A 60,948-nucleotide genomic window follows, 5' to 3' on the forward strand; every position below is an offset into this window, starting at 1 on the left:
CTGAGCACAGAGCCAAGAGTAAGTCCTGAGCACTGTCAGGTGTGGCCCCAATTTTTTAAAAAGAAATTTACATATTCCTCTCTGATTTTATTGTGATTTTGGCATAAAAATAACGTGACTTGGTTATAAAAATAAATGCCACTTAGAGGCCCCTGCATGTGGTTGTTTTGAACAGAAGAGAGAGCCCAGAAATAAACCCACACAGATATGGTCACAATCTCTGACAAGGGGCCAAGACACAGAAGTGAGCAGAACAGACTCACAACAGCCAACTGAAACTGGATATCCACACTGCGAGGGGGATCCTTCACCACACACAGAAATTAGCTTGAAGCGGATTAAAGAATTAAATGTAAGTCCTAAAACCATAAAACCACAGAAGAAAACATAGGGAAAGAAGTCCTTGATATTGATTTGGCCATCATTGGCATGTTTTTTTTTTTTTTTTAATGTCAAAGACAGACACCAAAAACATGGGGTCAAACACTACAAGCGAAAATAAACAAGTGAGACTACGGAATAAATGTATCTTGACTTTTTCAAGGCTCTTGTAAGATATTAGGTGTTTGTGAGAGATTGGGGCCCACTGAGAATGCACTTTACCCCCAAGGGAGTTATTAAAATAACACAGCCAGTTGGTTTCTGCCCAGCTAATCAAAGACTTCATTTATCTCCCAGCACTTAGGATTTCAGGCAAATGCCAGATGGCCTCGCGTTCTTGACAGGCTGTGCTATCAAATCTTGTTGTAGTGACCAGTTATAGAATTTAACTAAAAGGACTTTCTTCTAGAAGGGTAAATTTAACATTTAAAATGTCAGAGATGGACTGGAGTGATAGCACAGCAGGCAGGGCGTTTGCCTTGCACGTGGCCGACCCAGGTTCAATTCCCAGCATCCCATATGGTCCCCCGAGCACCGCCAGGAGTCATTCCTGAGTGCAGAGCCAGGAGGAACCCGCGAGCATCGCCAGGGGTGACCCAAAAAAGCAAATAAATAAATAAATAAAACATCAGAGAGATGCCAGAGACAGTACCTTGCACATGGCTGACCAAAGCTGGATGCCAGACACCACACGTGGTCTCCTGAGCACCACTGGGAGCAAGCCCTAAGCACAGAGCTGAAGTGTAGCCCAATCTCACCAAAAAAAGTGTTTTTTTTTTTTGTTGGTTTGTTTTTGTGTCTCACCCAGTGATGCCCAGGACTGACTCCTGGCGCTGCACTCAGGAATTACTCCTGGCGGTGCTGGGGGATATGGGATGCTGGGGGTGGAACCCGGCTCAGTTGCATGCAAGGCAAGCGCCCTACACACTATACTATCTCTCCAGCACCCTCCAGAAGATTAAAATAGAATACTTTACAGTATTTACAGTAGTCAACACGATCACGATCACGATCACAACCACCCTGTTGTTCGTCGATTGCCTCGAGCAGGTGCCAGTAACGTCTTCTTCGTCCTAGCCCTGAGATTTTTTTTTTTAAAGTGCCATATTCAAGGCTTTTTCAGGGTTAGGAGAATGAGACCCATCATTGTTACTGGTATTTGGCATATTGGGTATACCACGGGGAGTTTGCCAGACTCTGCCATGTGGGCATGTTACATTTGGTAGCCTGCCAGTTTGACCAAATTAGGAATGAGATGATAAGATGTCGCGCGGCCGCAAATGTGGCCGCGCGCTTCCGGGAGCTGAGTGTGATAATCTCTGGATCCTGGCCGTTGTTGGAGTTACACGGCAGTTGGTGGGTGTAACTGTCTAGTTACTGGCAGGTCCAGTCCCAAACTGTGCAGGCTTGGAGATCTCAGCCCCGGGTCCCACACACCTGGGTTCCTCTGTCAGTTCTTTTATGCGTGAGGCTCATCCAAGTGTGTGGAGAGTGGTCTCAGCATGGCCTTGGCTGGGCCTCGGTGGTCTTCAGCTGTTGGGCCCTGGTGGAGACAGTCAGGCATAGGGTAGGAGACTCTGCCTTGTTCTCTCCCAGGAGCTGAGTGTGATGATCTCTGGATCCTGGCCGTTGTTGGAGTTACACGGCAGTTGGTGGGTGTAACTGTCTAGTTACTGGCAGGTCCAGTCCCAAACTGTGCAGGCTTGGAGATCTCAGCCCCGGGTCCCACACACCTGGGTTCCTCTGTCAGTTCTTTTATGCGTGAGGCTCATCCAAGTGTGTGGAGAGTGGTCTCAGCATGGCCTTGGCTGGGCCTCGGTGGTCTTCAGCTGTTGGGCCCTGGTGGAGACAGTCAGGCATAGGGTAGGAGACTCTGCCTTGTTCTCTCCCAGGAGCTGAGTGTGATGATCTCAGTAGTCAACACACAGAAACAAATACACAGCGATAACCAGATGGTTGAATAAACCTGTCCTATTTATTCTCAATGGAGTATTACATGGCTATTTAAAAAGATAAAATCTTGCCTTGTGTGACTGAGTGAAATAAGTCAGAGAGTAAAAAAAGAAATTCCCAGATGATTTGACCTGTGGACTATAAATAATCAAGGGGCAGGGGGCCCAGTAAAGCACAGTGAAAGCAACGGACTGGAAACTATGGTGGTTACAAGGGGAAGAGAAAGAGGCTGGCAGGAATGAGTCAGGGTGATGGTGTGGAAAGCACCAGAACCCTGATGGGGGAGCGGGGAGGAAGATATGCAAAGAGGCAAGAAGCTGTGCTCCCAAAATGTATATAGTATTGTTTTCAATTCAATTCCATTCATTGATTACAATGCTAAGTGTTGTATGAATATTTGTTCAGTCGGAGGGTCTGAGACAAGGAACGCGAGACAAGTTATTTTTCATGGAGGGCTGGGATTCGCTCAGATCCTGCGACAAAGGTAGAGCGTCCTGGGATCTCCTTTTATTGCCACCCTGCCATGCACACCTCTGAAAGAAGCAAGGAAGTTACAGGAAGAACATGGAGGTAAACATTGTTTCATTATGTCTGCAAACCAGTTAGTTTTGACCTCCAGAGAGAAATGCAAGCCCAAAGCTTTCCGGGGTGTGCATATCAAAAACAAGCTGGGTCTGGGCTTCTGTGAGAGAAGAAAAACGGACTCTTTTGGTTTTCTAAGATTTTGGTTATTTACTAAAATCAGCTTGAAAAAAGAGATATTCAGCCTCTTCCAAACCAGTCTGGACACACGAGTAATCTCGCCCATTTTCATGGGTCCCGTGTTCCTGCCCACTTGTGGGACAGTTTACACGGGCTCATCCTGACGGCCTAGTCCGGCCCCAACAGGTAAGTCAGTGATTTTTTTTTAAAACTTGAAGTGTTTCCTTGGGGCACCCTAGAAGGAGGCAGGTGAGAGCCCTCCCACACCAAGGGCCCCAGCCCAGGCCGACCTCCACTACCCAACCGCCGCCATGTTCCAGGCCACTTTCCACACACTTGGACCGAGCCTCACGTATGAGTGAACATATTCCTGGACACACAATAAGACACTCTCTACTCATTCTCCATAATTATACCATATTTGATGGGGTTCAGACAGTAAAGTAAAGTAAAGGCCCTCCCATTGATCGTCGATTTGCTCGAGCGGGCCCAGTAACATCTCCATTGGAGACTTTGTTGTTACTGTGTCTGGCATATCGAATACTCTCAGTAGCTTGCCGGGCTCTCCGAGAGGGGCGGAGGAATCGAACTCGGGTCGGCCATGTTGGCCGCTTGTAAGGCGAACGCCCTACAGCTGGGCTATCGCTCCAGCAGACAGTAGGCAACAAATCATAGAGGGAAATATATATATATATATATATATATATATATATATGTGTGTGTGTGTGTGTGTGTGTGTGTATATCAGGGATGCTGTCTCATTTGCCAAGGCATCAAAAATCAGATGGGCTGGACACGTAATGAGGTTTATAGACAACCACTGGACTAGAGCCATTACTGACTGGATTCCACGGGACGTCAAAAGATCGTGTGGACGCCCAGCTACAAGATGGTCAGACTTCTTCGTCAAGACCCTGAATGATCGGTTTGAGTCTCTGCATGTTCCTAGAAAGAACAGATGCCATTGGGCTACGCTAGCACGCAACAGGGATGGATGGAGATGTTACCGGCACCTGCTCGAGTAAATCGATGAATAATGGGGTATCAAGTGATCAAGTGATATATGTATCCACTGTTCACTGTCTTCCCATTGTTCATCGATTTGCTCAAGCGGACCCAGTAATGTCTCCATTTTGAGACTTGTTGTTACTGTGTTTGGCATATCCAATACGTCATGGGTAGCTTGCCAGGCTTTGCCGTGTGGGCGAGATACTCTTGAGAGCTTGCTGGGCTCTCCAAGAGGGGTGGAGGAATCGAATTTGGGTCGGCCATGTTGGCTGCGTGCAAGGCAAATGCCCTAGCGCTGTGCTATCGCTCCAGCCCATATATATATATATATATATATATATATATATATATATGCATTATACATATTTTCAGATAATTGTACATTAAAGGGGCTGGCAAGCTCCCCGTGACGTATTCGATATGCCAAACACAGTAACAACAAGTCTCACGATGGAGATGTTACTGGGCCCGCTCGAGCAAATCAATGAACAACAGGAGGACCATGACCGTGTACATTAAAAAAATTTTTTTTATTAAATACAGTGAGTGACCAAGAATGTTCCCACATTACAGGCTTTTGAGTCAAGACAATCAGGGGACAGAGAGTGCCACTTCTCCATCCCCAGCAGTGCATAGGGACCCTCACCCCAAAGCCCCCTCCTCCAAAAAAGTAATTCCATCAGGGCAAAGGTTTCCCAAGCCCCCAAACACGCATGATCTCAAGCCTCTGCCCTCAGGTTCGGTGACAAGGGCCTTGCAGGCAACTAACGGACAGTAAGGTAGAAAAACATCTTGGGGGGGGGGACAGAGGGACTTGAGAGAGGCTGTGCAAACTGATTTACCGAGTGAGGTGAGGGGCACTGAGCCCTGAGTCAGAGTGAGGCCTCTGGGTCTGTTTCTAGGACCTCTGAGCATAGGCAATCTGACCAGGAGCCACGGTGGTCAGTGTGGGCCCTCCACTGCCCCCCTCCCACCCCCATCCCCACCTTCCTGGAAGCTACACCCCGTAGTGCCCCCACGTGGACGCGGGGCTCCAGCCTCCACCTGGCAGCTCCCAGGCCCACATCTGGAAGCACAGCTCCCTATGCCCACTCAGCTGACCCCATAGCTCGGGGAGGCATGCAGGCATCTGGCCCAGGGTCAGGGCCCAACGTGGCCCCACACTCAGCTGACAGGGCGAGTGCCCAGGCTGGAATGACCTCGTGGCCTCTGAACGGAGGTGGGTGCTGCCCTCCTCATCACCGAGGACTGTGGCTGATCCCATGCTCGGGACCTGGAAAGGCTGGGAGTGGCCACCCCTGGGTCAGCAGCATGCCTTTGGGGCCTGGGAGGGGTTGCGCCGGCCTCCAGGGTCAGGCATTTCTCTGCTCCGGGGGAAGGTAGTCGAGGTCCAGCTGTCTGAAGATGTCTTCCTCCGATGTGGCGTGGAAACATCTCTTCTGCAACAGAAGCAGGACAGGAGTGACCGGAAGCCATCCCAGCCTGCCTGCGCCCCAGGAAAGCTGTGGGCAGGAGGAGGCTGGCAGAGCAGGCGCAGGGACGTTGGGATGCCAGGCATCCGGAGGCAGTGGGCTGCCCTCCGCCTTCAGACCACACACCTGCTGTGGGTCCCAGAGCCCGTGGCTGTTGAGCCATAGTCCTCGCTCCTTCCGGCTGAAGCGCCGTAACTCCCGCTCGAAATGCTGCATGAGGGAATGAGGTCAGGTCAGCGGGGCCACCGCACGTTCCTGGGCCCCCTCACACACGCCCTTACCTTAGAGCCAGTCCAGCCGAGCAGTGCAAAGGGAAACTCGCTGTCCGGGGCCACCACCAGGTCCACCCGCACGGCCTTCCAGGCGGGCCCGGGCTGCAGGGGGTCCTCCCCGGCTGTCCCCGGGGGGAGCGGTAGGCAGAAGATGCAGAAGCTCCTCTCAAAGGCGTCCATGATGTGGCTGTGCTGCGGCCGGGCGGCAGCCTTGTGGCGGCGGTGGTACTGGTGGTACAAGAGCAGCCCCTGTGGAGGGGCAGTGTGGCTGGCACTGCCCTGAACCCGCGTTGTGAGTTGGGGGTCTTTGTGGGGTGGGTGCTCACCTGCTCCTTCAAGTGCTGCAGCACAGTGGGTAGCAGCCCGGCCTCCCGGCCTTCCTGGGGATGCGTGATGAGGAAGTCCACGTCGTGGCCCTGCCGCTTTCCCCTGTTGGGGCCTAGCGTCACTCCCAGCCCGAGGCGGGGCTCCCAGCCCTTCTGTGAGGACGCTCGGGTCTTCAGGATCCCCCCTACCTCCGGAAGCCACCAGTCAATGTGACAGAGGCCCCAGGAAGGGCCCGGTCCACGGCCGCCACCACCAGCTGCTGTAGGGCCTCCACGTCGGGCCACTGGACCGGGGTGCTGAGGTCCCGGAAGTGCTCCAGTCCTGTGGGTGGCACAGTGGTGGGGGTCCCTGGCCTGGCCTCCTCACACTCTCCGGCCCTCTCGCCCTTCAGAATACTGATCCCAGACTCAGACATCGCTGTAGAGCTGGCAGTGTAAAGAATCCACAGGTCCCTGTGTCTCTCTCCAGGACCCCAGTGAGAACATCCCCCAGTCCCCAACTTTTGTGCTTGACACAGGGACACTGACACTAACAGCCAGAATATATGTAGCCGGAGTCTTTGGGGCCGGAGAGATAGTGCAGTGGGTAGGGCACTTGCCTTGCATGCAGCCAACCCGGGTTCAATCCCCGGAGCCCCCTTAGAGTCCCCCAATCCCCGTCAGGAGTGATCTCTGAGCACGGAGCCAGGAAGAAGTCCTGAGCACCTTCAGGTGTGGCCCCAAAACTAACAAAAAACAACTAGCAGGGGCTGGCCTGGGGTTCAGTGGGGAACACCGGCTTTGCTCATGGGTGGCCCCGGCCTTGATTCCCGGCCTTGATTCCCAGCATCGCAAATAATCATCATGGTAATAAAAAGACACAGATCACCCCTTTCAATGCCTTAGTTTTCCCTCGGAACATGTGGCCAGGTGGTGCCAAGACCGAGGCAACAGCTGCAGCAGCAGATTTGCAGCTGCCTGTGAGCGCTCCGAGCAGTTTGGGGGATCAGAGCAGGCGGCAGGCAGCGCCTCCGCCTCTGTGCCATGGTGTGGAACCAGCGGGAAGCAGCTCCTGCCGTCCGTCAGCCAGCTGGCCTGGGGGTGTCCCTCCCCCAGACTACCTTCCTCGTGAGCGCCAGCAAGTTTCTGTGCTCCCCACAGGGTGATGTGCTCTAGAGAACACAGCAGGCCCTTCCTTGTACATTGGGGTGGTGCAGCCCCGACAGTGCATAGTGAGAGAAACCAGAGCCACGGTGACCAACTCTCACGTTCACGGCCTTCCACTGCAGGACCCTGCGCAGGTCCTACCCTGGGCCTCCCTGAAGGTCCAAGACCGGCCTGGGAGCTGGGGTCACACTGGCACACTGTGACGGTCAGATGCCCCCTGCCCCCAACAAGCAGGCAGCAGCCTGTATCAATATAGATCACTAAACATAGTGGCGATGAACACGGGAACCTGGGTGAAGACCCTTGGACACCCACCAACGGGGCTCCTTGCCGGCCACTAGAACCCTTCATGGCTTCCTGCCCATCTTCCATGGAATCCCTGGGCTGGGCACAGTGCCAGGGGCCTGCTGGTTAGGTCAGCAGTCCAGGAGTCAGGGCTGGGCCAGATCCAGGCTCACTCACCTACTTCCTGCTGCTGGCTCAGTCTCTGAGGCTGTTCGCGCAGGTCCTCCAGAGTCCGAAGGCCATCCCGGAACCACTGGTCAGCAATTCTCACCCCAACACCGAAGATTCCAGTGAAGAGCTGGGGGGTGCCAGGAGAGCGTAGAGTGAGGCAGAGGGCATCACTGCCCCCCATCCCCCCACAGAAGCATGTGCTCACCTGCCTCCTGGGGCACTCAAGGGGGTACCAGTACTTGGCCTGGAGCCGCCCTCCCATCTGCCTCGGGCCAGAGGGGGCATGCGGTAGGTCCCCACCTGAGCGTGGGGAAGACCCCAGGGCGGGGGGGGCTGGCCTAGGGCACCAGAAAAGGTCTCTCCAGACCTTGCACGACTTGAACTGGTGACCCCAGCACCCCCAAGCCGACTTCATCCGATCAATCCCTCCATCTGGGAACAGCACCAGCGTCCTTACGCACCATGGTGGGGGCTCACCCCTCCCCCCGGGCCCCCTTCTGCCCAAGCAGCAAAGACTGCGCAGGCTGTTCACACAGGACCCAGAGGCCCGAGTCATCGGCTCGGCTGAGGTGCAGGGCGCCTGGCCTGTCACACGGGGACATCAAGGTTGGAGCCTGGCTCTCGGGGGCTGAGGCAGATCACCTGCTCCTTCCTCAGACCTCACGCGGCTGTCAGGGGAGTCACCTGGCCTCGCCACTATTCAGAGCCCCTTCCTGGAACTGTTTTAGGGGGTGACCACACACCTGGCAGAGCCCGGGCATCCAAGCTGGTTCTTGGGTGCAAACTACGGGCTCCAGCCGTCTGAGCTATCCCCCTGGCTATTTCCAGAATTTTTTCGAAGGGAAACAGAGCGACTGGCTCATGCAGGGCTGGCTGGCATGGTGGGGCCCGAGATAGGCAGCAGGCAAGCGAGGCCCAGAGGCACTCTGGTCCAGGAGCAACTCAGCCCTCCCCACCTCTGCGGGCTCTCGCATCCCAGGAGTAGGTTCCCACTCAGTCTCGGCCCACCTGAGCCCCTCTCTTCCTCTGGGGCTCCCCTCCCTCCTGCAGCCCACCTGCCAGGCCTCTTTCCAGCATGACAGCAGGACGCTCCTCAAGCAACTTCTGGCAACCAAACCAGGGTGCCAAAGCCTCTTGGCTCAGATGCAAGGACACGGGGGGGGGGGGGGGGGGGGTGGCAGGAAGATGCCCAGGAATAAGTGCCCAGGGCCGGGGGGGTGGGGCGGGGGCGGTTGCCTTGCCCAGAGCCTGCAGTACACTAAGAAATGGCCTCAAAGTAATTTTCCACCTGGGCAGAGAGATGACATGGGCAAGGCGCTTGCCATGCATGTAGTCGACCGGGTTTGACCCCGCGACACCACATATGGTTTCTCCCAAGTACTGCCAGGAACGGCTCCTGAGTCCAGAGCTAGGAGCAGGCCCTGAGGACAGCCAGCATGGCCCCCAAACAGAATAAAATAACAATAATCTTCGAAAAGTGATCTAGAAATTCTGTGTCAAAACAAGCTCCTCCCTTGCTGCCTGTCCGTCTCTGACCTCTCCTAGCTGGCCGGCTGGATTTCATGCCTCCCCCAACCCACGGTCTGTACCTTCATGGCCTGGTACCTCTCTGAGCGCCGGACCTTCTCCACCTCCTCACATACACCTTCTTCCAATAGCTCCTGTGGTTGGGACAGAGGAAAGCCCCAGGCCTCACTTGGAAGAACTGAGGGGCCGGGGCCAGCAGCATCCCAACACTCAGTGGGGAGCTTTGTAAGCTCGGGACTCAGGACTTGGAATGCCAGGGAGGCCGCCACAGTCCCCCACCGGCCCTGAGGGTGGGAGGCACAGACCTTCTTAGGTGACGGGAGAACAAGTCTGGGGTGAGCCATGATTACCGAGTGAGGTGGTGACTCTGGGTAAATTCACTTAAATTTCAAATATTCTTTGCCACTGTGTAGTGTAGCCAGAAGTGTGTCAAAGGACAACAGAAAGTTCTGGGTCCATGAATGCTGACTTTTAAGAAGCCTCCCCGGGACTGGGGGCGGGGGGCGGGTAGCTTGCACACGGCCCACCGAGGTTCCATCCCAAGCATCCCAATTGATCCCCCAAGTCTACAGGAGTGATCCTAGAGCACAGAGCCAAGAGTAACCCCTGGGCATTGCCAGGTGTGACCTTCAAACAACAACAAAATAAAATTTAAAAAAACCTCTCAGACTCTCCGCCCATAAGGGCTATGTCACGTCCATCAGCCACGCCTCCCATGGCCCACAAGCTCCCTTCCTTAAGCTTGTCCAGCTGACAGGTACGGCCCCAATTTCCACATAAGAAACTATCTGAGGGGGCACAGGTCCACCTGGAGCCTGCCCCCAGGTGCCCAGGCCATCCCATGCACTCAGCTCCCACTCCTACCTGGATGATCCTTTGGGAGTGCTCCCCAAAGTGAGGCAGTGCCTGCAGCTGGCTGGGGTCTGTGAGTGGGCCAGGCAGTGCCTTGAGCACCGAGGCTGCCCGGCTGAAGGAGAGACTGCGGCCCTCGCTGCCGTCAAAACCTGCCGCTTCTGCCAGCAGCTCCAGTGCATCCTGCAGAGAGGGTCTGTGGTCGGGTGGGGGGGGGACACACACGACACCATCCCAGCCTGCCTGGGGTTCCCCGGCCGTCCCCAGGGCTCACAGAGAGGCAGGTGTTGTGGTGCGTGAGGGGCGTGGGACGCTGACAGGCATAGGGCAATAGCCACACAGACTTCGACGGCTCCTCTCCAGGTGTGACCACCTGGAAACGGACAATGGACAGGCCACTCTGGGGCTCCAGGGCCGCTGGACCCCCACAGCCTGGCCTTTCTTGGTTGGGCACCTGGGGCCCCAGGCACGCAGGATAGAAGGGGCGCACTGTGAGGGCAACCCCCTGCAAGGTAGCATGGTGCCAAGGGGGTGCTACCCTGCAGTGAAGGAGGGGGCAGCTCCTTCCCCTGCGGAGCCCCCAAACCTGCAGAAGCGCCCCTCCCCACCCCACGCGCAGCCTCTTCGGGCTGAAGGAAACCTAAGACAAGCAGGCTGAGTGCCTGGAGCCCTCAATCCGGGGCAAGGGTCCAGGCGCTGGAAGTGACCGCCAGCAAGGCAAAGGGAGGTGAGGCAATGGACTCTCTACACTCCCAGGACACTGCCCACTTGGGGTCACCGTCTCATCCGCTGTGGGAGCGAAAAGGTGGAATGTGCCAGACTGCACCGAGCAAGGGAGGCTGCTGGTGCAGAGCAGAGGCGGGCAGGGCCCTCGGGTGAGCACTGGAGGACGAGGCACCGCTGTTCCACGTTTGTCTGCGGACCGCTGGCCCGGCTGAGAGCAAGAGTCCGGCTCACCTCCAGGCGGTGGCGACTCTCCACAGGGACAGGCTGCCCCGCGGCCATGCTCTCCGTGAACCAGCTGATGTCCAGCAGCGCCGGGCCGTGGCAGCCCGGGGCGGGGGCAGCCGCCTGGCGCTGCCACCAGCGGCCGGCCTCCTCCGCGGAGGTGTGCTCCATCACCACGTGCGTCACCTCGGAGCTGGCAGGGGCAAGGGACCAGGGGGGCGCACAACCTGAGCCTGCCACCCTGCCTTCGCAGCAAGGGGCACCTCCTCCCCGCACCCTTCCCCTGCAGCAGCCCCTCCCGGGTCCTGTGCTTCGCTCGGTCCCCGCGGCGCCCCCGGGCGCGCACCTGCAGGCGTCCAGCACTCGGAAGCCCTTGGAGCGCGCCAGGTGAGCGAGGAAGGCGCGGCGGCTGCGGCCCATGCGCCGCTCGGCCAGGTACAGGGCGACGTGCGGGAAGCGCGGGTCGGGGGGCGCGGCGCGGGCGGCCGGGGCGGCGGACCCAGCCCGCCGCCGTCGGGGCAGCATCGTTGCCTGCGGCCCGGCGGCGCCCGGGGGGAGCGGCGGGAAGGCGGGCGGGCCGGAAGGAAGGAGAGCACGAGGGCGGAAGCCGCGGCCACCCGCGAGTGGCGCTGGGCCAGACGCCGGGCGAACGCGCTCGCTCCGGACGCCGCAGCAGCTCGACCCGGGTCCCAGCGGCCGGAGCCAGAGGCCACGCCCCCGCAGGCCGCAGCCAATGCAAACAACCCGAAGACACGCCCCTATGCAAATAGCCACGAGACACGTCTCCCTGAGTCGGAAGACACGCCCCTATGCTAATACCGGGAGACGCGCCTCTGTACGGCTGGGGGACACGCCCCTATTATGCTAATAACCGGGAGACACGCCTCCGTAAGGCTCGGGGGACACGCCCACATGCTAATAACCGGAAGACACGCCTCCGTAAGGCTCGGGGACACGCCCCTACGCTAGTAACCGGGAGACACACCTGTCTGCAAACAGAGCCAAGTCTCTATGCAGAGTAGAGAACACGCTTCTATTTTGGTCGTGCTCCGGAAGCTCCGGGAAGGCTCCCCGACCTCTGGGCGTCGGGGTGGACAGGCTCGAGGTGGACGGGCCCCGACCGGGAGAGGGAGACTGGAGTGGCCCTCAGTGGGACTAGGGTGTAGGGTCTCGTCCTCCGCGGGTGGCAGGGGCGTGTGGACGACGGTCAGTCCTCCAGGGGCCTGCGGGAGGCATGGGTCATCTCGGTGGGGTGGCGGGGACCTGCTTCTTGGAGGGGCGCATGGTCAGCCGTGCCCGCTGATCCCCAGACAGAGCTGCGGGTAGAGCTCGGGAAACCTCGCAGGCGTTGCTCCAGGTACCCACAGCGTCTCCTCAAGCACCTGAGCCAGGTTTTCTGTCGGAGGCATCAGAGCAACTGGCTGGCCCTTTGGAAAAACCTAAGTAGTCTCCTTCCTGGCTTCTTCACACCGAAATAGAAACCAGATGAATCAACACTCGATTTGGAAAAAAAAAAGGTGGGAATTAAGGAGAGACAGGAGTGTTAAGACACATGTCTTGCGTGTTGCCAACCCCCTCTCCTCGCCACCACATGGTCCTCTGAGCACGGCCTGCAGGGAGGGGGCCTGGGATCTCCTCAAAAAAAAAAGACCCTTATCTGGGGAGAGAGTCAATGTTTTCATGAACATTGACTTTCATGTGTTTTCACAGACACACTGAAGGGCAAATTAGAAGTGTATTTTAGAATTAAAAATAAAAGGCAAGGGGGCTGGAGCGATAGCACACAGCAGGTAGGGCATTTGCCTTGCACACAGCCGACCCGGGTTCGATTCCCAGCATCCCATTTGGGCCCCTGAGCACCGCCAGGGGTAACTCCTGAGTGCAAAGCCAGGAGTAACCCTTGTGCATCGCCAGGTGTGACCCAAAAAGCAATAAATAAATAAACAAATAAAAATAAAAGGCAAACGAGTGTTTGTGAGTTCACTTCTGACACTGTAAATATGGTGGACGAGTAAATATGAAAAAAGTAACAACTAGTGGGGAAATTGGCAATAACGCCAGCAGAACTAGATAATTCACCAAAGAAATGCAGCTTGATAAACTTGCAGCAGCAGGCCTGACCCTGCAATCAGCAGAGAACCTGCAGAGGTGAGAACCTCTACCTGTTGGAAGGTGAGGATGGATGTCACCTGTTGGCGGAGGGTGGGCAGGAGAGTTCTCTCTGTAAAATCCCCACTTGTTAAGGCGCCGGCATTCATCTAAGGCCCATCATCACTTGGGATGATTTATCTTGAAATCCTTCTCCAAATTACATCTGCAAAGACTTTTATTCCAAATAAGGTCACATTCTGACTTTTGGGAACCATATCCAACAGCAACAGCAACAGCAAGATCATGCTCATTGACTCAGCAAAGTCTCTTTCCAGACTGGGATTGTGTGGAATCTAATAGTCAGAGTGGAATCACCAAAATCTTGGGGTTTGGGTTTGGTTTTTTGGTGTTGTTTTTTTTTTGTTTGATTTTTGGGCCATACCCAGTGGTGCTCAGGGGTTACTCCTGGCTCTTTACTCAGGGATCATTCCTGGTGGGGCTCAAGGAACCATATGGGATGCCAGACATCGAACCTGGGTCAGCCTCATGCAGGACAAGCAATACCCACTGTTGGTCCCTCATCAACGTCTTGGGACTCTACTTCCAATCTCCAAATTGTGGCTTGATCTTTCTTGGTGACCAACCTCCACCCAGGAACCATCCAGGTACCTCTGAGAGACATCACCTTATTAGAGCAGAAAGTAGTCCTTCCACCCTGGGGGTTTAGGAGCCCTATGTCAGGAACCAGCACAAATATTAGAACAAAACATGATCCAAGTGTGCTCACCGTTAAGAACATGTCGAGGGTGGTAAAGGGCACTGAGCCAGCCGCCATGTGGGAGAGCCCAGTTGTTATTTCACGGATGTGGCTCCCAGCCCTCAGGTCATTCAACCCATGTGCTCCTCCCGCCCAGAGCTACTTGTTCCCTCTGATAGAGGGGAGAGAGGCTGAGAGGTGATTGGAGGACCTGCAGCGACAGCACAGCAGGAAGGGCGCTTGCCCTGCATGTGGCTGACCTGGGTTCGACCCCTGGCATCCCATAAGGCCTGACCACCTGACCACCACCAGGCGTGATTCAGAGTGCAGAGTGCAGAGCCAGGAGTAGCTCCAATGCACTGCTGGTGTGGCCCCAAAATCAAAAGGAAAGAGAGATGATGAAAAGGGGGTTATTGTTTGTTTGTTTTATCTTGCCTATATTTTATTTATAATTTGTCTGCACTATTCTTTATTAAGAACTTTGAAACCAGGAGAGTTTATCAGGCCAGTAGCAGTGAGAAGCTGCTGTTGGCCAAGTTGGGGTGCTGAGGTGAGGTCTCCCCTTGGAGGGGTGAGAGTGGATGGGGGAGGCTCTCGCCACTCTGAGATGTCCAAGTCCTCACCCCTATTTCTGATGACCCCCAGCAGGAGGATCCAGACCCAGCAGCTAGCTAGGATGGGCCACCCAGGGCCACACAGCTTGGGCACAATGGCCAAGCCCAGGGGACTGTCACAGTGGCCCTGTGAGACCCAGAGGCCACACTCATCTCCACGGGGAGTAGGGAGAAGAGACATCAGGAAGTCAGGACTGTTTCCCTTGGCCTGGATGTGCCCGTGTGCACCTGACACCCTGCCCGTGAGTCACCCCCAAATCCAACTGCCCAGCCACTCTTCTGCCTTCAGGAAGATGGGGCCCAGCCTGCCTCCGTGCCCCTCATTCCTACCCTACGGCTTCCAGCCAGGGCCCTTGCTGGCTTCTCTCCTGCCAGGATCCCTTCCTTCACCTCGCCGCTGCACCAAGGAGCTAACCATCTGAGAGAGTCCAGGCCCGGGTGGGTTTCCAGGAGCTGTGGACCAGCCCATGGGAGTTAGTGGGTTATAGACTCCACCCGGGACTTACAGCCACTCGCCCCACCTCCAGTCCCCTTTACCTTTGACAAAAGAATGCTTTTTCTTCTTTGGGCATCGAGAGTTGAACCTGGAGTCAGGAACAGTGGTCTGTGAGAGAACACTGCAGCTGCCCTGGAGAGATCACAGCAAGGTTGTCACACACACACAGGTTCTGGAGGAACAGAAATCGTTGTCTCAATAAAGCAGACCACGGTTGGACAAATCTCTTCTCACTCCACACTAACTGCATCTGTTCCCTCCCTAAACCCCAAAGCCTAGGGACAGAGTAATAGTACAGGGGAAAAGTGCTGGTCTTGCATGTAGACTGACCAGGTTCAATCTCTGACACCCCATATGGTCCCCTGAGCCCCAGAGTGACCCTCAGTGCAGATCCAGGAGGCAGGCCTGAGCATGGCTGGGTGTGGCCCCCAAAGCAACAAATTAATTTGCCCCCAAGCCCCAGGCTGGGAAGATACTTTGGGGGACCGTGTTGATTCTCAGCACCAGAAGAGGCCCGTTAATTCTAACACTGAGGATCATCTCTGGAGGTTTGGTCTCATTTTTGGCCAGGGTTGGGGGCAGTGGGGGTGGAGGATGCTCTCCCAAGCAGTAGTTATGGGGTCCAGGGCCAGAACCAGTAATACTGGGTCAGTGGGCCTGGTGCTGCTCTGTTCCTGTGGTACCTGGCCATACCCAGTGATTCTTATGGAAGCATTGGGGGGCCTTTGGGGAGCCTCTGCTGGTGCTCCGGGGGTGTCATGCAGTGATAGGATCTGAACCTGGCTCCCAGCAGATGCCAGGCTTTGTGCCCCTGCCCACTAAGCTCTCTCTCCAGCCTCTGGAGTAGCTGGCTTGGACCTTGGAGTGAGTGAAATCCAGGGTTCAAGTTGGCCCTGTCCCCAACTTTCAGAAATTCCCGTGGAGAGGAGGCTTCCCGGCCAGAGCCCTATCCCAGGCACTCCAGGCGGTAGAGCCACACAGACGGTCTGGGAACATGTGCTGACCACGTGAGTTGTTCTGGCACCAAAAGTGAGTGCAGACGCTCCTGCCCTGGCAACGGCTTCTCTCTGGACAGAGCTTCTTTATCCTCAGGGGGACCTAGGAGACAACCTGGGTGTTTGTGGGACTCTGGGCTTCCAGAATTCAGCTCTCAGGGCTAGAGACAGAAACTGACCCTTCACTCTTGGAGATGGTCCTTAGAAGTAGGTCTAGGGATGCGGGGCTCAAAAGGGAGCCAGGGTGTGCTGGGAAGTCGGGGACCCTGTCCAGGAAGTGTTCTGGTGTCCCTGCGTGTGTCTCTGGGCCTCAGGAGAGAACCAGGTGATACGGAGCAACTGTCCACAGTTAAGGGAGGAAAGATAAGTGAGGCAGCTCCTTTTAGAGGCTTCCTATTCAGATGATGGAGACGATGGAGACAGTGGTGTTAGCACCAAGATACAAGTTTTAGCAGGGGGGCTCAGGGCTCCTTCTCCAAGGCAGGAGCTATGGGTACACTAGAAGCAGGCTCCAGCTTTTCCTCTCTGGCGGGGCTCGGCTTGGGACTGCAGATAAACATGAAATGTTGTCCACCTCACCAAAAAGAATTAGGTGTGTGTGTGTGTGTGTTTGCATCACACCTGGCAATGCTCAGGAATTACTCCCAGTGATGCTGGGGGAGGCCATATGGGATGCCGGGGATGAAACCTGGGTCGGTGTATGAAAGACAAGAGCCCTGCCTGCTATACTGCTATACTATTGCTCTAGCCCTGCAATTTGTTCTTTAAACATCAGGTAGGATTTTTTTTTTCTTCCTAAAGGTTGTTTTATTGTCACTCTCACTGTCCTCCCGTTGTTCATTGATTTGCTCGAGCAGGCCCAGTAACGTCTCCATTGTGAGACTTGTTGTTACTGTGTTTGGCATATCGAATACATCACGGGGAGCTTGCCAGGCTTTGCCAGGCGGGCGCGATACTCTCAATAGCTTGCCGGGCTCTCCAAGAGAGACAGAGGAATTGAACCCGGCTCGGCCTGGCCAGCCGCGTTCAAGGCAAACGCCCTACTGCTGTGCTATCGCTCCAGCTTGTTTTATTGTAAAACCATAAATACAACACTGACAGGAAATCATTTCAGTAACCAATCCTCTAACTGTTCAAAAGATGTCTTGTTGCCTTGGCATCCATCAACGCAGATTGTGAGGATTCAGCTGGGGAGGGGTTGGGGGTGCTGAATTCAGGGCTGGGGCTTTTGGCAACTGAAGGAACCGGGCAGGACATTTCCTCTTTTCTTGGGAAATGTCCCACTTTTTTTTTTATTAAAAAATTTGGGGGGGGGACAATAACAGACAGGTAAAAACAGCAACATGAAAACAGCTCCATTTGTAAATTTTATTATTTTGTAAAAATCTTTTTTTTTTCTTTCCCTCTCCTATTCCTTTATTCCATTGGACACCAGTAAAAAAGGTTTTTAATATCACAAAAACAGATTTGGATCTAAGTGGAGAAATGGTACTCAAATAAAGTGAAGCAGAAAACAAACAAACAAACAAACATAAAACAGAAACAAAACCCAAAGGACAAATAGAAAAACCCTAAAAGAGAAACCCTCAAGTTAGGTCTTGGGCGCTAACCGATCACAACAAGTGACAACTGAAGCTCCATGCAGGTGGCTCCACAGAGACCTGCTGGACCCACACAACGATGCAGGAGACCGCAAGGAACACCTTGTTCATTAACACAGCAAGGGTGACACTGTGTAACTTTAATACAGCACACGGTAAGTGGGGCTCCAGGCAGCCCAACGCAAACCTCCCGTGGGGAACTTGAGCCAAGCGCTGGCTGTTTATAAAATATTATGTTGCTACAAAAGTATAAATTAATGCTACTGGTATTAAGAAATATTAAACGCATAGAACATAAGGATTAAGAAAAATATTCATTAATAAACAGGCAGGTTTTCTTCAGAACCAAAACGCGCCTAGCAGATAGAGTGGTTGCGTGGCAGGTCACCTCCTTGGCGCCCTCTAGAGGACTGTTCTGCCATTTCCATGGGAGATACGGACAGCCGCCAAGGGCCCAGGGCCCTGGACCGCCTGTTTGCAGGCGCCCACTAGCTTCCTGACTCATTTAAATACTGTTCTAAATAACAATGTTCACAATACCTAACGCGTGTTGGTTATTAAATTACTAGCATCAGCGTTTTTTTATTTTACAGTTTCCTTATGATGTTGATCAAAAGCAAAACAATCCCAACTGATGTTGAAGCAAAGGGCATCACTCAAAGAGCTGCTTTCATTGTCTGCTGTTTTGCCTTCACGTATAGCTCCTGAAAACCTAGAGGAGACCCTTATTCCACACTCTTGGAATTTTAACTTTTTTGTTTTTGTTTGGAGCCACACCCGGTGATGCTCAGGACTTACTCCTGACTCTGCACCCAGGAATTACTCCTGGTGGTGCTCAGGGGACCATCTGGGATGCTGGGAATCGAACCCGGGTCAGCTGCATGCAAGGCAAACACCCTCCCCACTGTACTATCGCTCTAGCCGCTGGATTTGAACTTTTATTTACCTTCCTTTACCAGATACTGTTGTGCTTCTTTTCCCCCTGTTCCACCTTCTGAAATTGTAGTAACCTTAACTTCAGTGTCTCTGAAGTGTCTTTTGGTAGCAGAGTGTTCTGAATTTCTGCATGTTGGCTTTCTCCATAGTAGCGGGGCCGCGTGTTGCTGGCATGGGCGCCGGGGAGAGACTGCTTGGACTTTCCCAGTGCCCCTGTGTGGCCTGACAGTTCTGGCAAAGCCAATGGGGTGTGAGTGAGTTTCTAGAGAATGGATTGAAGGAAGAAATTGTGCCCTACTGTTCCTTTATTTCTCCTCCTCCTCCCCCTCCTCCTCCTCCTCCTCCTCCTCCTCCTCCTTCTTCTCCTTCTTCTCCTTCTCCTTCTCCTCCTCCTTCTACTTCTCCTTCTCTATCTTCTCCTCCTCCTCCTGCTCCTCTTCCTTCCTCCTCCCTCCTCCTCCCTCCTCCCTCCTCCTTTCTCCTCTCTCTTCCTCTCCTCCCTCCTCCTCCCTCCTCCCTCCTCCCTCCTCCTCCCTCCTCCCTCCTCCCTCCTCTTCCCTCCTCCCTCCTCCTCTCTCCTCTCTCCTCCTCCCTCCTCCCTCCTCTCTCCTCCTCCCTCCCCCCTCCTCCCTCCCCCTCCTGCTCCTCTCTATTGCCTAGAAGGAATTATTTTACACATCTGAAAACAAGAAGGAAGGGCAGAGGAATTGGAGCATCCAGAACCTCTAATTGCTGGCTGCTTACTTCTGCATTTTGTTTCTGTGAGGAAACACTCTGCATCTGCTCTCAGCCGTGGATCCACCGGGTTTTCCATTGCTCCTCGTCGGCCTTCATCTTAACCAGTTCCCCAGTTCCAGATAAATAACCTTGGCCTTTCACTGAAACACACCCTCTGTGCTGAGGTGATTCCAACTGGAATCTCCAGGCATTAGATTAAGTTGTGTGTGTGTGGGGGGCTTGTTTGTTTAATATCATAGTTTTACTCAGTAGGTTAGGTAGCTCTTGTAATATTAAATTTTGGAGACTTTCACCTTCCCCGGAAATGATAGAATCTTTAACGTTTGGCAGGGCCCAGAGTTCCTGCTCATCATCCTCTCAGTAATTTTGCCTCATCTATCAGCAATTTGGGTTTCTTTTGTTTTGGCCATACCCTGTGGGGGCTCCTCCTGTTTTGGTGCTCAGGGGTCATTCCTGGCTCTGCCTGCCAGTCTATTGCTTTCCATCAGCATTTGAAAGCACATTTGGCATTTGCCTTGAGCACCACCGGCCCAGCTGAGCTGGGTTCAATTCCTCCGCCCCGCCCCTCTCCGAGAGCCCGGCAAGCTAATGAGAGTATCTCACCCGCATGGCAAAGCCTGGCAAGCTACCCGTGATGTATTCGATATGCCAAAAACAGTAACAACAAGTCTCACGATGGAGACATTACTGCGCCCGCTCGAGCAAATTGATGAACAACAGGAGGACAATGCTACAGTGCTAAAATAAATAAAATTTTCTTTAAAAATACTTGCAGTGTCTGCACAGACTTTCTTCTTTTGCTTACTCAGGCTTTGTTCCGGGGCAGAGATGTCACATCCTGTGAGAGAGAGGGGACCCTTGCTCTTGTGTTCCACTGGGTTTATCTTATTTGTGACTGAGGAGACTGAGGCGAGCACTACTGTAATAGTGCTAATTCTCATGCTTCGGGAGAAGTTGCTGCACCACTACCACCGCCCAAACCCCTCTGCCACTGCCCCAGGTCCCTTCTCTTCTGTCCCAGCCCACTGCCCTCCGCCCCCTTGGTGACCCTGGTTCTGCTGTCAGAGCCCAAGCATTTGTTTTCATTGGATGGCACCCACCGTTGCCTACTCACTCGCTTCCTTCCATCCCTTCCTTCCTTCCTTTTCCCTCCCTTCTCCCTCCTCCTTTCCCCCTCACTTCATTCTTTCTTTCTTTCTTTTTTTTTTTTTTTGCTTTTTGGGTCACACCCAGCCATGCACAGGGGTTACTTCTGGCTCTGCACTCAGGAATTACTCTTGGCGGTGCTCGGGGAACCTTCTGGGATGCTGGGACTCGAACCCGGATTGGTCATATGCAAGACAAATGCCCTACCCGCTGTGCTATCGCTCCAGCCCCTCTTTCTTTCTTTCTTTCTTTCTTTCTTTCTTTCTTTCTTTCTTTCTTTCTTTCTTTCTTTCCTTCCTTCCTTTCCTTTCTTTCTCTCTTTCTCCCTCCCTTCCCCCTCCCTCCCTCCTTCTTTCCTTCCTTCTTTTTTTTTTTTGGCCACCCCTGGTGGTGTTCAGGGCTTATCCTGGCTCTGTGCTCATGGCTCACTCCTGGAGGTGCTCATATGGGGTATGCTGGAATCGAACCCAGGTCGTCCCCATGCAAGGCAAGCGTCCTGTCCACTATATTGCGGCTCCATGCCCAGCTCGGCCTCTTTCTTGGAGCTGATGGTCAGGCATCGCTGCTTAGTGTCTGCCAGGCGCTGGCCATACCGGTTCCCGGCACTCTCCCATCCTCCCACATGTTCAGCCGGTCCCCAGCCCAGTGTGGCTCCCACACGCTCCTGGGAAGGAGCCTGACCTCAGACAGACAAGAAACAGATGCTGGGCAGTGATTGTGAGTGGCCAGGGCCACTCCCAGCAGATCAGATAGTTCTGATGATCAGCTCACACACCTACCAGAACATTTGCTTGTTTGGGGGCCACACCTGGCCATGCTCAGGCTGACTCCTGGCTCTGCACTCAGGAATCACTCCTGGCAGTACTCAGGGGACCCTATGGGGTGCTGGGGATCGAATTCCGGTCGACTGCATGCAAGGCAAATGCCCGCCCTGCTGTGCTACCGCTCCAGCCCCTGCCAGTGTTATCTTGAATAGGGAATGACAGCCGGATCCCATCTAAGGCCTCCATCATTCCTTCTCTGGTTTCTCTTTAGACCCCCTGCAAAGGAAACAAGCACAGACTCTTTGCTTTCTCTTTGAAGAGTTGGCTCACTGATCTTTTTCCATCTATTTTTGGGCCACACCCAGCAGTGCTCAGGAGTTACTCCTGGTTTTGCACTCAAAAATCACTCCTGGCAGTGCTCAGGGAATCATATGGGATGCAGGATCAAGCACGCATGAAAGGCAGATGCCCTCCCTGCTGTACCACGACTCCGGCCGCTCTAGCCAAGGGGAGTTAATGCGTCTGCAGGGGTGAGGTGGTGCTGAAGACCCCTTTCCCCCCACTCAGCCCTATTTTGAACGGACTGAGCCCCCCTTTCCCTCAGGTTTGCTGCCCAGCTGGCTGTCACACGAGCTTGCCACGAGCTGGGGCTGCAGAATGACTCATGAGGCTGGCAGCTGGCCTCCCACCCCTCAGACTGCCAGCCCTCTGTGGTGGCGGTGACCCCCCAGGCTCCTGGGCCTGGCCTGCGGAGAGTGGAAGGAATTTGGGGGAGCTCTCTGCTCGCTCAGCAGCCCGGGCCTGGGAGCGGAGGAGGGTGGGGTGGCCACGAGCCCGCAGAAAGCACATGTGGTTTTTGAGTTGTTCAGGAACCGCGAAGGTTGTTAGCCGGTTGTGTGGATGGCTAGACACTGTCTGGAGCGCCGAGGCCCAGGCTCTGGGAATGCCACTCCCCTGGGCCTGAGGCCTGGCCCAACGTGCAACAGACACGGGACATTCCAGGGGCCCCGGGAGTGCCAGAGTCAAAGGGAGGAGGTGTGGGATCCCTTGCCCTGATCCCAGGAGGCAGGAGGGGCTTCCGTTAGCCCCCAGCCCCCACCCCCAAGGCCTCTGTGCACCTCAGCTTCACCTTGCTCCCGTCCGGTCACTGTCGGGGGGCCTGGGCACCTCGGGTACTGCCCCTGCGTCCCTGCTTGCCGTCCCGAGCTGGGCTTCAGAACTGGCCCTGTTGGCAGGGTTCCCTGGGCTGTGAGGTCGGTGGCTACCGATCAAAACTAAGATCATCAAGCCTGACGTCAGAGTCGCCACCTGGAACCTTCCCTGTTGCCAACGTGCGGTGGCCCTGACGCCTCGTGTCCTGAGCGTTCTCTTCCTCTGGAGGGAGACTGAGACGGTCCTCACTTGTAAATGGACACAGTTGGTCCTCACGCACAGCTTGCCCCCCCCCCCACACCTGTGCTCCAGGACCCAGGACCCAGGTGACCGAGGGAGGGGTCTGGGCTGGACATGCAGAGGAAGGCCGTGTCCAGATTGCACGCTCTCGGGCCGGACCGTTGTTGGAAGCTTTGTAAGGACCTTCCCCGTGAACCAAGGACCATGGACACACACACAGGCCTGCTCAGCTTCCTGCCTGGGCACCAGAGGCAGTGGGGCTGAGGGCGTGGATAGGGGCTGGGACAGGGGATGCAGGGGACAAACCCAAGAACTGTCCAGCTGCAGCAACCCGCGGCGAGGCCGTTTCTGGCGGAAGTGGCCAGCAGGCCCTGGCGGGAAGGCTCGGGGTGTCTGGGACGAGCACTCCTGGGCAGCATCAGAATGAATCACCACCTCAGAGGTCTGGTGTGTGGCCCAGGCGGGTCGGGGACAGTCCTTCCTGAGGACGTCTCCCCCAGAGTGGAGAGGGACGCTTAGTGTCTCCCTCCTTCTCTCCCCTCGGAGCCCTAAGATGGGGCCTGGGGCTCGGGGGCCAGACGGCCAGAGCCGGCAGCGGGGGTATTGACCTCACCACTTCCTAGTTCAGGCCAGCGCTTTCTGATCCCTGATGGTCCACACTGGAGAGGGCCACTGGCCAGGCGAACTGAGCATCACCGAGAGCCTGTAGGTGTCGCCTCAAGCTTCCCCCCTCCCCAGCCAGTGCAGGGGGACCCCAGGAATCCTGGGCAGAGCACCCTGAGCACAGAGCCAGGAGTAAGCCCTAAGCTTACTTGTGTGGTCCCCAAAGCTAAAAAATAACAATGATAGAAAGAAGAAAGCAAACAGTGAGAGGAAGAGAGAATCAGCTCCTGGTCCATGTCGGGGGCCCTGTATGGTGGGAGAGGGCATGCTCCTTTATGGAGAGGGAGGGAGGGGTCCTGACCTCAGGCAGTGGTGCTGGCCTGGGAGCAGGGACCCCTCTGGCCGCCCGGCCCAACATGGCCGCTCCCAGCACCTCTGAGGGTGCAAATTTTGCCACAGTGCTCAGCTAATCAACATATCCCTTCCCAATTGCTCTTCCCCTGAAGCCTCTTCCTGAGGAGCGAGGCTGGGGTCCTCCTTGTCCTCCCACCCGTCACTCCACCCCCTGGGACTAGGGGCAACATTGCTGAAAACAGAATGTGGGTTGCTCTGTGGCAGCTTGCCCTGAGCATGCCTCCTCCTCCAGGCAGCCTCCTGGACCTCTGCACTGCTCCTCTGCTGATCTCTGGAGCACAGGTGGGGCAGCCCCTCCTGGCCTCTCCCTCCAGCACTGTTCTTTCTAGAAGGACCTGACGTGTCTGTGCTGTGGCTCAGGAGCAAATAGGACCGACCTGGCAGGGCCTCAGCCTGTCCCTCATCACTCTCCTCTCAGCTCCCAGGCTCTGGAGACAAGATGGGCACCCTGCCCTTGGCCCCTTAGCACCCTCCTGGGAGAGAGGACAGGCCCCGTGTCTCAGGATCCCCCCCCCCCCCAGCTAGCCCCTGTGAGTGCTCGCCATGGATCAGACTGCCCGAGCCCTGGGTGTGGGTCCTAAGGTAGGGGGCCAGCACCCCAGGAGGGCCGAGGGCCCCGCACCCAGTACCCTACACCGCCCCGGGGGCACTGGCCCTGTGTGGCTGAAGAAAGGTTCTTACTCTCCCGTTTTAGTTTTGTGAGCCTCTGTTTTCCCTGGCAGGGGTGCGGGCCCCAGTCCAGTCCACGTGTGCGCCGGCTGATCTTGGAAGCGGCTCCCCGGGAAGTGACGTCTCCCAACCTCCTCCCCACCCCCCCGCCCCCCCTACCCTGCCGTCTTGGGCCTCCCTGATGGACACGTCCGACTCAGGGCCGCAGTGCAAGTTCCAAGACAAGGTTTCAAGAAGGATGACTCATAGGCCCACAGGGGACATTTCCGGCAAGAGCTTGCCTCACTCCCACAGGGGCCTGGGCCAGCAGCGAAGGGGGAGGGCAGAGCTGATTTAGGGGGAAGGGGTGCAGTTGGGATCTGAAAAGCCAGAAGCCGGCCAATCGTGAGAGCTGAAAGGGTGCTGGCTCACATGGACAGTGTCCTGCCTGCCACTGTAGCTGCCTGGGGTCGGACCACACCAGCCCTTTAACTGCAAATAGGTGTTAGCGGGCCAGGCAGGAGGAAGCACCTTGAAAGGATGAAGGCAGAGAGAACAAGCCTCTCTGGGGTCGGTGGCAGTCCCCCCAGTGTTCCCTGCCTTCTTGGGGCTCCCGGTCCCTCTTTTCTTGAAACCTGAGATTTGAGCACTGTGGGTCATCCCAGAGGCCCCTGGTTTCTCCCACTGGCACCTTCTGGGCACAAGGCGTCCACATCTGACCCGACTCGGGGGGATCCATCTGGGTGCGCCAGATGTGTGCCACTTTGCCTCCTTGTACTGGGTGTGGCCTCTGTGCAGTGCCCCTTGGTGTTGCCACTTCCTGTGCTTCATCCCAGACTGGCATCACTGGTCAGTCCTGCCCCTGCACCGGGACAGACGGCTCGACTCTGGGTTCTCTGATGCCCGGCCTGTGTACCACTGTGGCCCGTGGAGTAGCCAGCGTGGCTGCAAACACCTATTCTGAGTTCTGAGGGCCAGAGAGGTAGTGCAGTGGGTCAAGCACTTGTCTGGATGGTGGCTGAACCAGGTTCAACCCTGCCATCACAGAGGGTCCCCCAAGCCAGCTAGGAGTGATCCCTGAACACAGAGGCAGGAGTAAGCCCTAAGCACCAGGTGTGGCCCCCCAAAGCTAAAAAATAATAATGCTAGGAAGAAGAAAGCAAACAGTAAGAGGAAGGGAGAATCACCTCCTGGTCCATGGGGGGGGGCGAGGGGGGGTCGTACGCGGTGGGAGAGGGCATGCTCCTTGATGGAGAGGGAGGGAGGGGTCCGGACCTCAGGCAGTGGTGCCTCATTCCTTGGGATGAAATGGTGCTGTCGAAACGGGGGTGCAGGCAGTGCCCTGGGCCCCGAGCACAAAGATGCATCCCAGCTTAAAGGACCTTCTGGGGGTGGGGGAACGCAAGGGCCCCCGTGTGACGGGAAAGTGCTCTGGGAGTCTACAGCCCATCTCTGGGAAGGGGATGGAGCCTGAGGGGCCCTGAGGGGCCTGCAGGGCTGAGCGGTGGCTCCCCTGGTTGGACCCTCGGGAACCCCGCCCCCCGCGCAGCCCCTGGGCACCCCCAGCCCCGCTTCTCCTTCCTGGGCGCGGTTCGGCAGCGCGTGGCGCCCGGCGGGCACCCCCCCATCCGCCCCCCAGCCCCTCTGTCCACGCCCCTCCAGCTCCTCCTTCCCGGTGGGGGGCGGCTCCGGAAGCCCCGGCGCCCCCGCCCGGCGGGCTGCTCGGAGAAGGCGGCGCGCACGCGAGCCCCGTCCCTGCTGCTGCGGTGCCCAGAACCGCGACCCCCGCGCCCCCACCGCGGAGCCCGCAGTCCCCCAGCTCCTGCCCGCCTTGCCCACATCCCCTCCGGCCCCCCACCCCTGCACTCCCGCACCCCTCCTCCGCGCCCCGCGCCCCTGCACCCCGCGCCCCTGCACCTCTGCGCTCTTCCTCCACATCCCGCCACCCGCCGCGCCCCGCGCTCCCGCGCTCCCGCGCGCCCGGGCCATGGGGGCAGCGCGCGGGGCGTCCCTGCTCGGCGGCCTCCTGGCGCTGCTGGCGCTGTGCCCCGGGGGGCGCCCGCAGAGCGTGCTGACCGACGACGAGATCGAGGAGTTCCTCGAGGGCTTCCTGTCCGAGCGGGGACCCGAGCGGCCGGAGGAGGACGGCGACGTGGAGGCCCCGCCGCTCCCCGAACCCGCGCAGCCAAGCCTCAGAGCGCCCGCGGCCGGCAAGCCACGTGCCGGGGAGGGTGAGACCCACTGACCCGGGGGGCGGGGGCCAGCTCCTGTCCCCAGCGCCCAGAGGGACTGGACGAGAAGCCAGGGAAGGGGGGCGTCTGCTGCCCCTCCCGGGAAGGGGAGGGAGCCCGCACGGGCGGTGGGCACGGGGCTCTCCACCTCTTGCTGGGGCCCCACACTCGCCTTGCCTTCCTGCCCGGGTCCTACTCCAGCAGCAGAAGAGGTGAGGGGCTTGCCCAGGGCGGTGGGCAGTGCCCACATCACCCGCACCGGGGAGGGATGCAGCGCCAAGCCCTCCCTCTCTGCCGGCACCCACCCCAGCTCATCACCCCTGAGCTCCGACACCCTTCTCTGGACCCCTCTCATTGTGCCTGCCCCAGGACAGCTCCCCCCCCCCCCTCTGCCTGCCCAGATCCCACCAGATCCCAAGAATGTGACTCCTGTCTGTCCCCTGTGGGGTTCTGTCTCTGGCCCACTCTGGGTGAGAGACGCCCGAGGACCCCACCCCATGCTCTGACGCTTCTCTGCCCCACTGAGGCGGCTTTGGGAGGACTGGGGCCTTTCCTCACCTTTTCTTTGGCAGCTGGCAGGGCTGAGGCCCCAGGCTGGATGCCATCCCTCGCTTGTCTGTGCCCAGTTCAGAGTAGGCAGGAGAGACCCAGGCTTAGGGTGCAGGACGCCCTTCAAGGACTCCTGTGGGGCTTTGGTAGGTGGGCGGCTGAGGACTGAGCCCCAGACTGAGGTGGGTGTGCAGAGAAGGAAAAGATTACCCAGGACAGCCTCTCGGCCTCCCCACTGGAAAATGTGGGGCTAACAGACCCCCTGAGCCAGGCTCCGGGCGCCTTGGGTGCCACCTGGGGCCTGGTGGGCTTCTTCACCAGCTGACTCCAATTTGCCTTTGGGACAGGGCTTCCGGAGAAGTCCAAAGACAAAGGAAAGCAGGGGAAGAAGGATAAAGGTGCCAAGACCACCAAGCAGACTCCCGAGGACATCCCCAGTCTGCCTAAGACCAAGGAGAAGCCGCCAAAGACTGCCAAGAAGCCGAAAGAGAAGCCGCCAAAGGCCACCAAGAAGCCGAAAGAGAAGCCGCCGAAGGCCACCAAGAAGCCGAAAGAGAAGCCGCCGAAGGCCACCAAGAAGCCGAAAGAGAAGCCACCAAGGGCCACCAAGAAGCCCGGGCCCGGGAGGAGACCCCCTGCCCTGAGCCCCTCAGAAGCCCCCCTCTGGCCTCTGCCCCCACCCTCTACTGCTGGTCCAGAGGAGACTGCACAGGCGGGAGGTAGGCGAGGCTCCTTGGAGGAGCTGGGAAGGAGGGGGACGTGACTCTGCTTCCTGTCCTGCCGAGGGGCCCTGGGGGCCTCCTGGTCACCGAGCCCTGCTGTGGGCACTGCTCTGATGGGTTTCTCTCTCCCTGTCCTGGGATTCACCCAGCTGCCCTGCGGCACAGGGATCCCCAGAAGGCTGTCTGCTCCCAACCTGGGAGGAGCCATCCTGGGGACGGAGCCGGGGCCGCCGGGCACTGGAACCTGGGCCCAGGTGAGCGCTGGGCCACCTTCTTGGTTTCCTGTTGTAGGTGGGGCCCACCCGAGCCCCCCGCGTGGTCCAGGGAGAGAGGCCAGCATGGATGGCCAGCCTGGTGAGTGGGCAGCCTGGTGAGTGGGCAGGCTTTGGGGACCAGCCTGGCTTGCTGCTTTCCAGGGTGGGCCTGGGCGGGGCATCAGCCTGGGTCTCCAGCGAGGTGACCCTGAATGCTTCCCTGCAGAGCCAGACGAGGAGACGGAGCTGCCCACAATGGACTACAATGACCAGATAGAGAGGGAGGATTACGAGGACTGTGAGTTGACCCCCCACCCCCGCCTGCTTGTCCCCCTTTGGGAGGGGGCTCGGCCCAACCAGCCCCCATCCCCCTCCCTTCAGTTGAGTACATCCGGCGCCAGAAGCAGCCCCGACCACCCCCCAGCAGGAGGCGGCCCCGGCCTGAGCATGCGGAGGACAGAGCCAAGCAGCCTGGGCTGGGGATTGAGGCCCCTGAGGAGAGCACTGGTAGGACCAGGGTCGACAGGTGGGGGCCCTAGTGGAGGGCACTGGCCCACTCTGTGTCCACTCCACAGAGCCGCCTCCGAGGCCAGCACTGCCCTCACAGCTCCCTGACTATGGTGACGGCTACGTGATCCCTGACTATGACCACAGTGAGTGGCCAGGCCAGCGCGGGAGCAGTGCCCACGCCCCTGCCACCCCCCCCACCCCCCCGCCTCCTGCCGCTCCACACAGGCTGGTCCTCCCACCCCATCCTGCTCAGCCGCCTGAGTTTGTAACCCCCCTCTGGCACAAGGGTCAGTTGTCGCCGGGCCCGCCCTGTGCCCTGCCACATGCCCAGTTCAGCCTGTCTCCTGCCCCCTCCACCCATGGACTCTCTGTCCTCCTCTGGGCCCACCAGGAGTCTGGATTCCTCACCAACGACTCCAGAGTGACAGTGCAGTGGGGAAGGCGCTGGCTTTGGGTGTGGGCAGGCCTGGGTTTGTTCCGCGGGATCCCATATGGTCCCCCTAGCACCACTCCAAGTAATTCCTGAGTGCAGAGCCAGGAGTGGCCCTTGAGCATCTCCGGGCATGACCCAGAAGCAAACGACAACTTTCAAAGACTACCCCAATCCCGCCGCTTTCCTGTGGCCCTGGGAGCCCGGTGCCACAGCCCCTCAGCCATGCCTCCCCCGCAGTGGACTATTACTTCAGGCTGCCCCGGCCCCAGGAGCCCGGGCCTGCTGTGGAGACGGATGAGGAGAAGGAGGAGCTGAGTGAGTGCAGCGCTCTCCCCAGCTGAGACCCCGTTCCCACGTGGCCCTACTTCTGTCCCCCAAGTCCTGAGCTAACCTGACGGGTCCCTCTCTTGCATCCTGCAGAGAAACCCAAAAAGGAGGGCAGCAAGGAGGAGAAGGATGGCAGGTGGACAGGGGGCAAGGGCAAGGATCATAAAGGTGGGTGCGGGTGCTGGGGGGGGGGGTGGTAGGCTGGTGCACAGAGCTGGGGGTGGGGGAGGGCTTCCCAGCCACTTCCTGCCTTTCTTGCTCCCAGGGCCACGCAAAGGGGAGGAGTTGGAGGAGGAGTGGGCCCCCAGGAAGAAAGTCAGTGAGTGAGGGACCCGGAGGAAAGGGGGGCCATGTATGGCGGAGGCGGGGGGTCGCAGGGACCAGAGGGTGGAGCCCAGGGTTGGGTTGGTGCTGTGGGGTGCAGGGAGGTGGGGATGAAAAAGGGGGGCATGCAGTAGGACACCCAGCTCACCCCACGCCTGGATTTCGGGATCCGACTGGTCCCCCAACCTGGTGCACAGAACCCTCAACTCCTGGGTTCCGGGACTGGGGGCGGGGAGCCCCAGGGCAGACGGGAGGGGTGGGAGGAGGAACCAGCCCAGCGCCCACCCACCCGGGCCCCGTGTCCACAGAGTGTCCCCCTATCGGGATGGAGTCACACCGCATTGAGGACAACCAGATCCGGGCCTCGTCCATGCTACGCCATGGCCTGGGTGCCCAGCGCGGCCGGCTCAACATGCAGGTAGGTGTCAGGGGGCAGGGGCTGCCCCACACGCTAGGGCCCCTGCTCAGCCCTGCTGCCTGACAGGCGGGCGCCAACGAGGATGATTACTATGACGGGGCGTGGTGCGCCGAGGACGACGCGCGGACCCAGTGGATAGAGGTGGACACCAGGAGGACCACCCTCTTCACAGGGGTCATCACGCAGGGCCGCGACTCCCGAGTGCAGTGAGTGGGCTCCACCCTGCTGTCATTGCCCCCAGCGCCTCCCTCCCCTGTGGCTTGGGGAGGGGACATTGGCCTGACCCATGTCCTCCCCAGTGACGACTTCGTGACCTCCTTCTTCGTGGGCTTCAGCAACGACAGCCAGACGTGGGTGATGTACACGAACGGCTATGAGGAAATGGTGGGTGCCACACTCGCCCCCCGCCCCTGTGGGCACTCGGCCTGCGTGAGGAGCGGGACTGAGGCCCGCCTCTCCGCAGACCTTCCACGGGAACGTGGACAAGGACACGCCGGTGCTGAGTGAGCTTCCCGAGCCCGTGGTGGCTCGCTTCATCCGCGTCTACCCACTCACGTGGAACGGCAGCCTCTGCCTGCGGCTGGAGGTGCTGGGGTGTCCATTGACTCGTGAGTGTGGGGCGGTTGGGATGGGGGGGATGTGGGGGGGTGTTCGGCTGGCTCAGGCGCCCCTGTCTGTCTCTGCAGCCGTTCACAGCTACTACGCCCAGAACGAGGCCGTGAGCACAGACGACCTGGACTTCCGCCACCACAGCTACAAGGACATGCGACAGGTGACTCTCCGGGGTGGGTCGGGGAGCCGGACCCTACCCACCCCCAGCCAGCCCTGCTCACGGCCTCTCCCGGGCAGCTGATGAAGGCCGTGAACGAGGACTGCCCCACCATCACCCGCACCTACAGCCTGGGCAAGAGCTCGCGGGGGCTCAAGATCTACGCCATGGAGATCTCCGACCACCCCGGGGAACACGAGCTGGGTGCGCGCCCCCACTTCCCGCCGCGGGCCCCGGGGCTGCGAGGAGCCCAGGGCGGGCGCGGCTGAGCCCCTGGCCTTGCAGGCGAGCCCGAGTTCCGCTACACGGCGGGGATCCACGGCAACGAGGTGCTGGGCCGCGAGCTGCTGCTGCTGCTGATGCAGTACTTGTGCCGCGAGTACCGCGCCGACAACCCCCGTGTGCGCAGCCTGGTGCACGACACGCGCATCCACCTGGTGCCCTCGCTCAACCCCGACGGCTACGAGGTGGCTGCGCAGACGGTGGGTGTGCGCATGCGCGCGGGGCGCCTGCCCTGCAGGGACGGGGTGGCCGGCCGGCACTGGGGGCGCTTCAGGGCTGAGCCGGTGCCTCCCCAGGGCTCGGAGTTCGGGAACTGGGCGCTGGGGCTATGGACCGAGGAAGGCTTCGACATCTACGAGGACTTTCCGGATCTCAACTCGGTGCTCTGGGGAGCCGAGGAGAGGAAGTGGGTCCCCTACCGGGTCCCCAACAATAACCTGCCCATCCCTGAACGCTACCTTGCCCCCGATGCCACGGTGAGCCTGGGCGCAGCTCGGGTGGGTGGTGGGTGGGTGTGCCCGTGCCCGGGTGGGGTGAAGGGACAGGCGCGCACGGAAGGTGCTGGAAGCCTGGGCACTGCCTTGCACCCGCCCCGCCCCTAGGTGTCCACGGAGGTCCGGGCCATCATCTCCTGGATGGAGAAGATCCCCTTTGTGCTGGGGGCGAACCTGAACGGAGGTGAGCGGCTGGTGTCCTACCCCTACGACATGGCCCGCACGCCCAGCCAGGAGCAGCTGCTGGCGGCTGCCATGGCTGCTGCCCGGGGCGAGGAGGAGGAGGTGTCCGAGGCTCAGGAGACCCCGGACCATGCCATCTTCCGCTGGCTGGCCATCGCCTTCGCGTCGGCCCACCTCACCATGACAGAGCCCTACCGCGGGGGGTGCCAGGCCCAGGACTACACCAGCAGCCTGGGCATCGTCAACGGGGCCAAGTGGAACCCGCGGTCTGGCAGTGAGTGGCAGGGAGGACGGGGGGCAGCAGCCACCGGGCGGGCGGGTGGTGCTGCCGTGGGCCTGGGTGACCGCGCCGTGCCCGCCCCTGCCAGCGATCAACGACTTCAGCTACCTGCACACCAACTGCCTGGAGCTGTCCATCTTCCTGGGCTGTGACAAGTTCCCGCACGAGTCCGAGCTGCCCCGGGAGTGGGAGAACAACAAGGAGGCGCTGCTCACCTTCATGGAGCAGGTGGGGCCTGACCCCCGCCCCACCCCCGGCACCCAGGGACAGGGGAACAGCAGAGGGAGACTCCAGCCACCCCTGCCCCTCTTGCAGGTTCATCGTGGCATCAAGGGGGTGGTGACGGACGAGCAGGGTGTCCCCATCGCCAATGCCACCATCTCTGTGAGTGGCATCAACCACGGCGTGAAGACAGGTAGCTGGGGCGAGGGCCTGGGGTGGCAGGCAGGTCGCGGGCAGGCCTGGGGCTGAGGCTGGCCCGGGGTCCCGGGCCCTCACCGAGGCCGGCCGTCCTCGTCCGTCCCCGCAGCGGGCGGCGGCGACTACTGGCGGCTCCTGAACCCCGGCGAGTACCGCGTGACGGCGCAGGCCGAGGGCTACACCCCCAGCGCCAAGACCTGCAACGTGGACTACGACATCGGCGCCACCCAGTGCAACTTCGTCCTGGCCCGCTCCAACTGGAAGCGCATCCGGGAGATCCTGGCCATGAACGGGAACCGGCCCATCCTGCGTGTGGACCCCTCGCGCCCCATGAGCCCCCAGCAGCGGCGCCTGCAGCAGCGGCGCCTGCAGTACCGGCTGCGCATGCGCGAGCAGCAGCGGCTGCGCCGGCTCAACGCCACGGCCACGCCGTCCCCCGCGCCCCCCACGGCACCGCCCGCGGCCCCCACGGCGCCCCCCGTGCCCACGCCCGCGCAAGCACCCACCCTGAGCCCCTGGCCCCTGGCCCCGGGGGGCACAGCCGACTGGGAGGAGGAGACCGAGACCTACACGGAAGTGGTGACGGAGTTTGGGACTGAGCTGGGGCCGCCCGAGGAGCCGGAGGAGGAGGAGGAGGTCACGGGCGCAGAGTTCCCCTACACCACCGTGGAGACCTACACGGTGAACTTTGGCGACTTCTGAGCTCAGCACACGGCGCCGTGGGCCAGTCGGCCAGTGGCAGGGCTGCCACGCACTAGGGCGGGCCCCTCTCTCCTGCCCAGGCGGCTCCAATAAATCCGGCTCCAGGCCCCGTATGGCTCAGTGCCTCCCCCCAGCCCCGAGAGGACCGCAGGCAACAGTGGGTCTGACACTTTTATTTACAAAGGAAAGGCTCCCAAGGGTGCGGGGAAGGGACTGGGTGCAGCTCCGGACTCAGGGGCCCAGCCCCAGGGCTCCCAGGTCCTCCTCTGCCCCAAAGCCAGAGAAGCTGATGGCCTGGCAGGCCAGGGTGCGCAGGTTCACCAGGCAAGCCGTCTGCGTGGCACTGAAGTCTGGGACGGCCACTAGCAACACCTTCTGGTCCTCAGGGCCTGCAGAGAACACACACATGGGACCCCTTAGGTCACCTGAGCCGTGGCTTCAAGGGCAGCCCAGGGGCGACTGGCACCAGAACGGCAGGGACAGAACTGAGGATGGAGGCTGGACAGTGGGGGGCAGGGTTAAGGATGGACGCTGCTCAGTGAGGTACAGGACTGAGGATAGAGGCTGGAAAGTCGGGGCCAGGGCTGAGGATGGAGGTTGGAGGGACAGTCAGGGCTGGGGCTGAGGATGGACACTGGACACGCAGTGCAGCCATGAAGGTTGGGCTGATGCCCAGAGCAGCGCTAAACAGGCTCAGCCCAGACTCCCGCTGTGCGGGGGTGACCTCCTCTCAGGTGAGCCCTGTCCCCAGTCTAGTGGGACAGCCCAGGAGACAGAACTTGCCTCGGATGATCTTGGAGCCAAAGCTGGGGCTGTTGCCACAAAAGTAGACGTGTGGGCACTCCGGGAAGACGAAGGGGTCAGTTTTGTAGAAGGGGTAACAGCCTGGAGAGGAAGACAGTGCTGAGCGTGGCCCCCGCCCCCACCCAGCGCCAGGGCAGCTCCCCTCAGTCTGCAGCACCCAGCCTATTCTGACAGGCCCGGGAAGACAGGGTGGCCTTGCTGCCTTTGGCCCCGGAGCAGGGCCAGGCCTGCCCTGGCCACCTCTCACATGCACCCCAGGTCCTCGGCCCCAATGCAGAGCTGCAGCCACAGATGGAATAAGGGCCAATCTGGAACGAGCCTGTCTGGGACGCCCTCAGGTCCCGCCAGGCAGACGAGTCTGCTTGGCATTGCACTTTCCAGGGCCCTGCCAGCCTTCCTGGTCCTCCTCTCTCCCGCCCCGTGTGGCCGAGTCCTGTTACCCAGGGTGTCGGGGGCCGTGGGGCTGATGTGACGGACCCTCAGGGTCCATTCCAGGATCTCCAGGTGGTTCTCCATGCTGCTGTAGCGGAAAATGTCACTCACGTTCTGTCCAGAGGTCCCCAAGAACCTGCAAAGTGGAGGCTCAGCTGACCTCCCACTGCAGCCAGTCCACAGTCCCCCGGCACCCTGGGGGTGTCCAGGCCAGCCTTAGGGGAGAGACCCCCACACAAGCCCCCCAAGGCCAGGCTCAGCTGTGGCTGCGGCACCTGACCCCGTCGATAGTGGCCTGGTAGGGGTTGGTGACCAGCTGCAGGGTGGAGTAGGCGGTGGCCAGGGGGAACATGCAGGGGTGCAGCGGCTGCTGGGGGAGTGTGTAGTTGGTCGGGTCAAATTCGCCGGGCATCACGTCCACGGGCACCGAGACCTGCATGGCACGGGGGGAGGGCTCAGGCCTTGGCCCTGCCCGGCAGCCCCCCGAGCCCGCCTCACCACCCCAAAGCCTGCTGGGCTCACACTCAGCTGCAGGAGAATCTCGTCCAGCATCTTGACGGCCTCCACGCTGGCTGCCTGTGTCTTCTTGGTGAGGTACTTGGCCTGAAAGAATCGCAGTCTTGGGCCAGAGCGACAGCACAGCAGGGAGGGCGCTGGCCTCGCATGAGACCAGTCTGACTTTGACAGCGCCCCCCCGCCCCCGGCATCCCCTCTGGTTCCTGGAGCCCCCGCCAGGAGTGATCCCCGCCGAGCCAGGAGTCAGCCCCGAGCACGGCACTGCACAGGAGGCCCTCAGCCTCTGGGGTCTGAAGCCCCAGGAGCCTGGGTCCGAGCATGTGTGAGGGTCACCCCGGGCCTACCTTGTTAATGGAGTCTCTGCTCTGGGTGCTGTGGCTCAGCAGGTTCCCGGCCAGGATGACCCGGGAGACGCAGGCCGCGCTGCTCTGCTCGCCCTCGCTCCCCAGTTGCCCCGTCACCACGTCCACCAGCAGCTGTGTGCCCAGCAGGCTCTCGCCGCCGCCGCCGCCCAAGCCCAGGCCGGATACCAGCAGCACGAACCTGCGGGAGGAGTCGGGGTCACGCTGAGCACCCCCACCCCCCAGGGCAGGCGGCAGCGAGGACCCGTGTCTCCCTGGCTTCCTGCGGGGCAGCCCCGCGTGGACACCGGGCCACGCCAGCAGCCTACTGCTACTCACCGGTCGGAGTCGGGCGGGGCCGCGGGCTGCTGGGGGGCCAGCTCCGCCAAGCAGTGCTCCTCTACCAGGAACTTCCCGTCATCCCGCACAGAGCCGAGCACAGCCAGGACCGTCCCTGGGGAGCAGAGGGTCAGCCCTCCCCGGGGGGGCTCCCACCACCGAAGGCACCACCCCCCAGGCCGCCCGATCCGCACTGCCACCTGTGACCAACTTGGACACGTCAATGGCGCCGTCCAGCCGGATGCGCTGCAGCTCATCCTCCAGGACCAGCTCGTCATCGGGGTGGATGTACTTGCTCCGCGGCGGTTGCGGGAGCAGGTTGTGCTAGGGTGCGGGGGGCCGGTGGTTGGGTCGCGGGGGCTCCGTGCTGTGTCCCACAGCCCGACGCCCTTGTCCCGTCCTCACCTCCTCGCTGATCTCCCTCAGGATGGACGGCTGCAGCTGCATGGCCTTGAAGAGTGTCCCCACCACACAGCAGCGCTCCCCGGGCTGCAGCTCACACAGCTTCCGCACCAGCACGCCGGGGCCTGCGGGGACGGCCCCCATGGACACCGGGCCATGCCAGCAGCCCAGGGCCCTGTGCTCAGGCCCACCCCTGCCCACCCCGCCCAGCAGCTGCAGCAGTTCTAGCCTGCTCCCCGCAGCCAGGAGCCTCCCGGCCAGACTATGGCCTTGCTTTCCCCAGCCTCCTCTCGGCTCTCGGTCACGGGAAAGACAGCCCGAAGGCCAGGGCTGCCGGGAAGCTGGAAGGGGCCACAAAGTGTTCTCCTGGGGCTGGAGTAATACAGTAATACAGTGGATGGGGCACTTGTTTGCTGGCCTCGCAAGTGGCCAACCTGGGTCTGATTCCTGGCATCCAATATGGTCCCCTGAGCTTCACCAGGATGATCCCTGAGCCCGGAGCCCGGAGTTAGTGCTAAGCATTGCCTGGGTTTGTGCTTTCGTGGCTCTTCTCCCCGCCCCCCCTGCCCCCCAAAAAGTCCCCCTGCAGGGGACACAGCCCAGTCAACACCTGAGATTTGGTCTTCAGAACTAGTAGAGTATACATTGCTGCTCTAAGTCACCTAGCCTCTTCAGCTGTGTAACTTGAAATGTTTGGATTTTGTTTTGGGGCCACCACCTGGCAATACTCAAGGCTTACCCTACACTCAGGAACCACCTCCTGGCGGAGCTTGGGGACCATATGGGATGCCGGGAATCCAACCCGGGTTGGCCGCAGGCAAGCTGTACTATCTTCCTAGCCCCTAAATTATTTTCTTGATGACTTAGTGTTTAATTTGTGTACGTCTCTTGCATCACATAGGGTTGCCCAAGCCCTGCCGGAAGTGAGCCCTTAGCACACTGCCCCCAAACAAACAACAGCCCTCACCCCTGCGGAGGGCTTAGCTCTTTGCCAAGGGCAGCCTTTCACAGCTGAGTCCTACCCTGATTGCTAGTGCTAGTGAGTCTCAACCTAGCACTGCCCAAAAGATGCCACATCGCTGAAGCGCCCGGATGCTTCCAGCTGCCCTGCCCCACGCCTCGTTCTCTCAGAACAGAGACGCCTGGTTCACACTTCATCTCCCGAGGAGCCGGGCCTCCCTGCTCGTGCAGGGGATGGGTGACCCGAAGGTCCGGGTGGCAGGAGGATGGAGCCTGAGTCCCATAAGGTCTGGGACTTGTCAGCAGAAGCGCGACTCTGGAGAAAAATCCTGCAGGAGATGGCGGGAAGCGTGGCTGTGTCCCGGCCCCCTCCCGGCTGAGCACACCCCTCCTCTCGGGAGCAGCCGAGAACATTCCAGAGCTGTGTTCCCTGGGGAGCAGGGCGGAGGCATTCAAAACAAGATAAAGCAGGACTGAGATCCAGACAGAGAGATTCCAGACACGGGAGAGGATGGATCCCACAGACCCACTGAGGCCCGGCCCTGCCTGAGCCCCACGAAGCTGAGGCTCAGAGATGAAGGGAGTGTTCCAGGTCACAGGGTTAGTACCCAGGTACGTGGGCGGTACAGGGAGAACAAGGTGCCCGAAGACGGGGGTGAGACGTGTGCAAGGGGGCCAGTGTGTGGGCACTGGCAGCCCCAGCACCAAAGAGCACCCCAGGGCCGGCCCAGGCCCTCAAGAACACAGGCTCCCAGAGTTACCTGCCTCCTGCCTCCTTTCCAAAAACAAGTAACGCAGTGCGCCCGTCAGGTCAGAGCGATCGTACAGCAGGGTGGGTGCTGGCCTTGCACGCAGCTGACCCCGGTTTGGTCTCTGGCACCACATGTGGTTCTCTGAGCCCCACCAGGTATGATCCCTGAGCACAGAGCCAGGAGGATGCCCTGTGCACTGCAAGGGTGTGGCCCACACACCAAACAAACGGAAGTAAACAAACCAAAAGTATCCTCGATTGTACCCAAGGCCACTGGGGCTCCCCTGGATGGTTCCAGAAAGGAGCTGGGTCCCCACTCTGGGAAGCACTGGCTAGACCCTCAGCCTGACGCTGGTCTGCAGGCAGGGGAAGGTTGGAAAGCAGCATCTACAGTGGCAGCATGGGACAGGCGTTAGAACAGGCGGGAGCTGGGGTGGTCAGCACAGCAGCGGCTGGCGGCCCCGGAAGCGAAGGACAATGAGCTGAGGTCTGGAGGAGAGATGGGGAGCAGGGAAAGGAGAGCCAGCCAGCAAAGGAGCTGGTGTGCTCAGTGCAGGCGTGGAGGGGCTCTGGTGAGGGGGCAGGCCGCGGGGACCAGCCGCGGGGACGGCCGCGTGGATAGACACCATCCCACACGTGGGCGGTTGTCTCAGCTCCTGGCTCCACAGCCTGAGAGAAAAAGGACATTTTCAGTCCACAGGCCACTTTGGTGCTGAGGAGGGTGCGGATGTCAGGCTGGAGGAGCGTGTCCCAGAGGCTTAAGGGGCAGTTAGGAAGGAACCAGGAGAAGCCAGCCCTCATTTTGTGACAGAAGATGAGGGACAATACTTTGTCTGAGGTGTTTTGACCAAAGAAGAAGGAAAAGCTCCCTCGCTAATTCCACCATGATGCGGAGATTCCCACCTTGTGTCCCATCACTTCTCATCAAGTGAGCTTCTCAAGCTGGCAGGCTAAGGAGGGTCTGAGCATGAGGGGTTCCCAAAGGGTCCCCAGAGGTCCAGCATGAACCCAGGGCTCAGGCTTACTGGATGTGGAAAATAACATATATAAATATATATGTGTATATATATATAGTAAAGGCCCTCCCGTTGATCGTCGATTTGCTCGAGCGGGCCCAGTAACATCTCCATTGGAGACTTTGTTGTTACTGTGTCTGGCATATCCAATACTCTCGGCAGCTTGCCGGGCTCTCCGAGAGGGGCGGAGGAATCGAACTCGGGTCAGCCATGTTGGCCGCTTGTAAGGCGAACGCCCTACCCGCTGTGCTATCTTATTGCCACAAGGAAATATGATAGAGCCGTACAGATGAAAAGACAGGGGGATTGAAAAGTAAGAGAATGAGCCTGTTCTCTAAAGAGTCCAGAACGGGTCAAGCAGCATCAGTCACAAATTATCGGGGTGAGGGGGTGTGGGCAGGGGCCTGCATCAGCATCGAGGGTCACCCACCTGCCCAGGTGGCCAAGAAAGGGGGAACCAAAGACGGGATGTTGCCCAGGTCACAGGACGAGCAAAGACCAAAGAGCCCAAGAGACAGGAGGCCTGGCAGAAAACAGTGACCACAGGCTGACCCCCTGGCGCTGAGATGGGGCCCCAGCAGCCTCGGCTCTTGGTGGCGGGCGGCTGGTAGGCCACACAGAGGGACCTGGTAGCCACGGCATGGCACAGTAGACTATCACGCTGAAGGCTGGAAAACATGTTCCCCGCACCAATGATGTAATAACTCACCGCCCCTCTGCCGGGCTTTGGATGAACTGGACCCTCCTTGCTACTGCTAGGGGGAACTGAGGCACATGCTGCTCGTTTCCTCCAGGGGACTGGGCAGTCACGGACCAGATGCCTCAGAGCCGGGTCTAGCCCTGCTGCTGGAGAAGGGCCATGCTCTCCCAGACTGACCACTTACCCCAGTGTTGCTGCGCCCGGCTCTCCAGGAAGGGCCTCATCTGGACCAGGCGGGTGGCATAGATGTGCGCATACTGCCGGCTAAAGGTGCGCTCCCCAAGCCGGAAGGGCTGTGAGGAGTTGGTGTATGTTGACACGGGCACCCGGGCAAAGGTGGCATTGGTGGCTGATGGTGGTGACAGCAGCGTGTGGGCCCTCTGGGCAGCCTGCTCGGAGAACATGGCCTGGCTGGTGCTCAGACTGCTGCTTCAGCCGAAGAGGAGGCGGTCACTGCAGAATACAAAGGCTGTCCTGCACCCCTGCCCTCACCGCTTTCAGCTGAGCTGTCCACATGTGTCCACAGGGCCCTGGGCAAGAAGGGCAGCACAGGAGCCACAGAAGGTGGCATCAGTCATTCAGGCCAGCGTCTGGCCACAACCCTCCTCCAAAAGGAGGGTAGGAGAGTCAGGGGCTTTTCCTCGCACACCCGCAGAGGGGTCACCGTCTCTCCACGCCCCCCAACAGCTCTCCAGCACTGCTCCATCTGAGGACGGAAAGGCTGGCCTTCCTGTCACCTACGCCTGCTCATAAATATAAAATAGAGCAGGGTTGGGGGCTGGAGAGATAGCATAGCGGGTAGGGCATTTGCCTTGCATGCGGCCGACCCAGGTTCGATTCCCAGCATCCCATATGGTCCCCTGAGCACCACCAGGAGTAACTCCTGAGTGCAGAGCCAGGGGTAACTCCTGAGTGCAGAGCCAGGAGTAAGCCCTGTGCAACGCCGGGTGTGACCCAGAAAAGCAAAAAATAATAATAATGCCACTGTGCTCCCGTTGTTCATCGATTTGCTCAAGCAGGCCCAGTAATGTCTCCATTTTGAGACTTGTTACTGTGTTTGGCATATCGAATACGTCACGGGGAGCTTGCCAGGCTTTGCCGTGCGGGCAAGATACTCTTGGTAGCTTGCAGGGCTCTCTGAGAGGGGCGGAGGAATCGAACCCGGCTCAGCCGAGCTGGCTGCATGCAAGGCAAACGCCCTACCTCTGTGCTATAGCTCCAGCCCCCAAAATAAAATAGAGCAGGGTCAAGTGGGAGAGCAAATACCTCGCCTGCGAAGACTCTGCCTTCAAATTCAGAACCCAGGGGTCTGGGTTTTGCCGGGAATGGCCTCAGGACCCCAGCACTACAGAGACAGCCCCTATAAAGACTATTTTAAAAATCAAGCAGAAGATAATTCAGCCATTCCTCTCTCAGAAGTCTCCACAGCTCCCCCCCACCCCAGTACAAAGCCCTCAACTCCCCCCACAGGGCCCAAGATCTGCCCTAAGGCCTGCCTGTCCCCCCGCCCCCCAGCCCTGCCACCAGACTCACTACCGTAGCTCGGCTCTCACCTTGGCAAACCGCGTGCCCCTTGCCCCAGCCTTCGCCAGTGCCCGCAGTGCCCACGACCCAGCAGTGAAGCGTCGGATGGCCTAGCGGGCCACCTGCACCGCTAACGTTTTTCACGGCGGTCCCCTTCTAGCAACGGGCACTTTCTTTGGGTCCTGCGGCCACGCCCTGCTCTGCTCAGTTACTCCGGCTACCGGGGTGCAGGGGTGGGGAGAGCCCCGGTGAGCCGCGCGCCCGGCAGGCGCCCTCCCCGCCTAAGGGCACCACGTCCACTCCTGGCCGCGGACGCGCGCGGGTGGGTGCACGGGAGGCCTGGGCAGAGTGCAACGGGCCCACCTACTCCACCGCTGGGCCCGGGGTCGGCGGCGGGGGGCCGGCGCGTACGCGCGGCCCTGGCTGGACCTTGCAGAGCGGCTGCACCGAGTCAGATCGCACAGGACGCCGAGCTCCTACTTTTGCGCGGCACCTGCGACCTCTCCTCGCTCTCGGCCACCGGGCAGGGCTTAGCCGCGGCCGGCTCGGACGTCCAGAAGCGCGGCTGCTCCCCACGCACCGCCACCCGGCCTCGCCCACCGCCCCACGCGACCCCGCCGAGCGCTCACCTAGGTGGTCCCGCACCAGCTCACCTAGGCGCGCGCGCCGTGCCCGCCCTACCGCCAATCCGCGGGCTCGCATCCCGTCAGACCGCGCGCCGGGCCCGCCCACAGCAACAGCCCGCCAATCCGCGCACAGACTGCCCCTCCCAACTCACCAATCGCTGAGCGAGATGGCTCCATCCATCACAACGTGTACCGCCCAGCGCGCAGCCATCCTACCAATCCCGGCGCCGAAACCCGCCGACGCCGCGCCGCGGGGCGCCTTCGCGGCTGCGCGGAGCCCCGCCCCCAGCTCCCGGTCGAGCGCCCGGATTCGCGGGCTCGCGTCAAGGTCCCGCCCTCGTGGCGATGGGTACAGTAATAGCGGGTACTCAGGACTGGAGAAATAGCGCAGCCGTTTGCCTTGCACGCGGCCAACTCGGGTTCTATTCCCAGCATCCCATAATGTCCCCTGAGCACCGCCAGGAGTAACTCCTGAGTGCAGAGCTAGGAATAACTCCTGTGCATCGCCAGGTGTGACCCAAAAATGCCAAAAAAAAAAAAAAATTGCGGGTACTGTGAATGACTCCGCCCAGGACCTGACTCTAACTTCTGTTTTGTCTTAAGTGCTTAATAAGTGCTTAGGGCTTACTCTGGCTTTGTGCCCAGGGGTCACCCTGAGGGGACCGTAATGCGGTGCCAGGCTGGCGGGGAGCCTTAGTGCGCTGTATCATCCCTCTAGCCCCTATCCTAAGCTCTTGTCGTCACTCAATCACCAAATGATCTTTTGAAGCAGGAAAATAACTTTGATTTCCCAGATGAGGAAACTAAGGCACAAAGAGGTGACAGTTAGGGCTGGTTCAGAGCAAGGCTGCTGGCGGTGCCTTCGTGTGAGCTGTACCTGCACATGAACAGGTACCCTCCAAGGTCAGGCGAAATAGCCCACTAGTTATTCTCTTTCTGCCCCTGTCCCAGCTACTTTAGAGGCGTCCCACACAGAGATTCCCAGATGGTCATTCAAAAGACCTGGTAGGAAAGGGTTGAAGGAACGGGAGGTTATTTGGTTATGCAGCAAGGGGCAACTATTAAGGCAGTGAAGCAGTGGAAGATGTGCCTCTACCCAAAAAGAGGGGTCCTTCTATTTCAGTAGAAGTAGACTGAAGTATAGACAGATTGGAAATCAAAGATGAGGTCACTGCACCTATACTTCGCTGGAGTTTTTGAAAAGGTCTTGCAGGCCTTGAGCACATGGAGACTGATTGACTTTGTTCTTATGGTCAGCCTGGAGATAGGGCTTTTGGTCTCCAAGGACCAAACTAATGTTCCCTGTCTCTGAGTAGGAACCCACCCATAGTGCTACCTGAGTAGAATGGGTTCAGCTCAGGCTCCCAAGGAGCCCTGATGATGGTGAGAGTAGAGAGAAGGACCCAGAACAGGTTCTTCCAAGAGTTTGTCATTCTGGTGAATGTACGTCACCCTAGTATTAAATATTAATATTTAATACCAATATTAAATTGATATTAAATTGGGACTCTGAGCCAGGCCATTTTCACTCAGAGCACCCCTGGGGGGGGGGCGGGTAAGTGCCCTCCCCGCCCCAAGGGACCCAGTTCCAGCTGCTGACCTCCACTACCCAACTGCCGCCAAGCTCCAGGCCGCTTTCTGGATGCTCGGGCTGAGCCTCACGCAGGAGTGGAGTCTCACAGAACCCAGGTAATGCAGAACTTTGAGCCCTTGAACTCTGGACTCGGTGGGACCCAGGAGCAGAGATCCTCTGCCTGCTTCTCCAGTCTCCGGTGACCCAGGGATCACACCTATAAGCCACCCCCTGCCAGCACCAGATAATCTCCTCATCGACCACCCTCCCGAACTTACAGCTGCTCTTCTCAGACGGGAGTATAAAATGATGCCACCGGCCTCCACACCAGGCTGTTTTCACTCGGAGCGCCCCAGAGAGCCCTCCCTGCCCCAAGGGACCCAGCCCTGACAGCTGACCTCCACTACCCAACACATGTTAAGACACTTCCTACCCATTTTTCATGATTACCACACCATGTTTGATGAAGTTCAGGTGGTAGGCAACAAATCATAGAGAGAAATATATATATATATATATATATATATATATATGGCTAGAACAATAGCACAGCAAGTAGGGTGTTTGCCTTGCATGCGTCCAACATGGCTGACCCGACTTCGATTCCTCTGCCCCTCCCGGAGAGCCCGGCAAGCTGCCGAGAGTATCTCGCCCGCAAGGCAAAGCCTGGCAAGCTACCTGTGACTTATTCGATATGCCAAACACAGTAACAAGTCTCACAATGTTACTGGGCCCGCTCGAGAAAATCGATGAACAACAGGAGGACAGTGACAGTGATATATGTGCATATATATATGTATATATATACACATATATACATACATGCATACATACATACATATAAAGGTAAAGGCCCTCCCGTTGATCATCAATTTGCTCGAGCGGGCCCAGTAACGTCTCCATTGGAGACTTTGTTGTTACTGTGTCTGGCATATCGAATACGTCACGGGGAGCTTGTCAGGCTCTGCCGTGCGGGCGAGATACTCTCGGTAGCTTGCCGGGCTCTCCGAGAGGGGCGGAGGAATCAAACTCGGGTCGGTCATGTTGGCCGCTTGCAAGGCAAACGCCCTACCCGCTGTGCTATCATATATACATATATACAGGCTCTCAGAGAGCCTGGCAAGCTACTGAGAGTATCCTGCCTATGTAGGCAGAGCCTGGAAAACTCCCCGTGGCGTATTCGATATGCCAAAACCAGTAACTATAACAGGTCTGATTCTCCTGACCCTGAAAGAGACTCCAATTGTTGGGAAAAATGAGTAAGGAGAGGCTGCTAAAATCTCAGGGCTGGGATGAATAGAATAGAGACGTTATTGGCGCCCACTTGGTTAAACTGACGAACAACGGGATGACAGTGAGACAGTGATACAGTCACTTGATCACTGGACATCTCATTACTCACTGATTTGCTCAAGCGGGCACCAGTAACGTCTCCATTTGTCCCTGTCACGTGCTAGTGTAGCCCAATGGCATGGTTCTTGGAACACGAACAGACTCAGACCGATTGTTCAGGGTCTTGACGAAGAAGTGACTTAAACATAAATAAATAAATAATAAAAATGAAAGAAAGAAAGGGAAAGGAAACAACCTGATCAATTAGACCCTTTATGCCCTAGGCAGCTGGGATTTTCGGAGACAACCAGATGGAGTTGTTATTTGACTCCTTCCTCTTTACTTCCTCCATGGCAGATGGGGAGCTATTGTGCTGAGTGCCTGTGAACAGTGTCTCATTGACTCTTATCACAGCCCTGTGCCCAAGAGAGTGTTATTATCCTCTTCATTATGCCAAAAACTGTAGAAACAGTAATAAGCAAGTGAGGTTACCCTGGAATCTGAACCCACCTCCCTGATTGTTCTGAACCAGGGGCTAATCCTAGGGCTGTGCGGTCTCTCCACCCACTGGTAGTTCTGCGAGGCACCCAGAGGGCCAGTGAGGGAGCCTGGGGTGGCGGAGATGACAGAGTAGAGGGGTTGGTGACTCCCTGGGGAAGATGATGAGTGCGCTAACACAGAACCTTCCCTCCCTCCCTCCCTCTACAGGGACGGAAAGGCTAAGTGCTGACCTTCCCAGCCTCTGGCAGCCAAGTTTGGTGATGAGTCAGATCAGACCAAGCCTTCTCTGGAAGCCTGGCTGGGGTCGGGCTTTGGGCCTCTGAGAAATTGGCTTCTGTGATCATGGGAGGGAGCAGCTCCCTGTTTCTGCCTGGCACAGCAGGTGGCAGTGTCTTGCCACCGGGAAGAGCTGAGCTGCCAGCTCAGACCAGAGCCCCTGGACTGAGCTTGGCAATACTATTGCAGGGCAGAAGCAAACAAGCAATAACCTGATTATTTTCTCTACTTTGGGTTTTCTAAATACCAAAAAAAAAAAAAAAGATGCTTTTCTTTTCCCCCGGGAGCAGGGTATTCATCCATGCTCTGGGCTTACCCTGGCTCTGCACTCAGGGGTCACTTCTGGCAGTACTTGGGATTCTGCTCTGGGTGCTACTGACTGAACTTGGTCTGCTGCATCCAAGGCAAGCAAGTGTCCTATTGCTCTGGCTCCACCAGATAAAGATATTCTTAAAGAAATATGTCAATACGTATGAAGGGCAAAGGTTCTCAGGAGGTATCCAAGGGTGTTTTTGTTTTATTTTTTTCTGTGTTTTGGAACACGGCTGGTGATGCTCAGGGGTTACTCTGAATTCTGCACTCAGGGATTACTGCTGGTGGTGCTTGGGGGACCATATGAGATGCCTGGGATCAAACCTGGGACAGCCTCGTACAAGGCAAGTGCCCTGCCCGCTGCACTATATCTCTGGCCCCTTCTGGGGATACTTCTAGCTTGTCATGACAAGTAGGAGTTTCTAGTGAAAGCAGGATGGGGGAAGCCTGGCATATGGGAAAGGACATTCTGTGGTCTCAAATGAGTTTTTATTTCAGAGTTTGCATTATGGTGATATATGCATAACCCAAGCTTTTTAAAAAAAATTTTTTTTGCTTTTTTGGGTCACACCTGGAGATGCTCAGGGGTTACTCCTGGCTTTGCACTCAGGAATCACTCCTGGCAGTGCTCAGGGGACCATATGGGATGCTGGGAATCGAACGCGGGTCATCCACATGCGAGGCAAACACCCTACCCACTGTGCTATCACTCCAGTCCCCAAACCAAGCTTTACCATTTGAACAAGCTTGTAGTTCCCATTGGCATCACAGCATTTTATCATGCCGTTACTTTTTTTTTTTTTAGTGAAACACCATGAGGTACAGTTATAGACTTACAAATTTTTGTGTTTAGGTTTCAATTATACAATGATCAAGTACCCATCCCTCCACCAGCGCCCATCTTCCACCACCATGGGTCCCAGCATCCATCCTACCCCCACCCCTCCCATCCCACCCTGCCTCTGTGGCAGGGCATTCCCTTTTGTTCTCTCTCTCTCTCTCCTTTTGGGTCCTGTGGTTTGCAAGACAGGCACTGAGTGGCAATCATGTTTGGTCTATAGTCTACTTTCAGCATGCTTCTCCCATCCTGGGAGGATCCTCCCAACACCCTTTATTTGGTGCTCCCTTTTCTGTCTGAGCTTCCTTTTCCCCTAGCACGTGTGGCTGGCCTCCAAGTCATGGAGCAAAATTCCTGGTACTAATCTCAGCCACTCCTGGGTGTTAGTCTCCCATTTTGTTGCTTTATGTCCCCCAGATGAATGCAATCTTTCTGTGTCTATCCCGCTCTTTCTGACTCATTTCGCTTAACACGATACTTTCCATGTAGGACCACTTGTATGTCAATTTCATGACTTCATCTTTTCTAACGACTGCATAGTACTCCATTGTGTAGATGTACCAACGTTTCATTTATTTATTTATTTATTTATTTGGGGCTGGAGCGATAGCACAGCGGGTAGGGCGTTCGCCTTACATGCGGCCAACATGGCCGACCCAAGTTCGATTCCTCCGCCCCTCTCGGAGAGCCCGGCAAGCTACCGAGAGTATTCGATATGCCAGACACAGTAACAACAAAGTCTCCAATGGAGACGTTACTGGGCCCGCTCGAGCAAATCGACGATCAACGGGCCTTTACCTTTCCCCTCTCGGAGAGCCCGGCAAGCTACCGAGAGTATTCGATATGCCAGACACAGTAACAACAAAGTCTCCAATGGAGACGTTACTGGGCCCGCTCGAGCAAATCGACGATCAACGGGAGGGCCTTTACCTTACCTTTACCTTATTTATTTATTGAATCACTGTGGGAAAGGTTACAAAGCTTTCAGGTTTAGGTCTCAGTCATGCAAACATCAAACACATTTCCCTTTACCAATACTTATTTTTTACCATGAAGAACCCCAATAAAATCCCACCCCCACCCCTCCCAGTCCCTGTGAGGCAGATGAATTCTAGTTAACACTCTATCTGCTTTGATTAGATTCATTGTTTCAATAGAAGATTCACCACTATTATTTAGAGTTTACCCCCCCCCCCCCAAATCAGACATGCTGAAAAAGCATTGTGAAGTGATTTGCTTTCTACAGCTGGGTTCAAGAATTGAATGTTGGTTTTGGATTTCTGCTATTTTACCTATTGACCCTGGAAGTATTTCTACTGAAAGTCAGATAGTTAAAAAATTGGTTTCTGTGTTCTGGAGTCGTGGCCGTGCTGGAGAGCCGCTCGTGGGGGGCAACTGGTGGCCTCGGTAGGGCGTGAAGGGCGGACCGAAACGCCCCCCTTCCCATGAGGTTTTAGTCGCCCCCACACCCCCGGCTCATACCTGCTGTCCACAAGGCTCCCATGCGGCCGCCATCTTTCTTTCTAGAGAGGAGAGGGTGAATGGGGCAACACCCTTTCCCCTCCGGCAGACTTGATGGCCTGGATTAACGCATAGTCCGTTCACTTTTCTGCTCCAAGCTGCCGGGTTCTGCATTAAGTCCTTGTGCTTCTGGGGCCGTGGCTGTGCTGGAGAGCCGCTCGTGGGGGGCAACTGGTGACCTCGGTAGGGCGTGAAGGACGGACTGGAACGCCCCCTGTCCCATGAGGTTTTAGTTGCCCCCACACCCCCGGCTCATACCTGCTGTCCACAAGGCTCCCATGTGGCCGCCATCTTTCTTTCCACAGGGAGGAGGGCGGAAGGGAGCAACACCCTTTCCTCTCCGGGCAGACATGATGGCCTGGATTAACGCATAGTCCTTTCACTTTTCTGCTCCAAGCTGCTGGGTTCTGCATTAAGTCCTTGTGCTTCTGGGGCTGTGGCCGTGCTGGAGAGCCGCTGGTGGGGGGCAACTGGTGACCTCGGTAGGGCGTGAAGGACGGACCGGAACGCCCCCCTTCCCATGAGGTTTTAGTCGCCCCCACACCCCTGGCTCATACTTGCTGTCCACAAGGATCCCATGCGGCCGCCATCCTTCTTTCCAGAGAAGAGAGGGCGAATGGGGCAACACCCTTTCCCCTCCGGCAGACTTGATGGCCTGGATTAACGCATAGTCCTTTCACTTTTCTGCTCCAAGCTGCTGGGTTCTGCATTAAGTCCTTGTGCTTCTGGAGCTGTGGCCGTGTTGGAGAGCCGCTTGTGGGGGGCAACTGGTGACCTCGGTAGGGTGTGAAGGACGGACTGGAACGCCCCCCTTCCCATGAGATTTTAGTCGCCCCCACACCCCCGGCTCATACTTGCTGTCCACAAGGCTCCCATGTGGCCGCCATCTTTCTTTCCACAGGGAGGAGGGCGGAAGGGAGCAACACCCTTTCCTCTCCGGGCAGACATGATGGCCTGGATTAACGCATAGTCCTTTCACTTTTCTGCTCCAAGCTGCTGGGTTCTGCATTAAGTCCTTGTGCTTCTGGGGCTGTGGCCGTGCTGGAGAGCCGCTGGTGGGGGGCAACTGGTGACCTCGGTAGGGCGTGAAGGACGGACCGGAACGCCCCCCTTCCCATGAGGTTTTAGTCGCCCCCACACCCCTGGCTCATACTTGCTGTCCACAAGGATCCCATGCGGCCGCCATCCTTCTTTCCAGAGAAGAGAGGGCGAATGGGGCAACACCCTTTCCCCTCCGGCAGACTTGATGGCCTGGATTAACGCATAGTCCTTTCACTTTTCTGCTCCAAGCTGCTGGGTTCTGCATTAAGTCCTTGTGCTTCTGGAGCTGTGGCCGTGTTGGAGAGCCGCTTGTGGGGGGCAACTGGTGACCTCGGTAGGGTGTGAAGGACGGACTGGAACGCCCCCCTTCCCATGAGATTTTAGTCGCCCCCACACCCCCGGCTCATACTTGCTGTCCACAAGGCTCCCATGTGGCCGCCATCTTTCTTTCCAGAGAGGAGAGGGCGAATGGGGCAACACTCTTTCCCCTCCGGCAGACTTGATGGCCTGGATTAACGCATAGTCCGTTCACTTTTCTGCTCCAAGCTGCTGGGTTCTGTATTAAGTCCTTGTGTTTCTGGGGCTGTGGCCGTGCTCCAAACTTAACTCCGATTTTCAGGGAGAAAGGTTGGGTGGTTTACTTCCCATTGATCACTTTGTATATAGAGAGATGTCGCGCGGCCGCATAAGCGGCCGCGCGGTTTTGAGAAAATGTCCTAGTTCCCGCATACTCGAGCTGTGCTTGTAGAGGCTTCTGGTCACCGGGGTTCCATCTGGGGGAGGCGGGATGCGGTACCTACCCCATCTGGGACTTGCCGGTGATCTCGGCTCTTTTTGGAACCTGTTTTTTTTTTCCTCCGGGACCTGTGGTTCCCGCCCTCCATGTGGTCCTTCTCTTAGGCTGTATATACCAACGTTTCTTTAACCAGCCATCTGTTCTCAGGCACTCAGGTTTTTTCCAGATTCTGGCTCTTGTAAAGAGTTCATGCAGTTACTTTTGTAACCAGATCTTTCTACCTTCAAACTGAATCTCTGTCCGGATGAAACCCCACTTCACTATTTTCCCTCCTCTCTGCCCTGTTAACTTCTAATCTACTTTGTCTCTACAAACTTACCTGTTTTGTGATTCTGCTTCTGTCAGAAACCTCCGTGCTCTTTCCCACAGCAGCGGCAACCATTGACGTTCCTGCTTTCCCCCACATCTTTGCCCGTACTTGTTTGTGGTTTTTTTGGGGGGGAGGTGGTCCTCAGGGCTTAATCCTGGCTCCTGGCGATGCTTGGGGACCGTACACAGTGTGGGGGAGAAGCACCACACCTACCTGCTGCACTCTCTCCAGCCCCAGCTGTTTGTTTTTTTATAGTGATTGTCCTACTGGGTGTGAGGACTTGATTAGCATCTTATAATGATTTGTTATGTGGACTATCTTTCCATAATCTTGGCCAGTGGGATGTCCTTGGAGCATTTTTCATTCAGGTGGGGTTTTTTTTTGTTGTTGTTGAACCTTTTTTTTTCTTTTTGGGTAACACCCAGCGATGCACGGGGTTACTCCTGGCTCATGCACTCAGGAATTACTCCTGGGGGTGCTCAGGGGACCATATGGGATGCTGGGAATTGAACCCGGGTCATCCGTGTGCAAGGCAAATGCCCTACCTGCTGTGCTATTGCTTCAGCCTCTGTTGTTGAACTTTTGCCACTCTTTCTATATTCTGGAAACAGACCCTTTATCAGGTACGTTATTTATAAGGATTTTCTTCCCGGCCTTTACTTTGTTGACAGTGTCTTTTGATGAACCCCTACTCCCCCATAAATAGCTTTTGTTTTTAAGAATTTTTTCTGTTCTTTTTAAAATGGTGTCTTTTAAGAATTATAAGATTGTTTTTAGTCTCAAGTCTAAGTCTTTTGCTCTCTCTAGGGTTATTTCTTGCATGTGGTATGCTTTTAACATAATTCTTTGGGGGGGGGGTGGGAAACAGTGGGCACGCCCTAAAGTTTTCAGAAGCTCTTTTTTTCCTGTGCTCAGTGTGACCCCCTTGCTGTGCTCAGGGGTCCCACATGTGGTCCTGGAAATTTGAATTGTGGTCAACTTGTTGCAAGGCAAATACCTTAGCCTGTGTATTATCTCTCTGCACCTCTACCTTAATTATTTTAGATGTGGGCATTCAGTGTTTCCAGAGCAGTTTATGAAAAAAGTCAAACACTGTCCTTTCCCCATTGAATGGTCTTGAGATCCTTGACAAAAATCGTATCTACAAGGGTTTATTTTTGTGCTTTCTATTCATATGTGTCTGTGTCAGCACCATACTCTTAGTTATGTAGCTTTTTGGTAGATTTTGAAGCCAGGAAATATAAATGTTTCTATTTGTTTTTGTTTTAAGAATATTTTGGCTACTCAGGGTCCCTTGATATTACACATGAATTTTTCTATTTAAGTTTCCTGGAAATTTGATAGAGTGTTTTGAATCTGTAGATCACATTGAACAATATTGTTACCTTAACAACTTGCAAATCTTTTGGTCCATAAATATAACACGTCTTTCTATTTTTGTCTTAACTTATTTAATCAGTGTGAGACTTCTTATTTATTTATTTATTTATAAGTTAGGCCATGTTGGCTAAGCTAATTCCTACATATTTTGTTCTTTTAGATTTATTTTTGTAATTTCCTCTCCAGATTGTTCATTATTAGCATATAAAAATGCAACAGATTATTTTGTGAATTTTTTTCTTTTATTTATTTATTTATTATTTATTTATTTTTTATTAGTGAAACACCATGAGGTACAGTTGTAGATTTACAATTTTTTGTGCTTGGGTTTGATTATACAATGATCAGATACCCATCCCTCCACCAGTGCCCATTTTCCACCACCATGGATAGTATCCCCCCCACCCCCATCCCCCCATCCCCCCCTGCCTCTGTGGCAGGGCAATCCCCTGTGCTCTCTCTCCTTTTGGGTGTTGTGGTCTGCAAAAGAGGCATTGAGTGGCAAACATGTTCAGTCCATAGTCTACTTTCGACATGCATCTCCCCTCCTGGGAGGATCCTCCAAACACCCTTTATTTGGTGTTCCCTTCTCTATCTGAGCTGCCCTTTCCTCTAGAATGCCCGACTGGCCACTAAGCTATGGAGTAATCCTCCTGGTGCTGATCTCAGCTATTCTTGGGTATTAATCTCCTATTTTGTTACTTTATATCCCCCAGATGAATGCAATCTTCCTATGTCTATCCCTTTGGGTCACACTGACTATGTTCAGGGATGTTATTCCTGGCTCTGTACTCAGGCATCACTCCTGGCAGTGTTCAGGATGGGATGCGAGGGATTGAACCTGGGTCGGCTGTGTGCAAGGCAAATGCACAATACTCTGTGCTCTCGCTCCATCCCTATTGTGTGGATTTTGTGTCCTACAATTTGCTAAATTTGTTTATTAGGGTTGCTTTTGGTGGAATCATCAGTATTTTCTACATCAAATATGTTTCATATGCAAACAGATTGTTTTTGCATCCTCCTTTCCAATTTAGAAACTCTTCATTTCCTTTTCATTGCTTAATTGCTCTGAGTAGAAATTCTAGTACTATGTTAAATAGAGATGGTGAAAACATCCTTGACAGATTGTAGATTTTTAGAGAAACAGCTTCAAATCTTTCTTTACTGAGAGTGATTTTAGCTGTGGAATTTTCATATCTTGATTTTATTGTGTGTGATGCTTTCTTTGATTTTTTATTCACTTTTTAAAAAATTCTATTTTTACAAGTTTGTTCACATTAATTGATTACATTTGGTATTTCAACACAAATCGCACCACCACTATACCTTCCCATCACAATTATTTCGAATTTTTCCACCACCATTCAAGCCTGCCTGCCAGGGGCAGATGCTAGATAATTTATTTCACTTGCTTATTATGAATATCATGAAAGTAGTTGTGCACTTCTGGAATTCTAAAATTGTAAATGATTGGGGTTCAGAGACATCTCTGTAGGGAGCTAATCCATTTTGAGATTCATTTGTGAGTCTCTGGATCAAGGCCATTGATGTGCTGAGATGGTGTCTGGAGGCAGTTCATGGGCGTGACACCCAGGATCCCAAGTAGGTGGGGAGACGGGAAGGGCTGGCCCGTCTCCGCTGCCACATATGGCCTGGAATCTTAGTCCCTGAACCCGTGTACTTGGGTTTTTCTTCTGGAAGCCTGTGGCCACTGGGGATTCATCTGGACTGGGTAGAGAGGGGACACCCACTCCAATCTGAGGTGCCCCAGTGGAATTGGCTGGGTACGGGGTCTGGAGAGATCTCCAGTGAGCTGCTGTCTTCTAGATTCACTATCTTCACTTTTTTTTTTAAATCATGGAAAGATAATGAATTTTGTTAACTATTTTTTTCTGCATCAGCTGAGATAGTATGGTCTTTTTCTTTATTTCTATTTCTATGCTGTTGGTTTTATTGTCTAACTATACAGTAACACTAGCTAGGCTAGAAAGACACACTCCTCTTGTGTTTCTTATTATCCCCAAACTCAAAATTCTTTCTTTCTTTTTTCTTTTTGAGCTGTACTAGTGGTGCTCAGGGATCACTCCTGGCTCTGCTCGGGAAACCATATGTGGTGCCAAGGATTGAGTCCAGGTCAGCGACAGGCAAGCCAAGCACCCTTCCCATTGCATTGTATCTCTAGCCCCTCACAATACTTCTGACAGAAGATTTTTACACACCGAGCAATTTTTCAAACACCATCAAGAAGTCCTAAGATTCACTTTAACTCTGACACTCTACCAGGTCCTGTAAGTGAACAGTCTCCCTCAGAGGCCAATCACAAACCAGGTTCTCATCTGTGCTTCTGGTTACCTATGTAAATCAGAGTTCCCGCACCCCCTTGCTGGACTTGGTAATTAGCTAGACTCAAGGAAATAAGTATATTTACCACTCGATTATATAAGAAAGTCCATGGCATACAATATAGGTGAACAGCCAGAGAGAGAGATGCACTGAGGTCTGTTACGATGGTCTGAGTGTGTGAGTTTCTGTCCCCTGCAGTTGGGTACACACTCTCCCCAGACACAGCTGCGTTCACCAACCCTCCTGTTCTCTTCCAAGGTTCTGAGATTTTTTTGTTTGTTTGTTTTTGTTTTTGCTTAACCTAGCAGTGCTCAGGGTGTAGTCCTGCCTCAATGCTAAAGGATTGAGCCTGGTGGTGCTCAGGGGACCTTATGCAGTGCCAGTGATCAAACCAGGGCTGGCCATGTGTAACCCCTGCCTAAGCCCTGTATGGTTTCTCCAGCCCCCGAGATTTTTCCATCTGAGTCTTCATAACATAGGAATGACCCATCAGTAACTGAATCCCCAGCCTTTCTTCTCTTTCCAAGGGATGAGAGAAGGGCTGAAAATTCCAAGCTTCTAATCGTGGCTTGGTCTCCATTGTGGGTAGCCCTGCACGAGGCTGCCCAGGACCCCTCCGAGGCTCCCTGGACGTTATTAGAACAGAAGGCTTTGCTTTCACCTGCGAGATGCCAAGGCACCAGTCTCTCTCACAGCCAGAAACTTAGGTCGGCCCAATGTTAGGAATAAAAGATGTTCCTGGTGCTACTATCAGGGTTTTTGGAGCACTGGGGAAGAATCTCTCACATATTTAATATCGTGTTTTATAATTGTCCGCTCAGTTACTTTTACTTGGGATTTATTTATTTACTGCTTTATTTAAACACCAAGATTTACAAAGTTGTTCCATGATGCATTTGTTACAGACATTCAACATTCCAACCCCAGTCCCACCACCACTGTCACCCTCCACCAATTGTTTTCATTTTCCCAACCACCCCTCAAGCCTGCAGGCCCAAAGAATTTATTTTATGTTGCTTGTTACCATTGAATGGCTAATGGAATGATCAAAAAATATTGTAGTAAAAGAAAATTTGTGACAATTGTTATCTTGCACCATGGGGACATTATGTCCTTGACTGTGGGTTTAGCTGTTGCTACTGGTTGAGCCTTCTTTGTCAGTGCTTTTGTTAAGTGAGCTTAGCTGACTTCTACATTACATTTCCATCCGATCTGAATCAATACTAACATCGTACTGGGATGTTAATATTGTAGAGCTTGAAGATGTTGCATGGCCGCAAATGTGGTCACGTGCTCCAGAGACTCCAGACTATTTAACTGGACAGTGAGTTTACATGGTGGCAGTGGTGGAATGTGAGCTTGGTGGGGTTCTGGAGTTCATGGCTTCTGGGGTCCAGAAGTATGGGAGATGGGGAGAGGTTGGTCTCCCCTACTCTGAGAAAGCATGGAATTTATAGACAAAAAATTCTGGAGCACCTGAAATTTTGGCAGTTTGGCATCTGTGAGGAGCTCAGTCATAGAGTAGAGTTGAGCTATTGGCACGATGGCAGCTGCTGGGTCTGAGTGTGACTGCTGGGGCTTCAGCAGCACAGGGGTTTGGCCCTGCCCTTCCCAAGGTTGCCCTGAAGCGCTCAGCTGGGGACCTGTATATCTGAAATTTTTTTTCAGCTGGTTGATCACTATTGTGTGAATCCCCAAATAAGAGCCGTGAGTGAGTAACCCCAGAGCACTGATAGGTGTGGCCTCTAAATAAAAAATCTCCTCAAACAAAATTTTGTAGTTTCGATAGTATGTTTTGCACTTCTAAAAACTTTAGTTGTGTCCTTACACGAATATATCTAAACTATTATCATTTTAGCAAGTCATCAGTATCAAAGATTAGTAATGCAATCTTTTGTGTTCTTTATTCATATTAGGTTAAACCTTTGAAATTTTGTTTGTATATTAAATTTACAGTATATTTAATTTCAGATCATGTTTCAAGTGCTTCATAGCCAAACATGGCTGTGATCTGTAGTCAACTTCATGGCTCAAGATTTATTCCTCTGAAATGGAAAGATATCCCCTGCTCATGGATCTGGAGAATTAACATTGTCAAAATAGCAATTCTTCCCAAAGCATTGTACAAATTCAGTGTGATCCCTATAACGATACCCATGACATTCTTCAAAGAAATAGAGCAAACACTCCTGAAATTCATATGGAACAATAAGCCCCCTCGAACAGCTAAATCTATTCTTGGGAAAAGGAAAAGGGAGGAATCAACCTCCCTAACTTCAAACTCTACTACAAAGCAGTAATAATGAAAACAGCACGGTACTGGAACAAAGGCAGAGCTGCAGACCAATGGAACAGGGTTGAATATACTGACATCTCCCCTCAAACATATGATCATCTAATCTTCGATAAAGGAGCAAGAAATGTGAAGTGGAGTAAGGAAAGCCTCTTTAACAAATTGTGCTGGCAAAACTGGATGGCAACATGCAAAAAAACTGGGCTCAGATCTCTGCCTAACACCATGTACAAAAGTAAGATCAAAATGGATTAAAGACCTCAACATCATACCAGAATCCATAAGGTACATTGAAGACAAAGTTCTCAAAACCCTCCATGACATTGAAGCTAATGGTATCTTCAAAGATGTCACGCCACTGGCCAAGCAAGTGAAAACAGAGATAGACAAATGGGACTATCTTAAACTTCTGCACCTCAAAAGAAAGAATGACCAAAATACAAAGACAATCTACAGAATGGGAAAGGATATTCACCGAATACACATCTGACAAGGGGTTGATATCAAGGATATACAAAGTACTGGTTGAACTCCACAAGAAGAAAACATCCAACCCCATCAAAAAATGGGGCAATGAGCCCCCCACAAGTGGCTCTCTGGCACAGCCATAATACCAGACGCACAGAAACCAATCTCGTATTTATCTGGCTCTTTGCAGAAATCCAAAATCGCTCAGCCACTGTTGCAGTCACGCAACATTATATGATTCTCATAACCAGCTATAGAAAACAAAGTATTTCACAATGCCTTTTCAGCAATTCTGATTGTTGGGAGGGAATTCTAAATAATAATGGTGCATCTTTTGTCGAAATAATGAATGTAATCAATGTAGAGAAATGTTAAGTAGAAATCATCTGCCTCACAGGCATTGGGAGGGGTGGTAGGGGGGTATATTGGGGTTCTTGGTGGTGAAAAATGAGTATTAATGAAGGGAAAGGTGTTTGATCATTGTATGACCGAGACTTAAACCTGAAAGCTTAGTAATTTTTCTCACAGTGATTCAATAAATAAATATAAGAAGGAAAAATAAATAAATAAGTCACTTAAGTCACTTAACTTCCCGTTAGTCGTTGATCTGTTCGAGCGGGCGCCAGTAACGTCTCCATTTGTCCCTGCCGCGTGCTAGTGTAGCCCAATGGCATCTGTTCGCTCTGGGAACATGAAGAGCCTCAAACCGATCGTTCATGATCTTGATGAAGAAGTCTGACCATCTGGTAGGTGGGCGGCCACGTGGTCTTTTGACATCCCGTGGAATCCAGTCAGTAACAGCTCTAGTCCAGCGGTCGTCTTTAAATCTCATTACGTGACCAGCCCATCTGATTTTTGACACCTTGGCAAATGAGACAGCGTCCCTGATTCTTGATCGTCGACGGATGTCGGAACTCCGGATTTTTTCTCTCATTTGAGTGAAACATGATATTCCAAGCATAGCTCTTTCTATTCTTCTTTGGGAGACCTGAATAGCGTTCTCATCCTGTTTGCGTAGGGCCCAGGTCTCTGAGGCATATGTTAATGCAGGAAGAACAGTGGAATCAAAGAGATGTGCCCAGAGCCGGAGGTTCTTCGTCCTCTTAGCTATTTCTTTGACGCTCCTGAAGGCGTTCCAAGCCGCTCTCTTCCTCCTGCGCAGCTCAGGTGCCAGGTCATTTGTCATGTTGACTTCTCGACCTAGGTACACATAGCTGTTGCATTCGGAGATGGTCGTTCCGTTGAGAGCGAATGGGGCATCAGGAACGAGGCTGTTTCTCATAAACATGTCTTCGTAAGATTCAGCTGTAGTCCTACCTTTCCACACTCACGGTCAAAGTCGGCCAGCATTTGTGCCGCTTGGCTGATGTTTGGTGTTATTAAAACAATGTCATCAGCAAAGCGGAGGTGGTGTAGTTGCCGACCATTGAGGACCTAAATAAATAAAGTTATGGAAAAAAATGGGGCAACAAAATGAACAGAAACTTTCTCAAAGAAGAAATATGAATGGCAAAAAGGCACATGAGAAAATACTCTACATCATTACTCATCAGGGAGATGCAGATCAAAACCACAATGAGATATCATCTCACACCATAGAAATTGGCCCACATCCAAAAAAACAAAAGCAACCGGTGCTGGCACGGATGTGGCGAGAAAGGGACCCCCCCTCCACTGCTGGTGGGAATGCCGACTGGTTCAGCCCTTTTGGAAAATTGTATGGACGATTCTCAAAAAATTAGAAATTGAGCTCCCACTTGACCCAGCAATACCACTCCTGGGAATATATCCCAGAGAGGCAAAAATGTATAGTCAAAGTGACATCTGCACTTGTTTGTTCATTGCAGCATTCTTTACAATAGCCAGAATCTGGAAAAAACCTGAGTGCCCGAGAACAGATGACTGGTTAAAGAAACTTCGGTACATCTACACAATGGAGTACTATGTAACTGTTAGAAAAGATGAAGTCATGAAATTTACATACAAGTGGTACTACATGGAAAGTATCATGTTAAGCAAAATTAGTCAGAAAGAGCGGGATAGACACAGAAAGATTGCATTCATCTGGGGAACATACAGTAACAAAATGGGAGACTAACACCCAGGAGTGGCCGAGATTAGTACCAGGAATTTTGCTCCATGACTTGGAGGCCAGCCACATGTGCTAGGGGAAAAGGAAGCACAGATAGAGAAGGGAACACCAAAAAAAGGGTGTTGAGAGGATCCTCCCAGGATGGGAGAAGCATGCTGAAAGTAGGCTATAGACCGAACATGATTGCCACTCAATGCCTCCTTTGCAAACCACAACACCCAAAAGGAGAGAGAGAACAAAAGGGAATGCCCTGCCACAGAAGCAGGGTGAGATGGGGGGTGGGAGGGATAAGTTTTGCTCCTTTATTGTAAGGATGGGTTTGCTCATCAAATAATTCGCTAGAAAATATATAAGTCATGGGGATCCAGTGCATGGCATGATGAATATAGTTAATAACATATTTATTGGTCTGTTTTTGTTTGGGGGCCACACCTGGCTGTGCTCAGGGCTTGCTCTTGGCTCTGCACCTAGGGATCACTCCTGGTGGGCTCGGGGACCACATGGGGTGCCTGGAATTGAACCTGAGTCAGCTGTGTGCAAGGCAAGCACCCTGCCCTTTGTACTATTGCTCCAGCACCAATAGCATACACATTTTTTAATTGCTGAGAGTAGATCTTGTCTTGCATGTAGTGAACCTAGGTTCCAGTCCTGTCATTGCATATGGTACCCCAAGTTCTGCCAGGAGTGATCCCTGAGTGCAGTCATGTATGCCTACACAAAACAAGAAAACAAAACCCCCTGAGGGTGAAGGAATTTTTCTATTCCCCTATTTTTGGGGGAGGTGCAGTTGTCTTGAAAGGAAGCTGGGTTTTGTCAAATGCTTTTCCTAACGGGGGACTGGGTATTAAACTTAGGTCAGCTGGGTGCAAAACAAGCACCCTATCCACTAATACTGTCTGTCTGGTCCCCAAACTCTTTTCTCTGATTAAACATGCTATCTGATCACTCAGATTGTTTCCCCTGCATGTTTTATAGGATGTTGGGCGTACTTTACTATTTCTTTGCATGTCTCATATACTTTTTGCTGAAAACTAGACATTTTGGATAATATAGTGTCGCAGCTCTGGATACTGCCTGTCTGGGGATTGTTCCTGGTGCTTACTTGTTTAGTGACTGGCTAAACTATTTTAGTGGCACCTACAGCCCCCCACCCCCCGTCTCATGTTTAACCTCTGACTTTGCTCTTCCAGAAGTTGGAGTGTGGGAGAGCCCCCTAGTCTGTTGGAACAGTGCTGGTCTGGAAGGTTCTTTTGCTTTCTTTGACCAGATAGCTGTTCAATTCCATTAATTGCAAGTGGCACTTAATTGTTTCCAACACTACCTTGAGTCCCAGGTTCTACCACAAACTATTCAGATTCGTCCTCGGACGGTAGGTTTGGAAGCTGGTGTTGGGTGTTTGTTCTGACTCTTCCCACTTGCAGTATTTCCTGTCTCCTTTTGTGAACTATTCAGCCTGAAGGCGGTATCCATCCCTCACGCTGCTGTTCTCAAGAGTGTTCTCAGAACTCCACTTTTCCATTCTCGATGCCAAATGAAGCGATTTTTGTGGGGACAGCTCTGAGTGTGTAGGGAAGATAAATAAGACTTTTGGGAAGCAGTGTGGTACTCGGACCTCTGTTCCTTCTAGGGAAGCTCTGAAGGAGTCCTCATGTAATCCTAAACTGGGCAGCGGCAGCGACAACCATGCCTGGTTGGGATCCACAGAACAGCTTCTTGTTCATGTTCATTCCTAAGTGCATAGATGTCAACCCAGTCAATGGCGTCCCAGTGATTTTGAGAACCAATTAAAAGATGTCTTTCAATAATACCTCTCTCCCCCCTCTCTCTCTTCCTTCCTTCCTTCCTTCCTTCCTTCCTTCCTTCCTTCCTTCTTTCTTTCTTTCCTTCCTTCCTTCTTGTTTTTGTGCCACACCGGATGGAGCTCAGGCCTTACTCCTGGCTCTGTGCTCATGGACCATCCTAGCTTCAGGGGACATTATATGGTGCTGGGGATTGAGCCTGGGCCAGCCAAGTGCAATGCAATACTATTGTTCCAACCTCTAATATATCTCTTTTTTCCTTTGATTTTGTTGTTTTGTTTAGGGGCTTACTTTTAGACCTGTGCTCAGGGATCGCTCCTGCTGGGCTCAGGAGACCATATTTGGTGCCAGGAATCAAACCTGTGTCTGCTTCGTACAAGGCAAGTGCTCAGCCCTCTGTGTTATCTCTCCAGCCCCTACATCTCTTTTTAAATGATCTGGCTTTTAGTCTGTTGCATATAAAAATGACATGACTCCTTCCATTTCCTGTTCTTTAGCCCTATCACAGAAATAAACCCTGTAACTG

General features: G+C 55.3%; 3 protein-coding genes across 3 annotated transcripts; 1 reads left to right on the plus strand and 2 right to left on the minus strand.

Moving 5' to 3' along the window:
• Positions 1-5,380: 5,380 nt before the first annotated feature.
• On the minus strand, positions 5,381-11,591 carry POLM (DNA polymerase mu). The gene is made up of 11 exons (XM_056113473.1): positions 11,390-11,591; positions 11,053-11,236; positions 10,370-10,468; positions 10,108-10,278; positions 9,306-9,377; positions 7,723-7,843; positions 6,304-6,436; positions 6,115-6,217; positions 5,798-6,037; positions 5,643-5,726; positions 5,381-5,483 (listed from the first exon to the last, which is right to left on the minus strand). Exons 1-11 carry the CDS (start codon positions 11,566-11,568, stop codon positions 5,397-5,399), a joined length of 1,473 nt encoding a protein of 490 aa, XP_055969448.1. The 5' UTR covers positions 11,569-11,591; the 3' UTR covers positions 5,381-5,396.
• A 14,554-nt stretch (positions 11,592-26,145) lies between these two features.
• AEBP1 (AE binding protein 1) lies at positions 26,146-33,141 on the plus strand. Its single transcript, XM_056113467.1, has 21 exons — positions 26,146-26,469; positions 27,366-27,737; positions 28,032-28,094; positions 28,221-28,292; positions 28,376-28,501; positions 28,570-28,647; positions 29,175-29,252; positions 29,358-29,432; positions 29,530-29,583; positions 29,897-30,006; positions 30,073-30,212; positions 30,306-30,390; positions 30,470-30,614; positions 30,693-30,778; positions 30,856-30,979; positions 31,061-31,257; positions 31,354-31,533; positions 31,660-32,008; positions 32,103-32,242; positions 32,330-32,429; positions 32,544-33,141. The coding sequence occupies exons 1-21, from the start codon at positions 26,226-26,228 to the stop codon at positions 33,134-33,136; spliced, it is 3,411 nt and encodes a 1,136-aa protein (XP_055969442.1). The 5' UTR covers positions 26,146-26,225; the 3' UTR covers positions 33,137-33,141.
• Positions 33,142-33,313: 172 nt separating this feature from the next.
• POLD2 (DNA polymerase delta 2, accessory subunit) lies at positions 33,314-39,824 on the minus strand. Its single transcript, XM_056113474.1, has 10 exons — positions 39,582-39,824; positions 35,974-36,095; positions 35,769-35,892; positions 35,569-35,683; positions 35,233-35,431; positions 34,895-34,975; positions 34,648-34,805; positions 34,381-34,508; positions 33,920-34,021; positions 33,314-33,525 (listed from the first exon to the last, which is right to left on the minus strand). Exons 1-10 carry the CDS (start codon positions 39,799-39,801, stop codon positions 33,368-33,370), a joined length of 1,407 nt encoding a protein of 468 aa, XP_055969449.1. The 5' UTR covers positions 39,802-39,824; the 3' UTR covers positions 33,314-33,367.
• Between the last annotated feature and the right edge of the window lie 21,124 nt (positions 39,825-60,948).

Source organism: Sorex fumeus, unplaced genomic scaffold (assembly GCF_029834395.1).
Source record: "Sorex fumeus unplaced genomic scaffold, SorFum_2.1 ptg000020l, whole genome shotgun sequence".
Lineage (NCBI taxonomy): Eukaryota > Metazoa > Chordata > Mammalia > Eulipotyphla > Soricidae > Sorex > Sorex fumeus.

Bases quoted from the DNA above. Each gene is read 5' to 3' on its own strand.
- POLM (XM_056113473.1), bottom strand. From the start codon at position 11,568: ATGCTGCCCCGACGGCGGCGGGCTGGGTCCGCCGCCCCGGCCGCCCGC. The intron at 11,237-11,389 runs GTGCGCGCCCGG...TGCCCCTGCCAG, and splicing joins CGAGTGCTGGACGCCTGCAG to CTCCGAGGTGACGCACGTGG. The intron at 6,038-6,114 runs GTGAGCACCCAC...GCCCCTCCACAG, and splicing joins TGCAGCACTTGAAGGAGCAG to GGGCTGCTCTTGTACCACCA.
- AEBP1 (XM_056113467.1), top strand. From the start codon at position 26,226: ATGGGGGCAGCGCGCGGGGCGTCCCTGCTCGGCGGCCTCCTGGCGCTG. The intron at 26,470-27,365 runs GTGAGACCCACT...CCTTTGGGACAG, and splicing joins CAAGCCACGTGCCGGGGAGG to GGCTTCCGGAGAAGTCCAAA. The intron at 28,648-29,174 runs GTGAGTGGCCAG...CCTCCCCCGCAG, and splicing joins GATCCCTGACTATGACCACA to TGGACTATTACTTCAGGCTG.
- POLD2 (XM_056113474.1), bottom strand. From the start codon at position 39,801: ATGTTCTCCGAGCAGGCTGCCCAGAGGGCCCACACGCTGCTGTCACCA. The intron at 35,432-35,568 runs GTGAGTAGCAGT...CTCCTCCCGCAG, and splicing joins GCCCCGCCCGACTCCGACCG to GTTCGTGCTGCTGGTATCCG. The intron at 34,022-34,380 runs GTAACAGGACTC...CTTCCTCTCCAG, and splicing joins CACGGCCCCCGACACCCTGG to GCTGTTACCCCTTCTACAAA.